Source organism: Muscardinus avellanarius (genome assembly GCF_963383645.1).
Source record: "Muscardinus avellanarius genome assembly, chromosome: 7".
Taxonomy (NCBI): domain Eukaryota; kingdom Metazoa; phylum Chordata; class Mammalia; order Rodentia; family Gliridae; genus Muscardinus; species Muscardinus avellanarius.
The window spans coordinates 41885948-41958036 of record NC_137793.1 but is presented as its reverse complement, the minus strand read 5'-3'; positions in this window follow the sequence as shown (position 1 = coordinate 41958036).

Sequence of the window (72089 nt, the reverse complement as noted above, 5' to 3'; positions counted from 1 at the left end):
ATGAGTCTTTGAAGAACTTCCCGTAATAAACAGTTAACCTTACTGATCTGGACAAGAGGCTCTTGAAATAGTAAAGTCACTCTACTGAACACAATAGAATAGTAAAGTCATGTTCATTGAGACAGACTGTTTGGGAGAAGAGGTCCTTAGTTTTTACACCACAAGTGATAGAGATACACAAAAGGTCACATTTTCTGGCTATATTTTGGTAGAACTGCCCTTGGACCATTTCAATCACAAAATTCTATAAAATGATTGTACCAAGATCCATCTATATAGTGCCTCTGTTAAGTGGTGTTCTGCTCAGCATTCTTACAGTTAAAATATAAAAAACTTATCATGTGACTTAGAGGAAAGAAGATTTATTTCCTATGGTTTCAGGTTCAGTGCAAGTGAGGCTGGAGATTGTGGATCTCAAGGCATGGTGACAGGAAACAGAGAGAGGGAGAGCACGTGGGCTGTTGTCTTCACATTATGGAGGCCAGAAGCAAGTAAGAGAGCAAGTAGAACAGGAATCACATATAACCTCCAAGGCTGCAGCCTAGGGACCCACCCCTCCAGCCACACCCTACTGGTCCAGGCCACCACCCAATGGATTTACCCACTCTGGAGTTACAACCCTTATGACTCAGTTTCATCAACTCCAAACACCAATTTTTGGGCCCATTCTATATCTAACTGTAACTAAAGATAAGACCCTTTGGGACAAAGAACATACGTGTTGACTCCGGACCACAGCAACATAGTGTGCAACCTGGCTTGCAGTAGCGGCTACTTGAGCTCTCTTAGAGCCATGATTGTCTCAACTCTTGAGCCATGATTGTCTCAACTCTTGATGGTGGTGACTGAGCCAGCCTGCATCTCCAGATACCATGAGTTTTGCCAATAAAATTGGGCACCACATTAAATATCTTACATTAGTTGCTTCATATTATCTATATTTATGAAAAGATATTTATCTTTTAATGAGTAATCCTTTGTAGCTTAATCATTAACAGATCCTAAAAGGAAATAGGAGGAATTGGAATGCCCTCGAAAGGTAGAAGCTTTAAAGACTAAAATAAACTTGGCATCCAGGTCAAGCATCCCATAGCTGGTGCTGCCTGGTAACACAGCATATTTATAATGAGAGTTTCCTGTAATTAAAAAAAAAAAAAAAAAAAAAACTAAGCAGGGCGTTGTGGAGCACGCTTGTAATCCCAGCATTTGGAAGGCTGAGACTGGAGGATCTCAGTCTGTGGACAGCCTCAGGTACTTAGTGAGGCCCTCTGCAACTCAGTGAGATGCAGTTTCAAAATAAAGAATAAAAAATAGAGCAGGGGGTGTAGCTCAGAGGTCAAATGCCCCTGGGTTCCACCCCCAGACCTGAAAAAAAATTAACTGTAAAGGAGTACAAAGAAAAAATATTTCATTCTTGTTGCTTTGGGTTTGATCAGAAATAGTATTGCAAAAAATAAAAACTTGGCTCTTTATTTTCAAAAATAAATAATGAAAACAAACATTGTACTGCACAATGAAAAAATATGTGAACTCCACAGAGTGTGCAATTCTGGAATCCTTGATGCCTTTTCTAAGCTAGAAGGAGTGTACCGGTTTACCTCCTCCTAAGTTTTGCCAAAGGGAAAGAAAGCACAAGTCTCCCCAATAGCTTGGCTTTGAAAAATCAGTTGCTTGTTTTGGAAACAAAAATAATCACCTTTGCTCAAAATGAATACTACTCCAGAGAGATTTTTCAAGATGGATATTAAAGTTTAAGAGTAATTTATAGTTTTTTTATTTCATAAGTTTCTCCCAGTACTCATTGTTAAAATTATGGTAAAATACATGTAAAATAAAATTTATCATTTTAACTATGTTTCCTGTAGTTCTGGGGATTAAACTCAGGGACATCCTACCTCCCAGCTATACCCACAGCCCTATTTTATTTTTATTTTTAAACAGGGTATTGCTAAATTCCTGATGCTGGCCTTTAACCAGTGACCCTCCTGTTTAAGCCTCTTACAGACATGTGCCACCACGCCCAGACAGTTTAACTATTTTTAAGAGCACAGATCAATTACATTACGTATATTCACATTATTGTGCAATTATTGCCACCTTTCATCCCTAGAAAATCTTCATCGTCTCCAAATAAAACTCGTTCCCAAACAGGCAGTGATTACCTGTTTCCCTTTCTACCCAGCCCCTAGAAACCACCTTTCTACCTCTTGTCTCTATATATTTGACCACTCTAAGTATATCATACAAGTGGAATTGTAAAGGATGCCTTTTTTTGACTAGCTGATTTCACTAGCATAATGTCTTCAAAATTGACTCATATTGTAGCATAGGTCAGCATTCCATTCCCTTTCATGGCCGATTAATATCTCATTTGTATGTATATGTCATTCTTTTATTTATTATTAACAACACTTTGGTTGCCTGTACCTTTTAGCAATTGTGGCTTGTGCCTCTTCTAGTTATCTATTTCACTTCTCTTGGATATGCATCCAGAAATAGAATTGCTGAACCAAATGGTAATCCCATGTTTAATTATTTGAAGGATCCTATATCATTTTCAATACCCCAAAAGGACATTGGAGTAAGTTGGCTGCACTATTTTACATTCCCACCCTTGGTGCACAGGTGTTCAAATAGATCCACATCTTCGCCTGCACCTGTTATTTTCTGTTGTTTTTGGAATCCTTTCTAACTGGGGATTGAACTCAGGGACATTCTACCACTAAGGTACATGCCCAGGCCTTCATTTTTTTTTTTAATTTTACTGTGTTGAGGAGTGAAACCCAGAGCCTTGAGCATGTGGGGCAAGTACCCTACCACCACACTAAACTCACAGCCCTCCTCCCTTTTTATTTAAAATTTTGAAATAGGGTTTTACTAAGCTACAATTACTGGCCTCCATCCTACAGTTGTCTTGTCTCAGTCTCCCAAGTACTAGGACTAAAGGCATGTGCCATCTCACTGACTTTTTTTTTTTAAATAACTAGCCTCCTGATGGGCATAATGTGATACTTCAGTTCTCTAAAGTTAAACATCCACTGTTCTCTTTCTCTCTCAACTCTTTTCTTTGTCGTTTTCAACACTCCTCTCTGCATTTTTCTTTCTACCCTATTTATTTATTTATTTATTTATTTATTTATTTACTTATTTACTTGCAGTACTAGGGATAGAACCCAGGGAATTCTAGAATTCTACCTCTGAGCTACACCCCAGTCCTACACACACACACACACACACACACACACACACACACACACACACATTTTTCGGTACTGGAAATGGAACCCAGGATCATTCTACCTCCAAGCTACACCCCAATCCTTTTTTTTTTCTTTATTTTGAAACAGGGTCTCACCCAGTTGCAAAGAGCTTCACTAAGTAGCTGAGGTTGTCTGCAAATCTTGATTCCCCTGTCTCAGCCTCCGAAATGCTGGGATTACCAGAGTGTACCACCACACCCAGCTCCTCCATTTCTTAATCTTGTTTTAATTGAATAAAGAAATAAGTTTTTAACATACAGTGAAGCTGGGCATGGTGGCGCATGCTTGTAATCCCCGCGCCTGGAAGTCGGAGACAAGAGGATCGCGCCTGGGAGTCGGAGACAGGAGGTTTGAAGCCAGCTGTGCTGGCTTAAGAGACCCTGTGTCCAAATTAAAAAAATATAAAATAGGTCTGGGAGTGTAGGACGGAGGTAGAAGAGCTTCCAGGAACCCTAGTACCACCAAAAAAATAAAAAATAATAAAAAAATAAAATACAATGAATACATTTGGTACGTTTTATTTAACAAGTGGAAAAGGTAATAAGATTGTAATTAATAACGCTCTCAGCCCTTGCTACGGAGAATGACAACAACCAACACTGAATCTCCACAGTAATTCTTAAGGAATGACTATGTTTGATCTGAATCTTTCTGAGCAAGGGTTAGTTTGTGATTCCTTAGAAGACAACAAATGAAAATTGCAGTCTTGCCAGGCTCACAGAAAATTTTAAAGAGGATAGACTGTACTGCCTTCTTATTTACTCTGGTTTTGGTGTTATAAACAGAGTGATCAGGGAAAGTCACTGATTTTACCAGAAGTTGGGTCGCTCAGGTGCCAGCTTAAAACATACTAACTCAGAGGTCTTGGGCAAGTCAGTAGATGCCCCCGGCTTCATTGCTTAATTTGTAAACTGAGGAGATTTGAGGGGATTGTCTTTGAGGTCATTTCGTGTTTTGATCCCAGTGGATCTCAATGGATCTTAGTAGTTGACCACAAGCCCAGAATTTGACAAGTTGAAATGGAAATGTCCACCCCCCCCAAATCATTCCAGTTTTCTGTGAATCAAAAGAGACACTACAACGTGTGGTTAATATATCAAGATAATTCTAGAAAAAAACTATAAAAATGTGAAGACTGTATATTTCACTTCTCAGGTATCTAGGCATAAATTCTTCCTCCACTGTGAACATGAGACTGCTAACAGTAGAACCCTTCTGGGCAAGAACTGTGATCTGATATGATCAAAATCGAGGATTGAAATGGTTCAAAAATATCTAAACCACCAATTCACAAGAGAATTTTCACTTTAACTCACTAAGTCATAGTATCCAGTTTCCTTTGAGCTATTTTCATGTGGACGAAAATATACAGTTTACAAACTAGAATTTGAGAGTGAATTGCAAGATCTCAGTTCTACTTTGCGTTCGGTGACCTGGCACAAGCTGTTTAGACTTCCTGAGCCTACGTCCTTTAGCTTGTAATTCCACAAGGCCAAGAATTTAGCACAGTACTGGACCGTAATAGACACTCAATAAGTAACTGTGGAGTGAATGAGTGTTGCGTCCCTCAACACCGTATTCTCCACATGATCATCACTGATAGGTGGCGACTCTGGACAGGATTTGGTCTCCACTGGGCCATTTTGGCTTTGGAGGATGTTGCGTGCACACAGGCTACACAGCTTTTTTCTAGGTTGCTGTGTTTTCCACGCAGGAGACCCTTATAAAGAGTAAAATACCTGGTACTTAACAACACACCACTAAACATACTCATTGCTTTTAGTTACAGGCTTACTTTATAAACTACTCTCAAAATTTGGACTGGAGTTTAGATGGTTAAAGTAAAGGGAAGCTCTGACCAAATCCCATATTAATCTAGGGTTCATTTCTACGATGGGGTCCACTAAAAACATATGTGAGTTCTTGTGTGGTCCTACTTGTTTGATTTAAATATTTTCATTGATATTATAAACTCTGGATGTTTTCTAGGTTATAGAGAAATTCTTTTTTGCTAAAGTCTAGGGAAATCAATAAAGGGAAATTGTGTATCATAACCCTTACTAAAGGGTAGTAGTTTTATCCTCTGACATTCTGAATAGAAAAAGAATTAAATGGTTTTCTTTGACTGTCATTTTCTCTTGGAATAAAAATCTCTGAAATTCATCATCCAGAAAACTACTTAAATAATACCACCAATCGTCTCGTGGCCAGAAAGGAAGCCACATTGTCTTTTCTGTTTTCTTGTAGTTTTCGAGAGAGAATTTGAGTATTTCATGTTGATCGCTTGATTGGCTGCAGAGGGACTCTTTAAAAATACTAAAAAAATCAGGAATCCAGTACAAATCAAACATAAGCTGCTATCAATCATGTGCTTGGGGCATTATGTGAGGTTTTTACTCAGAAAGATGTCATTAAAAGTTGCAGAAATTAATTGGTGCCATTGAATGTAATGGCCTTTCCTGCCATAGTTTCTCAAATGTAAAGAAAAATTATGGATAACGTAAATTCCTCGTGGGATTCTTATAGATGTCTGCTTTGTTCTGTTATTGTTTATTGCAAATGTTATTACTGTGATCTATGGTCCTATCACACTCTGTCTATACTGTGCTGCCGTTCCGCAGCCCACAACAACGGAGGGCTTTACTCACAAGCTAAGCCTGTGTTTATTTGGAAATTCTTTGCTTTATATATTCTAAAAGTGTCTCAAGGTGTTCATTTTGTGTGTTTAAATTTTTATACAAAAACAGATTTGTTCTGATTGATTAAATATTGACTTACACTGTTTTTAGAACACCTCTGAATCTTATTTAAGTTGCGGGTTTGTGTTTTCCTTTCCCAGAAGGTTTGAATTCAGCGTGATAATGGCTATTACTTGGTGTGAATCGATGCATCGGGGTCTGCAATCTTTCTCAATAACAACATCGGTTTAATTAGTAGTGGTTTAAAAATTTGATTCTTAATTAAGGAGCAATTTTGCCTCTCTGAAAAAGTTTAAGAAAAAGGAACTTTTTTGCACAGTGAATGCTGTATTGTTCGGCGTAACCCATAGCTCCGCATTTGAGTTGCGTTACCTTATTCTCTAATATCACTAAAAAGACTGTACGTCTGTTTCTAGACATTCTGAAGGTATCTGTGGGTGACTGTCCTTCTCTGATTTTGTGCCACAAGATTCTAGAAATCCTTGAAAAAGCACATAATCCCTCCTTGAAAACTAGAATTATGTTTAAAATTTTACTTTCTTTTTAAATTATGTTTAAACTTCTAGTCATCTTTTGCAAAATTTAGAATACTTCTGGATTAAGTCATTTACAATACATCTAGAAAACCTTGAATACTTGGGATTATGTCTAATGTTGAAATTTTTATAATAAAAAGTTAAATTCTAGTTTACCAGAAATGGTAGAGAAAACAATTAGCTGTTTACTATTAAAACTAAGTCTAAATTACTTTTGAGCCTGGCATGGTGGCATATATTTGTAATCCCAATACTTGGGAGGCTAAAACAGGAGGATCACAGGTTTGAGGCCAGCCTCAGTTAGTAGTGAGACTCTCATCAAACTAATGAGACTCTGTTTCAAAATAAAAATAAAAATAGGGCTGGAGGTCAAGCTTAGTGGTAAAATGTCCCTAGGTTCAATCCCCAGTACCACAAAAAATAAATAAGTCAACAAATTAATCAGTTGATTTTAGTAGATAAAAAAAAAGTAAAACTAAGCTCTAGAAAAAAAAACAACATTTTGTTCAGGGTTGATGGTATTTAAAAACCTGCTAAGTCCCACAGGGTGTTTGAGAAAAAGCTATAAATCTTGAATAGCCTTATAAATTGTTATGGAAAATATAAATACTAAAAAATAGTGGCCACTAAAAGAACATAGGTGCATTTTGTTTCAAATCAGCAATATAAATTAGAAAACATTTTGAGATTTTTTAATCTGATAAAATGCAGGAAAAAAAGGAATGAAGCAAATAAACTGCTATTTTTAGTTCAATAAAAAGTAAATGTTTCTGCTGGGCGTGGTGGCACACACTTGTAATCCCAGGCGCCGGGATTACAAGCTAAATGTAGCCTCTCTTGCTTTCCCGGCAAGTCCTGACTCTTTGGCTTCATTACCTCCTGCCATGTGAGCATCGGCTCAGCTTCTGTCTGATGATGATGCCTTCAAAGGGCCACACCCACATTCGGCTTTCTCCGAGGGCTCCGGGTTGCTTGAGCTCTTTGATGCCTTGCTCACATGGGCCTGATCAGCAGATAGAGGGCCAGGATGGATGAGGGTAATGAGAAAGTGAGAAGAACTCAGGCTTCGGCCTGAGCTAAGTCCCGGTGAATATTCCCCAAAACGCCTAACCAAATGAAGCCTACAAAACATTTTGTGACTGTTGTCTGAGATTAAAATGCTTTACTCTAAGAGCATTTTATTGTTTTTTACTTTTTGCTTTTTTATTTTGTTCCTCTTGTTGTGTTGATGGAGTTTTTAATAAAAGATAACATTCCCTATTAAATATTGAAATTGTTTTCCTTTAATAGAAACACTTTGTTATTGAAATAGCAAACAAGCAAAAATTGCTGTCAATGTGGGCATCAGTAATATATTTTTTATATGTAAAGATTCCAGACCTCCCCCTCTTTCCTTTTCCCACTAACCCAGCCCTGTCACAAGGGATATTTATGGCCTCTGGCCTCACTGCCACAGTCCCCAGCCTATGCATAAATATGGGTTCTAACTGGAGCCCATCTCTCAGGCCTCCTTCCTCCTGCTCCAGGGTCAGAACAAAAGGGCTCAAGCCACCCTTACTCACCAGAGTGTCCAGGTAGCAAATGCTTCTCTGGCCCAGGGGCCTGGGAAGAAAATGTGGTCAAAGGCAAGAGTGCAGTCACTATCAGCGTCTGTGCCTCGGAGGGCCACCCCCTTCCTTCTTCCTTTCTTGCTTCTTCTGCCCGCTGACTGCCCAGTCATGCTCACCTGCTGTGCTCTCCTTTGGGAAAGGCCTTCCCTTCTTTGGTTGCAAGCAGACTTTCCTTCTCTGTCCTCTGTGGCATCATGCTTTAGCAATGGAGTGAAGGAGGGCGTGGCTATGGGCTCCTCAGAGCCCACTAAAGTTCTGGCTTTACATCTTCTTAGCTATGTGCCCTTAGACATATTGCTTAACCTCTAAAACTCAATTTTTCCATCTGCAAAGTGGGGAGAGTGACAATTCGTTACAGAACTGCTGCAATGAATATGTGATCTAAAATACAGAAAAGTTCCTATGGCAATACCTGGCATTTAGTAATATTTTATTAATATTACATTTCCTCTCCCCATAAATATTGCATTGGCAACAAATTATCACAAAGAAAAAATAATGACATGTACATCCAATTGCTCACTTATACTGTAAAATATAACAATGAGTCTTTCTGCTTCCTATCTGTATAATTACATTTTCTTTTTTTTCTTTTGAGTTGGGAGGATCAAGTGATTGAGTCACAGAATTACATCATCTCGGCCTAAATGTGTCACCCACCAACGTGTAACACTTAAGATTCTAATGAAAATAAGCTTTATGTCTGAATCATCTCCCTCTCAGAAAAATCTCTCTATATATCCCTCTGTGGCTATGTCCTTGTTTGGTCTTTGCCCTCTGAGTAGTCATATACACATCCATCTTACCTGCTAGAATGTGGGCTTCTGGAGGTCTTTTTTTTCCCCTGAAGCTCCTGGCACATTCGTTTGCCCAGTGATTAAGTAATTGCTTCTCTTTCAAAGCAGGCGTGATCACTGCCTGGGTCCAAGCATGTTGGTATAGAGGTGGCTCTCCTAACCAGGAAAAAGTAAGGTTTTCTTCAACATCTCAAGCCTTCTCTTTCTTTAAATGTACTTCTCTGGTTTGCTTTATTTTTAGCCTAGCTTAAAGGCTGCTCTCCAAACTCTAGAGTCAGTCCTCGTGGTTTCAAAGGCCTCAGGTCCCCATCATAGCTCCCCTGCCTTATTTCCCATTATATCCTTCAGAACATCCCCATCCTTTCTAGATCATGGTATCTCTATTACACCTAAGCCTCTCATCATAGTGATGGTTTCTAATATTCCTTGGTTCTAACACCTTATGGCAAGCATGAAAACCCATCTTGTGCACTTGAGGGGTGCTGCTAAGCTTGGCTCTCACTGGAGCCCTTACCTGAACTCTCAGGGAGTCACATCAGACACTTCTGTGTGGGCAGCAGTGAAGGCTGTAACTTCCACAGACCACCACGGATGTTAAAGACCCTCTTTCTACATGAGCAGGAGTGACGGAGGCTGCCTGCCGCATCTACTAATTGGCACCCTTAGCTGTTGACGAGGCCACCCAGCTTGGCTCTGGCATCACTTAACGGCTCAGATTCAGAATCTTCTCTCTACTAGCTGCAGAGAGAAATTATAGAGAAGTCAGGCATGATCTAGGTTCAGATAAAAAATAATTAAAAGCCTTTAATCACAATCATTCTGGTTTAATAAGTTTTCTAATGTGGAGATGATATTCCACAATTCTTCAATGAAAATACAAAGCAACTTCACAAAAGCCAGTTTCCCTCCATCCCTTACTCTTTCTTAAATGTATATTATTGTAGACAGAACTCAGCACTGTTTTTGGCCCATAGCAGGTTCATTATAATGTTTTACTGATGAAACAAAGAATACATCTTAACATTGTTCACACCACTTACTGGCATATATATTTCAGAATCTTCTTCATGTGGCTACAAGTTTTATTTCCATTTTAACTACTATCTCTTTTTATTGCTCAACAAACCTTTTTTAGTGCACAGTACTGCTAGATTTTTACCTTTAAAAAGTCTTTATCTTTCACTTTAATATTGTACACAGGCCATCAACTGTGTGAATGAAAGTACTGCATGCAATGTCAGGGTCTAATTTGGAAATAGGACACATCTTGGAAGACAATAAAGAACAGAAGTATAAAGGTAAGAGCAAAGGCAGCAAAGCTGTATATAAATGGCATTTAGAAATGCAAAAAGAGAGCGTTTTGTACCCATAATTATTCAGATTTCTTTAGTCTCCTTTCAACCCAAGATTTGTTTACTAGAGGCATTACAATTTAGTGAGACAAATTAGACTAAACTTTTTTATCTCGGGTGGTTTGCACATGCACTGATTGAACTAGTATTTCTTCCAAAGATTGCCTGGGAAGATAAATGAACAGGAGGAGCAATTAGGGTAAGGAAAAACTAAAGATTGGCTGACATGATTTAAGTTTACCACTAAGGCAGTTTGTCATTTTGTCTCTATAATCTCTATCAGAATTGACTAAAACAGTAAACATAAATCATTATACTAATTTATTTCACTACACTGTGGTCTGGGAAAAGAAGATTTTTTTTTTCTGAGAGACTTTGGGGGATCCAGGCAGCCACTTTGAACCTATTTTCATTTATATATTGGGAGAGAGAAAAAACTGAGAGAATCAAAGATAAGTACCTTGGGTTCCTGAAAAACAATATTTTTTGGTGTCAAGGCAAGTTATTTTTATTATTCTATGCTAAAATAACTATGAGTTGTGCATTAAAAGCAACTCAGCATTGATTGTATTTTTATATAAAAGCAAAACTTAATTCCTAAGGTAGACATGTAATCCAATGCACTGCTTGAAGTGATTTTTCATACAGTGGTTAATAAGCCTTTAAGTTTCTTCTCTGAAGAAATCTCTGTGACCACAGAGAGTCACATTGCCATAAATCGACTCAGAGTTCTTTATGAAACATCAACATCCTTGAAAATGAAGGCCACAATTCTGCCCTCTGCATATAGATGCAATATTCTTGACTCGACAAAACAGAAACACCATCATTAGGCTCATAAATGTAGGACCTGTTTGGCTACTTGAACAAAACAGGAACCATTGGAACTGGGAGCATGGCTCAGGGATGGAGCACAGGCTTAGCATTTTGAAGGCCCTGGGGCTGATCAAAAAGAAGGAAGGAAGAGAGGGAGGATGAAGGGAAGAAGGGAGGAAGGAAAAAAGAAAAGGAAGGAAGGAACTGATTAATCCTTGGACACACACACACCTATAAAGATATATAGATATGTGTGTTTTTACATAAATATACTCAGGCATATTTCAAGCTAAAATAAATATATTAAGATGATTATTATAAATAAGATTATCATAAGGGAAACTTTAGGATTTTAACCAATTCAAAGCTATAAACAATGCACACATATGTATACAAAATATTCTATTGAGCAGCCCCTCCTTGAAACATTCCGCATAAGGGGGACAGCCAATTGAGTTTTAAAGCTTTAAACTCCTTGTCCTAATCTAAATTACAATCGAGGATAGCATGTGAGAGATAAAAAATAAATGACTCTCTATGTGGCAGTTTATGCATCAGGCAGAATCTCATGTTATCTTTGGGCTAGATACTGACAGGTAGATGGAGTCAGGGGCTAGAGATCTCACGTTATATTACCAATGAGGCAGCTGCTAAAAGGGTATCAAAAGGTGGGTATGAGTTTAACAGGTAGCAATGGGCCTTTCAAGGCGAAAGCAATAGTACAAGTAATGGTGCAGGAGATGAAAAGTTCAAGACACTTCTGGGGAACAAAGGGAAGCTCTGGTTTTGCCAGGGCTCAAATAATTTGTCCAAAAATATATAGGCAGGAGTAGTGCTACATGCTTATAGTCCCAGTACTTGGGAGGCTGACAGGAAGATGATAAGTTCGAGACCAGCCTCAGCAGCTTAGCAAGACCATTTCAAAATAAAAAATAAAATACATCTGTAACTCAAAGTTACACCCCAGACTATTTGAACCACTGGGTTCAATCCTCAGGACAAGAAGGAAGGAAGGAAGGCAGGAAGGCAGGCAGACAAGCAAAAATAGACTGTATCACACTAAAAATTTCTACTTTACAAAAGAAACAATCCACAGAGTGAAAAGATGACCTACAAAATGAGAGCAAATTCTTGTAAAAGGGTCAAATATCTAAAATATGTAAAGAACTTCTACAACCCAAACAAGTATGTAGCTCTGTATATACATGTATATATAATATATGTGTATGTGTACATACATATACATACATATGTATGTATGCATATAAAATGATGTAGTCATAATAGAAAACAGTATGAAATTTCCTCAAAAACTTAAAAATAGCTGGACATGTTGGTGCAAGCTATAACCCTGTGCTTGGGATTACAGGCTGCAGACAAGAGGATCTCAGTTTGGAGGACATCCTCCGAAAACTAATGAGACCTTGTTTCAAAATAAAATATGAAACAGAACTAGGAGTCTAGCTTAGAGGTAAAATGCCCCAGATTCAATCCTTAGTACCAAAAAAAAGAAAGACAAACTGAAAAGCAGAAATCCCATATGATCCAGTAATCCCGGTTCTGTGTGTATTTATCCAAAAGAAATGAAATCAGAGTCTCAAAGGACATGTGCACTTTCCTGTTCATGGCAGCAATATTCACAATAGAAAATGGATGGAGCTAGAAAATATAATGCTAAGTGAGATCAGCTGGTCTCAGAAAAGCAAGGGTCCCATGTTTCTCTAATATGTGGAAGCTAAAGAGAAAATGAGAAGTAAAGTGGACTTCAGATAAATGAGGAGACTGAACAGTAAAATAGTGGAAGGGGATTGGGGGAGGGTAGTGGGGAAAAAGGAGGACTGAGGAAGAAAACAGTTCAGATGATGCAATGACCATATATGAGAGTATCGCTACCAATCTTGCTAATGTGCACTGGGAGAGAGAGAGTAGGGAGGATGCAGAGGGAAATACACCAAATGCTATGTGCATGCATGTTTGTAGCACTTTGAATCTCACTATAATCTATAATTACAATGTGTCTTTTAAAAGAAGTGTCTTTTAAAAGAAGAGGAAAATAACAAAAAGCAAAATAAGTGTCTGTCAATAGATGAATGGATAAAGAAAATGTAGTAGGTACCTAAATGGAATATTATTCAGCCATAAAAAATAAAGAAATCCTGCCATATGAGACAACATATAGGAACCTTGAGAATATTTTGCTAAGAGACAGAGAAGTACATATATTGCATATTTTCACTTATATCAATTATATGAAATAATCATACTTTTAGAATAAAAAAGAACAATTGTGGCTGCCAAAGTCTGGGAGAAAAAAGAGATGGCATGTTGCTATTCAACAGGTATGAAGATTAAGTTATGCAATATTAATGAATTCTAAATCTGCTATGCAATACTGTTTATAATTAATAATGCTGTACTACAGACTTTCAATTTGTTAAGAGTATTGGTCACATGTTATTTGTTCTTATCACAATAAAAACAGTAGATTGCACTATTTTAAATTGAACAGTAGCCACGTGTGGTGGTGCACACTTACAATCCCTATGCTTGGGAGGCTGAGACAGGAGGATCGTGCAGGTTCAAAGCCAGCCTCAGCTGGCATAAGAGACCCTGTTTCTAAATAAAATATAAAATAGGTCTGGGAGTGTAGTCCAGAGGTAGAAGGCCCCTGGGTTCCATCCCAGTACCACCAAAAATAAAAATAAAAATAAAATAAATTGAACAGTAATCAAGTATTATATATCAAGCTTGTGAAGTGTAGCTAAGATAGCACACAGAGGTAAGTTTAGTCTTAAATGCATTGACTAAAGAATACAGTTCTTGTAAAGGATGTAAAATCCTCATCATTTTCAAGTGAGTTCATTGACTCTATAGAGCACATAAGAAAACTGATGAAACTTAGAATATATGGGATTAATCAAGATAGCTATATATAGGAACAATATGCAAATATTAGCTTTCCTATGATTCAATAAACCACATTAAAAATAAAACAGATAATGATCATGTCAACAGCAACAACAAAATACCTGAGAGCAAGCTTCTAATGGAATAACCTATAAAACTTTATTGAAACTTATAAGATTCAAAAAACTGAAATAATAAGCTGTGTTCTAGGGCATTATGCTAAGTGAAATAAGTCATGAACAGAAAGACAATATCACATGATCCATTTATTTATATGTGAAATCTAAAAATATAAATTCACAGAAATAGAAAATAGGTATATATAAATCTAGCTAATTTTTTTAGAAAGGTGCCAAAAACATATAAAGGAGAAAAACAGCCTTTTCAACAAATGGTGTCAGGAAAACTGGTTATCCATTTGTAGAAGGATGAAATTAAACCCCAACCTCTCACTCTACATAAGAGTCAACTCGAGATGGATAAAAGATCTAGAAATTAGACTGAAATTACTAGGAAAGGGCATAGGACCAATATTCCAATATAAAGGCATTGGTAGAATCTTGCTCAACAAGATCCCAAAGCTCAGGAAACTAAAATAAGAATTAATAAATGGGATGGCATTAAATTAAAAAGCTTCTGTTCAGCAAAAGAAAACCATCAAGAGTCGAAAGAGAACCAACAGAATGGGAGAAGATCTTTGCCAACTATTCCTCTGATAGTGGACCAATATCTAGTAAATACAAAAAAATCCTTAACACTAAAAAAAAAAATCAATCAAAATGTGGGCAATTGAATTGAATAGACACTTCTCAAAAAATACAAATGACCAAAAAATATATGAATAAATGTTCAATATTAGCAATCAGGGAGAGGAAAATCAAAACTGCATTGAAATTTCATCTAGTTCCATTTAGAATGGCAATCATCACGAATATAAACAACAATAAATACTAGTGAGGATGTGAGGATATAGTGAAAATACAACGCTTATACACTATTGGTGGAATCACAAATTAGTACAGCTGCAATGAAGATCTGAGTGGACGTTTCTCAGATCCTGGGAATGGATTCACTATAGACCCAGCTGCACCACTTCTGAGTACCATTCCTAAAAAACTGAAGTCAGAATATTACAGTGATACATGTATATTTATGTTCATAACAGCACAATTTATAACAGCCCAGTGATGGAAGCAACCTAAGTATCCATCAACAAATAAAAAGATTACAAATCTGTAGCATATACACACAGTGGAATTTTACTCATCTATAAAGAACAAAATTATGTCATTTACAGGAAAACGGATGAAACTAGATAATATTAACTGGGATTAGATAGGCCCAGAAAGCAAACTGTTATGTTTTATCTCACATATGGAAGGTAGAGAGAAACTGGGTAAGAAAAGGGACGTCAGATAAAGAAAAAGAGACTTCTATGGAGCGATGGAGAGTGTTTAAGGGAGGGATAAGGGAAACTGATGAAGAAACAGTTCAAGTAATGTTAGGTACATATATAATATTATCAATACCAATCTTAATAACATGTATGAGGAAAGGAAAGGAATCAGGGTGGGTTCCAGAGGGAAACACACCAAGTGCTGTGTGCACGTATGTTCCTATCTCTCTGGGCCTTGTTATGATGTATTATTATAATGCCCCAATAAAAGTATACTTTCAAAAAGAAACAGAGAGGCCAGGCGTGGTGGCGCACGCTTGTAATCCCCGCTCTTGGGAGGCAGAGACAGGAGGATTGCGCAGGTTCTAAGCCAGCCCTGTGCGCTGGCTTAGGAGACCCTGTTTCCAAATTTTAAAAATGTAAAAATAGGTCTGGGAGTGTAGCACGGAGGTAGAAGGGCTTCCAGGAACCCCAGTAACACCAAAAAAAGAAGAAGAAGAAGAAGAAGAAGAAGAAGAAGAAGAAGAAGGAGGAGGAGGAGGAGGAGGAGGAGGAGGAGGAGGAGGAGGAGGAGGAGGAGGAGGAGGAGGAGGAGAAGAAGAAGAAGAAGAAGAAGAAGAAGAAGAAGAAGAAGAAGAAGAAGAAGAAGAAGAAGAAAAGAAACAGAATAGGATGGTGATTACCATGGATCTGGAAGATGATAGAAGTTTGAGAAAATGTTGCGTAAAAGGCATAATGTTTCAGTAACATAGAAAGTATAAGTTCAAGAAAGCTGTTGTGAAACATGGTCATTATTGCTAACAAAATGTATTGTGTTTTGAAAATAAATAAAACTAAATTTTAAGTGTCCTCATCACAAAAATATGCAAAGTATGTGCATGTGATTTAGATCAGTTCAGCCATTGCATAATGTGTACATATTTTAAAATATCATGCCATACACACTGGGATTATAGGCATGTACCACCATAACCAGGTATTTTTAAACCTTAAATATACCAGACTTTTATGGCAAATTTTGAACAAATAATGCCAGTATCATTAAGGTGTTTTCCTCCAGTCTGTGAGGTTACTTTACATTAAAAAAATTATAAGCCCCAAACATTATGGATTAACCTGGGTTAAAATTGTATGTATATCACATTCCCCAGCTACTACAGTATTTAGTGAGAAATCTTGAGATTCTTTTTTTTTTTTTTTTTTTTTTGTGGTGCTGGGGATGGAACTCTTCTACCTCCAGGCTACACTCCCAGACCTATTTTATATTTTATTTGGAAACAGGGTCTCCTAAACCAGTGAGGCTGGCTTCGAACCTGTGCGATCCTCCTGTCTCAGCCTCCCAAGCGCTGGGATTACAAGCGTGTGCCACCACACCCGGCGAGATACTTAAATATTTTGACACGAGGCTAGTCATTAATTGTTCTGTAAAAACAAGATTGATGATTGGCGACTAAATAAAAGCACAAAGAATAAAAAACATTAGCCATTAGGAAGAAGATTCTGCTTAAGTTAGAGCTAAATATATTTATATTTTACCACCAAATGAACCTCAAATTTGGCCTTTATTTAGTCCTCTTGCTAAGAAGTATGGCAGGTCCTTTTGTGTTTTTTGCTTTTATTGAATAAAAAATGTTAATCTTCTCTTCTCTGAAAAGCAGCATAAAATTCAGACTTTATTCTATACTCAAAGGCATGAAGTTGTACTAATGCATCACATGTCTTTGTAGAAAATCATATTTAGCATATTCCTAATAGGAAGTTGTGTTTAGTTATCTGAGCTGTAAAGACCTTTTCCCACTGTGTTAATTATTTTGCTACATCTACACTATTTTATTCTATAAATCTACTAGTATATATTGGGCACAAATTAATTTTGTCTTTATTTTTTCACTACAGGTCCCCAAAAAATATTTCACAAAAATTTTTAATACAAATAAAATCATTTTTAAGCATAATGCAAATCCTTTTTTTAAGCAACAATCAGCACCCTCTTTCCACATATGTAAACAGCTAGGGTCCAGCATGTGTCTCTGGAGGTGAGACCCAGGACAGTTTTCCTAGGGTTGGAGTGTAAGACCCTAATAAAAAAAATTATAAAGCCCCTAGCAACTAGCCAAATGCTTGGCAAGTAGTTCCTCATTTCTGTTAAAGTGCAGATTTGAGAAATCTGCTGTGGATGAAAAGTACAAGCTTAGGAAACATCATGATTAAGGGTACAGTGATAAAAAATGTGTGACCCCCAGGTCAGCCCGCCTTGTTCCAGAAATCTGCTGACTACAAGATGAACACACCTAATATCTTGTCCAATGTTTGACCCCAGATTATGCTTTTTAAATAATTTTGTAATTTTCCTTTGATGTATGTAATCCAGCCCAATCCCCCCCCCCCAGCTTGTGGTTTTTCCCTTTAAATAATCCCAGCCCCTAGCACTCGGGGTCGATCTCAGCTCCTGCATGAGTTATGAGACGACCCCAGTGTGCACTGGCTTCTTAATAAACCTTTTGCTATTGCATCAAGGTAAAGTTTCTCGTGGGTACTTGGCGTCGCTAATCCCAAGGCTTGAGGGTCTCCCCTCTGCGGGGGTCTTTCATTTGGTGCATTGGCCGGGAAACAGTGACCACCCAAGTTCCGTGAGACACCCCTTGGAGGTAAGATTTTTTACCCGTTTGTTTCTGTTTGTCTTGTCTGTCTTCTGATGCCGGCTGTGTTAACTTTTGATTTTGGCTTTCTTCTTCCTCTTTTGTAGCTGCCGGCCGTGGCAGGGCCGGGTTCTGTTTTTTGGTTTCGGTTTCTGATCTCTGCAGTTGCCTGCGCAGGTGTGTGGTATTTGCAGTTGTCTGTGCCAGTGGTGCCTGCTGGCGCAGAACTCCTTTGTCCGGGTGCCGAAAGACAAAAGTGTACTATCCGTCCTATCGGCCGCATGGAGGGAGGGTTACGACAGACGTGTCCGTGATAACCGACTGCTGCCCTGGGAGACGTCCCAGGAGGTTTGGGGGACCTTCGAGGACGCTCAGAAACGTCCCATCTGGGTGCTGGTAGACAAGGATATACTATCCATCCTATCAGCCGTTTCTGAGCTTCTGAGTGCTGAGTTTCTGAGTGCTGTTAAGGAGTGAGAGTCCTTTCAGCCATCTGAGCTTCTGGGTGCTGATAGACAAAGGTATACTATCCGTCCTATCAGCCGTTTCTGAGCTTCTGAGTGCTGAGTTTCTGAGTGCTGATAGGGAGTGAGAGTCCTTTCAGTCATCTGGAATATTAGTGTTTGTTTGTTTAGTTTGTTTTGGTGTTATTAGTGAAAGTTTCTTTGTGAGAGGGAAAGATCCTCTTTTTCATTTGAAGTTACTTTGCAAAAAGGGAAGTTAGAATCCCAGTGCCCTGGTCAACGGCTGGAGCTCCTAGAGCTTGTGTGTTTTTAGAGGAACAGTGCCCTCTGTGGGATTCTAGCTGTGTGTGAGTGTGAAAAAACCGGTCCATGTAAATAAAGGATGTGTGTTATTAAAATTGCAATATTAGATTATTGATAAATTTGGTTAAGGGCCAATTGTGTCTCTTTGTCTGGTTTAAGTGTCATTTTTTGTGTGTTTTTTATTAGAATGCGTGTACCAGCTGGGTTGTAAATAAGTCTTTTTAATAGGGATGATTAGTAGTTTGTTAGATATTTGTTGTATGAATAGCTTAAATTTAGTAGATTAAATTATAGTTTATTTTTTAATTTAGGGAAACAGCCAATCTTGGGTGGGGTTGAGCAACGACATCTGTTAAAATTAAATAACAGTCCACCAGGGGAATGCAAATAAGGGGTGGTCGCCCGACACTCCGGACTAGCTTACCTCTGCTAGAGAGGGCAGGTTTACCTGAGACACCGTGGGAGGCATACGGCACCTGGATAACAACCTGGTGAAGTCCCCTCCTTAATACAGCACACACTCTGACCCTAAACACTAGAGACTCCACCCCGGACTCCAGTTAAGGTATAAGGACTTCTTGCCAGCCGCTTGGGTGGGTTTCCGTCCACCTGTAACCCTTAAGGATCGGGGGAAGTGGCTGGCAAGAAAAGGGGAACCTCGCTACCAGCTGCTCGGGTGGCCCTCCTACCACCTGTAACCCATAAGGATTTGGGGAGCTTCCAACAGTAAGGAGCCTGAGCAGGGGCTTGTACTGCTCCCCCTATGTTCCAAACTGACTGGAGTCCACCGCCATCTCCCTACACTCATAACTCCTCCACCCCATTTGGCTGGAAATAATAGAAAATTTTTAGTTATAAAATTTTATAAAAATAATTTTAATAAGTTGTAAATTGTTTTGGCTTTAATAATGGGACAAATAATTAGTACTCCTTTAGGTTTAACTCTTGAGCATTGGGCTGAAGTTAGAACTAGGGCGCACAAGTTATCAGTGGAAGTAAAAAGGGGCCTATGGAAAACCCTTTGTCTTTCAGAATGGCCAGCTTATCATGTCGGTTGGCCACCAGAGGGCACCCTTGATCTAACTATTATTTCATCTGTTAAGGATATTGTCTTTCAGGAAGGAGCGGGTTCACACCCTGATCAAGTCCCTTATATCCTTGTCTGGGAGGACCTAGCCCAGGATCCTCCGGCATGGCTCAGTCCATGGAGACAAAAACCAAAGTCAGATTTTCGGGTTCTAGCCCTCCAGAATGCTGAGAAACAACCAAAAGCAAAACTAGACCCGATGCCTTCAGCTCCTAAAATTTACCCCGAGATCGAGGAACCGCCTGAATGGGCTAATCCACCACCCTACCTCCACCCTCGGTGGGTGGGATAGTGGCAGGTCCAGCTGCGGGCACCAGAAGTTGACGAGCTCAGAGCCCCGGGGAACCTGATTCAACTGTTGCTCTCCCTTTGCACGCTTATGGTCCCCCAACTAACCCGGAACAATTACAACCCCTCCAATATTGGCCTTTTTCCTCAGCAGATCTTTATAATTGGAAAACTAATCATGCTCCCTTTTCAGAAAATCCCTCTGCTCTCACTGGATTGGTAGAGTCTCTTATGTTCTCCCACCAACCCACCTGGGATGATTGTCAGCAGCTGTTACAGGTTCTTTTTTACTACAGAGGAAAAAGAGAGAATTCTCCTGGATGCACAGAAAAATGTGCCTGGGATTGATGGAAGCCCACCCGATTGCAGAATGAAATTGATGATGGGTTTCCTTTGACTCGCCCCGATTTGGACTACAATACGGCAGAAGGTAGGGGAAGGCTGAGTCTATCGCCGGACTCTAGTGGCGGGTCTCAAAGGAGCCGCATGGCGTCCTACCAATTTGGCTAAGGTAAGAGAAGTCCTCCAAGGACCCACAGAACCCCCTTCTGTCTTTTTAGAACGTCTTATGGAGGCTTATAGGCGTTATACTCCATTTGATCCCACTGCAGAAGGGCACCAGGCAGCCATAGCTATGACCTTCATAGGACAGCTCCAGACATTAAAAAAAGATTACAACGTCTGGAGGGATTACAAACATTAACCCTCCAGGACATCGTAAGGGAGGCAGAAAGAGTTTACCATAAAAGAGAGACAGAGGAAGAAAAAAGAGAAAGAGAAAAGAGGGAAGCAGAAGAGAGGGAAAATAAGCGAGACCAAAAACAAGAAAGAAATTTAACTAGGATTCTGGTCGCAGTAATAGGAGAAAAAGAAAGAGATAAAAATAGATATAGACAGACAGGGAACCTGGGCAACGCAGGAAAAAGAATCTCAAACACCAGAGAACCAGGTTACGCTCCTCTTGAGAAGGACCAATGCGCATTCTGCAGAGAAAGAGGACATTGGGCCAAAGATTGTCCTAAAAGGAAAGCTCGGGCCGCTCCTAAGATGCTTGCTATAGGCAATAATAATTAGGGGGGATGGGGCTCGGACCCCCTCCCCGAGCCTAGGGTAACCCTAACTGTGCAGGGGACCCCTATGGATTTTCTTGTGGACACTGGAGCCGAATTCTCGGTACTTAAACAACCTTTGGGCAAATTAAGAAGTCAAAAAACTATTGTACTTGGGGCAACAGGACAGAAATCCTATTCATGGACAACAGAAAGAAGAGTGGACTTAGGAAAAGGACAAGTCACTCACTCTTTCCTAGTTATTCCTGAATGCCCCAGGCCCCTCATGGGAAGAGATTTATTAACAAAACTTCGAGCACAAATTAGCTTCACCCCTGAAGGGGCAACAGTGGATTGGCAACCTTACACCACCATGACCTTAGCCTTAAAATTAGAGGAAGAATATAAATTACATGAAACGCAAGTGTTTACCGCTGCGGTTGTCCTGGAAAAATATTGGTTGGAAAAATTTTCCCAAGCTTGGGCAGAAACTGGAGGTATAGGAGAAGCCCTACAAGTGCCTCCCATTGTTATAGAACTTAAGGCCAATGCCACTCCTATAGGGGTTAAACAATACCCCATGAGCAAAGAGGCCAGGGAAGGCATCAGACCACACATTCAACGATTACTACAATTAGGTATCCTCGTTCCTTGCCAATCACCATGGAATACCCCGTTGTTACCAGTAAAAAAGCCAGGTACCAATGACTACCGACCGGTGCAGGACCTAAGAGAGGTCAATAAAAGAGTACAGGACATCCATCCGACAGTTCCTAATCCATATAATCTGCTTAACTCGTTACCCCCTGATAGAGTCTGGATGACCGTTCCCGATCTCAAAGATGCGTTTTTCTGTCTTAAACTCCATCCCTCAAGTCAACAGATATTTGCTTTTGAGTGGAGAGATTCAGATACTGGACAAACTGGACAGCTAACCTGGACCAGACTGCCACAAGGATTCAAGAATTCACCAACGCTCTTCGATGAAGCTTTACATCGGGACCTGGCAACATTCAGGTTAGAAAACCCTCAGATTACTTTACTTCAGTATGTTGATGATTTGCTCCTAGCAGCACTGGACCAACAGACTTGCAAAGAGGGGACTGAAAAATTGCTGACTGAATTGAGTAAGCTAGGGTATCGAGCTTCTGCAAAAAAGGCCCAGATATGTAAGACTGAAGTTACATACCTAGGATACTGCCTTAGAGATGGAAAACGATGGTTAACTGATGCAAGAAAGAAAACTGTAATTCAGATACCCACTCCCACTACCCCTAAACAAGTAAGAGAATTTCTGGGCACAGCAGGCTTCTGCAGACTGTGGATACCTGGTTTTGTGACCTTAGCGGCCCCCCTCTATCCGCTCACTAAAGGAGGAAAGGTATTTTTCTGGACTGCAGAACACCAGCAGGCTTTTGATGAAATCAAAAAGGCCCTGCTGTCTGCCCCAGCTCTGGCTTTACCCGACCTAACTAAACCTTTCACTTTATATGTTGATGAGAGAGCAGGAATTGCAAGAGGGGTGCTAACCCAGACCTTAGGCCCCTGGAAAAGGCCGGTGGTATATTTGTCAAAAAAGCTGGACCCAGTAGCCAGTGGATGGCCTTCCTGTCTCAGAGCCATTGCAGCCGTGGCTCTCCTCATCAAGGATGCAGATAAGTTAACTCTGGGACAGCAGATCTCTGTGATAGCCCCTCACACCCTAGAAAGCATGGTCAGACAACCTCCTGATCGGTGGATGAATAACGCCCGCATGACTCATTATCAGAGCCTCCTGTTAACTGAACAAGTCACGTTCACCCCTCCAGCTATCCTTAACCCTGCTACCCTGCTACCTGATAAAGATGACTCTATACCAATACACGAATGTATGGACATCCTGGCAGAAGAAACTGGAACTCACAAGGACCTCACTGATCGACCCTGGCCAGGATGTCCAAACTGGTATACAGATGGTAGCAGTTTTGTGGTAAAAAGTAAACGGAAGACCGGGGCAGCGGTGGTAGATGGACAACAAGTAATCTGGGCTAGCAGTCTACCGGAGGGAACATCTGCCCAGAAGGCAGAGTTGATCTCTCTAACCCAGGCCTTGCGACAAGCCGAAGGAAAATCTGTTAATCTCTACACGGACAGCAGGTATGCTTTTGCTACTGCACATATCCATGGGGCTATCTACAAACAACGAGGGCTACTTACTTCGGCAGGAAAGGACATTAAAAACAAAGAGGAGATCTTAAGTCTCCTTGAGGCCATACACTTACCAAAGAAACTGGCTATAATCCACTGCCCAGGACATCAAAAGGGTCAGGATGACATATCCAAAGGCAACCAGATGGCCGATTTAGCAGCTAAACAAGCAGCCCAGGGAGTCATGACCCTCACTGTCCAGGGACCTGCAGTCAAGGCCCCGCATGTTGATTTCAGCCTCACTCCTGAGGAATACCGAAAATTGGATAAATTACACCTAATAACTGGATTTTCTCCTAGTGGGGCAGCAAGAACTGAGAATGGCAAGATTATCCTTCCTCTGAAGGAGGGACAAAAATATATCTGCAGTGTGCATTGAATGTGCATTGTTCACGTTCAATTCAACTGAAAGGTTTCATTATATTTACTAATGTCATGTTTGCTTCAGATTTGGGAGACTAAAAAATTAATTTGTCTATTGTTTTGTATGTACACAGCTCCTAAATATACTTGTTAAAAATATAGCAGATATTATAGTGAGTTTCATAAAGCACATATTTGGCTAAACACCATTTTTCAACTTTACCTTTATGGAAAATAATGAACAGATAAATTCTTTAAAAATGATATAACTTAAAGCATAAAAGCCTACACCAGTAACCCCAGTACTTAAAAGGCTGAGATGAGAGAATCGCCTCGGCAATTTAGTAAGGCTCTCAGTAACTCGGTGAAACTGTGTTTCAAGATATAAAGTCAAAAGGGGTGGGGCTACAGCTCAAAGGTAAAATGCCCTGAGTTCAATCCCCAGAACTATCATCAACAAAAAATATAAAATTTTTAAAGAAAAAATTATAATTAAACAATTGGTTTAAATTTAATGATAAATGATAATTTAAACAGTTGTAAATGTATACATGGCTTTTGTTTTCATTGAAATGTGATTCACACAGGCCATATCTACAATCACACGTGCACACATATATGCACACACGCACACACGCACAAGTGCTTTGTTTTTCCTTTATTTTATTAAGACTTATTTTCCATGAGGGTCTCAACCTTCTTTAATTTTCCTTCCTTTATTTTTTGCTATTCACTCCCAAAGAAGGAAGTCCCACAGGGGAAGTGAGGTAGACTCAATTTCTATAAAGTAGAAGAAAAAGTCTTGGTTAGGAAAAGTGATTTGATGCTGAATTACTATGGTGTCAGAATGCCCCACAAATTGCTGTTGTCTTGGCCCCGCTCATCAGCCCTCCAGTGAACACTTCATGCTGCTGCTCTTTGCCGAGAACTGTAATATATCACTCTCTCTGGAACCACTTTTGTCTATGAACAGGAAAGTGGCTACCACGAAGATGAAGATAACCGGTAAAAAGAAGTGAAATTCTAGTTTCACCTCTGTCCCACTGTGTAATTAGATCAATACTTATTGCTCAAGTCACACTTAGCGCCTACCTAATTAATTCTATTTATATCTAAGATCAACACAGGTTTGGGGATATGAGTCCATTGATCAAAGACATAATTAATCCACTTCTAGGCCTAATTTTTAGAGCACCACAGTTTCTTTTCTCATCAGCAAGGCCAAATACTGCATATGCAAAATAGCATAAGCACAGTGACCCTTCACTTACAGAAATGGTTCTGAAAATGTTAGTTATAGTATGTGGAAAATAAATTATAGACCAATACATACTACTGAGTTTTTTAGTTCCAAATGCTTTTTAATGAGTCTAATATGATGAGTTTCTGAATCTTGATTTTCCTATTATCTGCCAGCCAGAGGCTATAAAGGTGCAAGTAACACCATTCTAAGCAAGAGTAGAACCATGAGCTGAAAGTTTACCAACTACATGAAAGTCTGGTGTTTGGCAAATGAAGTCACTAATAAAACTCTATAATTCTTTATTCTCCATTTTGAAAAATTTGTGACCAATTCCTACTCATTGATGTATGGTCTGGCTTAATGAAACTGTTACCAAGGACATCCTGTGAAGACTTACTTTCTAAGGCTGTGGTAAGAAACACAATGAATGTCCTCTTCTATTACTAGTAAGTTAAGTATTCACATTTTATTTTATTTTATTTTTTATTTTTTGTTGGTGCACTGTATTCATACATCATAGTGGGATACAAACTTTTGTAGACATACATGCACACATCTCCCAGTCAGCCCCCACCCGATCCCCACCCCATTCTCTCCCCATCCCTCCTTCCCATGCTTGGCTTAGTGGTTGACATCTAGTATTATAGCAATTTAACCAAAATTAAAAAGGATAATCTCACATAACAGTTTCATTTGTCTGATACCAAGCTTTTGATGACTTAAAGATAACATTTTAATATTTCTTTTTACTTTCTTTCTTACCAGAAAATACTTTTGTTCTAATTTTTTTTGTGAAAATATCATATATTTATATATTTATTTTTCAGAAAAAAAAATCTATCCTAATATGGAATATGGACTCTAGATACTCACAACTATCTTGAAAAAGAACAAAGCTAGAAGATATATATTTTCTGATTTCAAACCATATAAAGCTACAATAATTGAAAGAGTGTAGTACTGTTCTAAAAGCAGATATATAAATCATTGGAGTTAAATACAAGCCTAGAGCTGAACTCTTCCCTATATTGTCAAGTTATTTTTGACAAGGTTTCCATGAACATTTGGTGGTGGAAATAATAATCTTTTAACTAAATATTGTTGAAAAATAATACTTACATGGAAAAGAATAAAATTGGACCCTTACCTAATCCCATATACAAGTATTAACTCAAAATAGATAAAATACCTAAATATAAATCTTAAGACTATAAACTTTTAGGAGAAAATCTGGGTCATAAAACCTCACAACATTGAAATTGGCAGTGATTTCTTGGTTATGATTTCAATGGCACAGGAAACAGAAGAGTATACAAACTCCCTAAAAAATAAAAAAATATATTGTATATCCAAAGACAATGTAAACAGAGTTAACAGTTACTAATAGAATGGGATAAAATATTTCCAAATGCTATATCTAAAGGTATATTAATATTCCAACTAGAAATCCTAGAAATTAACAATAAAGGCAAACAATACAATTTAGAGATAGGTAAAAGACTAACATAAGTAATGAATCTCCACAGATAACCAATCTTAGTTGTCTGTTGGATGGAAACTCTTGTTTCTCTGGTTCTGGTGTGTGTTACCTATTTCTTCTTTGTAGTTAATCTCTTTGAGTATTTTCTCTAGTGCTGGTTTTGAAGACATAAATTCCTTCAGTTTCTGTTTGTCATGGAAGCTTCTTATTTCTCCATCTAATTTGATAGAAAGTTTTGCTGGGTAGGAAATTTTTGGCTGGAAGTTGTTTTCTTTCAGAGTTTGGAATATGTTACTCCAAGCCCTTCTGGCTCTCATGACTTGGTTTGGGAAGTCTGGAGTGATTCTAATTGGTTTGCCTCTGAATGTCACTTGGCCCTTTGTTTTTGTTGCCTTTAAGATTCTCTGCTTGGCTTCCACATTGGTCATTTTGACAATTATGTGGCGTGGGGATCCTCTTCTCCAATCCTGTCTAAAGGGAGTTCTATAAGTTTCCTGGATCTGTGTATCAACCTCTTGCTCTATGTTTGGAAATTTTTCTGCTATTACTTCCTTGAAGAGATTGTTGATCCCTTTGGTTTCACTTTCTTTTCCCTCCTCTATTCCAATTATTCTTAGGTTAGCTGTCTTAAAATGGGCCCATATTTCTTCAATATCAGATTCCTGCTGTCGGATATTTTTTTCTAGTTTAGAAACTATGCGTTCATTTTTGGAATGATCATCTTCTAAGAGCGAGATTCTGTTCTCCATGTGGTCTAATCGGTTGTTTGTGCTTTGAATTGAGGCCTTTACTTCATTAATTGCATCCTTTATCTCTTTTTGGCTCTCTCTGAGTTCTTTTCAAAGCACCTCTATTATTTCTACAGTTATTTTGCTGATTTGATCTTCTAGAAATCTCTGATTTTCTGTTTTATCGGGTTCTGATGTTGTGGGGTTGTGGGCATTCATTGCTCCAGTATTATTCCTCTTTCCAATGATTTCAGAAGTTTGTGCCTCTTCTGGGTTCTTCCCTTGGGTCACTATGACTTCACTTAAGGTGTTCTGGATCTCGAGTCAGTAGTATCTCAGACCCCACTACTCCTTTACTGGGTTGTATCAAAGAGTCTCCGACCCAGAGAGTCGATAGAGGCTGCTTTAGACTGTGGGGGGTTCCAGGTTGCACGTTCTCCTATGGTGTGATATCTCTGCCACCTCCACTCCCTCACTGGGTCAAGTCCCAGGGAGTACAGTACTGGGATTTCTCCTCTGTGGCCCGCAATTTGACTCACTGTTCTTGAGTACGCAGATGTAGCCGTACTGGACTTGGTGAATTCGCTGCTGCTGCCGCCGGTGGCAATATGGCGCCGCTGCTACGCCCTCGGCCGTGAGGCTGGTGTATTTCTTCTTGGTTTTGATTTCCACTCTGAATCCCTGCGGTGTGTGCTGAGCTCAGCCACTGGGAGCTTTAGATTTTACCTGCGCCAAGAAATCCTGCCTGGCTGTTCCACAGCGGCTCACCTCGGCTTGCTGTAGCCTTCCGGTGAAATCGCCGCTGCCGCCGGCAGTATGGCGCTGCTGCCGCGTCCTCGGGCATGAGGCCGGTGTATCTCCTCTGTGGCTCTGAGCTCTGTTCTCAGTCTGCTTTCTCTCTGGAGCCTGGTGATTTTTTTGTTTCTCTGGTGATGGTGTTTTCTGGCTATGAAAGACGCTGATTTTGTGGTAATGGAGATTGGTTGTTAGCGGGGCTCTTAAGCCCCGCTTTTCTCGGTCGCCATCTTCCCGGAAGTCCACATTTTAATTTGTCAGATTCTCATCTCATCCTGTAGCTATGTATAAATTTCTAAACTGCTCAGTAAAACAATAAATCTTTCCCTTTTGAAAATGGTAAACCCTTGTGAAAACCTGATGGAAGTGAAGGACTCTAGACCTAGGAAAACACACACACACACACACACACACACACACACACATGCACGCACGCATGCACACACACACATATCAGTATTTATCATGGTCACATACCACTTCAGAGCTTACTTAGTCTGCGAATATCTGAATTTTTAGTAATAGTTGAAACAATGCTACATATGTATATAAAATTACTAATTCCAATCTCAAAGATATATACAGGGCAAAGGAGAGAGGGTACGGAAGAGAGGTGCTCCAAGAACTGTGTGCATGCGTATTCCTACTGCTCTCTACCCCAGTATGATTTTTAATTATAATGAACCAAACAAAAGTATAAAAAAGGATTTTAATTCCTAGCTCTCTCCTGGAGGAGCTAAAATGTCATCATTTGGTAAATCAGAGTATTAAACTTGTGGGAAGAAAAAGGCCTTTGGGCCTGTGAGTTTGCTATATTCTTTAGAAATATATTCTTCTTATATTTCATATTTATAAGATATGTTTATATTTTATATTTATAAACATGTTCTTCTTATATTTTGGCCCTTCTTATATTTTGTGTGTGGTAGAATAAGAAAATACTTAATAAATAAAGATCTAATCCTGAAAGGAGGGATGAAAAGTGGGGTATTTTTATTTATGAAAACAATATTGGTTGTAAATGTTGTACTAAAGACATTCTTTATGATTTTCCTATGGTTCTGGAATAATTTCTTTATATAATTCTAGCCAACATTTAGAAACACCTATCCATCTAGCTTCTAGACACTGATGATCTCTAATGAGGGAAGGAATTATCAGATGCCTAATTGAATGCTCTCTGAACATTATGAAGATTGTCATCCTTCCTTGGCTGGAGAAATGAGCAATTATGTCACCTACATGACATTATCATGTTTTTAAAAATGTGCTTATACCTAGAGTTTTCTTTGTCTTACTGTTAGATTTTCCTGTGTTCTCTATATACATAATGTACAGTTATGAAATTCAGTATATTAAACTTAGGACAAATTTGTCAAACATAGTTTTTGAGATCACAGTAGATAAATATGGTTCCAACAACAAAGTCACTAAAACAAAAATAATGCTAATTCCTAACCCATGGCTGAGGAAAAGTGATTTTTATTATTAGAAATATCAGTCTTTATTCAAATAGTGTTGTCTCTAACAGTCATTTTCAACCTAAATTACAACCCCAATACACCTGAAGGAGATGACATACGCCCCATATCTCGGCAGCAGTCCTCACCTGAGAGCTAATACGTAGATCTGTACCTGGAAAAATCAGACTGTCTTCTTTTGCAATGCAATAATATTCAAAGCTGGGAAATGACTCAATTACTCTGTTATATGATAAATGAGGAGAGAGAAAAAATTATTGATCCGTTTCTCTTTCCCTCCTGGCTTCTGGAAAGCTCAGGTTCAAATGCACTCTGTCAAGCAGACCGGATCTCACAGACTTGTCTTCCACTCTCTCTGCTTTCTTGTTCTTCTTGTTACTGTTTGTTTTCCTTCTTGGGTCCTAATTCTCATTTAAATTTTTAAAAAAGGGCTGGCATTATTGTTCAATGAGAGCCTGGCTAGCATGCACAGGGTCCTTGGTTTATATCCCCAGGACCACAAAAACAAATGAAATAAAGATTTAAAAAAACAAACTCATCCTGGGTATGTCATTGCAAATAATTTAAAATCATTTATTAAAATTATAAACTTCTTTGGGAAGCTTATAAAAAAGACAAGAGAATCTCAGTTCAAGTACAGCCTTAGCTACTTAGTGAGGCCCTTTGCAACTCAATGAGACCCTGTTTCAAAATTAAAAAAATAGGTGTGGGGTGTCGCTTGAAATTAGAATACCTCTAGTTTCCATTCCCAGTACCACACAAAAAAAAACTTATAAATTTATTTGCTTATCCAGCACTGTACAGGAAAAAGGGTTTCCAAAGAGCAAATCTGAGTACTTCTGTGAGGTGAATCTCCCAGCACCTGGCATCACTAACATCCCTGGAGAACCTTGATCCCATCATTGATTGAATGGTCTTGAATAATCACATGCTGGTTTGCTTATTTATCCCATCATCAAACAACCTACTATATGATCAATGTTATGCTAGGTGTTACAATCTGCCTTATGGAGCAGAGAGTCTAGTGAGAGATACAGATATTTTTGAAGTACATACATAAAGCTCTTTTTGTACATTGTTATAAGACATGCCAAAAACAATAATTTCTTACTAAAGTAAAAAATAACAAGGGGTGTATCAGCATTAGATAGTGGAGCCAGAGCACAATCCTGTCCCAATAAGTGATGCCTTTCAACTCTGGACCTATGTGACTGTTTGATACAGCCCCAGCTGATGCCAGTTACCCTAGTGTAATTATTAATAGTCTCCTTTCCCACTAAACACATCCTGATTCAAATAATAAATTATATGGTCATGCTAATCTTAAACAAAGTGGAAACTCACTAAAGTGCTGGTCCTATAAGGGATAATGACTTCTAAGTACTTTGGAAAACATCCCGAGGTGAAGATAAGCATTAGCAGTGTAATGGGCTGAGATTAACTTCATTCCTGGCCTAATTTCAGGGAGAAAAAAAAATCACGGCTTCTAACATAATGTATTTAAGGACATGGAATCATTGGGTGAAGAAAAAAAGTACAGAATCTCAGTAAACAAAATTCAAATCTTTTTCCTCATTGCAGAGACAGAATCAGCAGAACACAAAAATCCTCAGCTTTCTGTGCAATAGGACTAGAAACTTTTTTTATATGAATGCAGATACAGACTATAGTCACAAAATATGCAAACTGAAAGGATCTTTGAGAATCAGTTTATACAGACTCCGCATTTTAGAGAAAATGATGCCTGAGGATATAAAGCGAGTGTGCTTGGAGGCCACGGATCACCACACCATATAGTGCAGAAAACATGGCCTCAGGCCACCTACATTATGTCCAGCTCTTGGGCACATCTCTTATTTGTTCTGTACCTTGGCCTTTTCGATAGAATTCCAGAATAGAAATACCCTCCATACTATCTCTTAGGGTTATTGTGAAAATTAAATTAAACCATATAAGCTATAAAGGGCTTTGAAAATTTAGTTGTTGTTGATAACACTTTCATTAATGAACTTCTCCTATGCATTAAGCAAAAAAAAAAAAAAAGTTCAACACTACCATGAAATTATGACATGAAGTTTCAGTCCCCTTTAAAACTGAACAAAAAGAGATTTCTCATTTGGGTTTGGTATCTCTCATATTTCTTCCTTTTCTGATCCCACAACATTTATCAAGTCAAATACAAATAAAAGATGGTAACTAGGCAATTGTAAAGGCTGTTTTTGGCTTTGGAGGCCATATCTAGAAAAGACAATAAGCGTCATGGTAGCACTAATATCTCTCCTTTTAGAATTGGATCTTTACAGACCTAAACAGGTTCAACAAGTGAAACAACTAAACAAATTTAAAACAAGGACTATAAGGCTGAGGGTGAAATGAGAGCTTTTAGAATGAGAAGCACAGTCCAGCCTGAACACTGTAAATGGCAGTGCCAAAATGGAAAGAACTAGAGTTTTCAAAAGTTATCCTGCACAAATAGGCCAGTGTTTATTCAACCGGACAAAATATAAGAGGTCTGGTACAAACTCTATAAGTTGTTAGGTTAATCTGTGAACCTATTGAATGAGTTAGAGTAAACAAGGCCAAAGAAACAAAACTGTGGAAGGACAAACAAAAATTATATGCTCATGGAAGAATCCAGGCAGGTCCTCCCGGCCAGTGGGGTATCCTGGGTCTTGATCACCAGGACTTGGATTCCACCTGCATCCAGCCAGGGGAAAGGGAGAGAGGCTGAAGGAGCACAAGTTCTTCTCTAAAAGCCATGGCCCACAAATAGCACTTGTCCTCCGATTTTGCTGACTGGAACTGTGGCTCATGGCCACACCCAAGTGCAAATATGTCCAAGAAAGGTGCTCTAGCTGGTGGGGGTGAAGAAAAAAAAAAGAGTTCTGATAAATAGCACTCTCTGCTGCAGGTAACATTGCTAGTTCCATAAATTCTGTGCTAGGACTGGCAGTGAAGTAGAACTACGAAGAGAAGAAGTAAAGGAAATATGGCCCACCTTCCATTGGCAGCTTTTCCTACCTGGCGTTGAGCACAAGAGTGTCCTCTGTTCCTTACAGAATAGACAAAGTGTATGAACAAGGAGCAGAATTATCCTTCTGTGGCCAAGCCTTTCTGTCCAGTGTCTTACTAATTAGTAAAAGCCAGTAAGCTGAAAAATCACTGGCCTTGTGATAGCATCAGAGAAAAATCTTTGGCCAAAGTATGACAGATCCATTCCCTATAACCTACATGGTACCCTGACAGCCAACGGCTTCCTAGAATTTTCCACTTGAAAACCTTTGTACACCTTGGCAATGATTTTCAGTGAGCAAGATTTTCAACCACAGAGCTTTCAGAACTCTAGACATTGAAGCTCCCAGGCCCCAAACCAATCTCAGTTGTGCTCCCACTTTTCTCATCCATCTGGAAGGTGATCCCTGACTTACCCACAGACTCTGAAAGCAGAGAAACCATTGGGAAAGAAGAAAGTAAGGCTTGGCCGCAGGGCCTGCTGTTTAACTGAAAGGCAATACTTCAGGAAATTGCGAAACCACCCATCGTTAAATAGATGGTGTGAAGATGGAGAACATTAAGTTAAAACATAAGACTTGCAGAAAAAGCTACTTTTTAGCTAATATTTGTGCCCTCCGTTATCTGTCTGCCTACTTCTCAATGTAAGGGAGAAATTAGATTCTGAGATTTAATCTTTTCTTAGCTGGATAATAACAGATTTATCATTTTGATCATATCATATTTGTAATGCAAGAGACAAGGTATTTTCAGGGGTGTTTCTATGCAAGGAATATGATGATGTACCATGAACTTTAAGCAAAATAAGAAGAGAAGTCTGGAGAGTTTTAAGCTAGAGAGAGCATGCAGGAGGTGAGAGGAATGTTTGTGTTGGAGTCACAGAGGGATCCACCATAACCCTTCCCCTAATAGGGAAGCCAAACCTAAAAACAAACCTTGAATACCAGAAAAGCTGGATTTGGAGTGGAAGTCTGGGCTGAGAGCCAAATAAGGCTTCTCAAACCCAACACATCCCGACTTAGACTGCCTTGTCCACCCACCTGTATCATGGCTAGTCTGAAAGGGTGTTCCTGGGAGCAGTCTAGAAGGGTTTGGGAAGAGGAAAGAAGAGGATTAGGGATGGACAGAAGAACAGAGAAGTGCAGCTGAGAGTTGGGGGATTTATAGACATGAGGGGCTTGTGGTGAAAAGTGGAAATGAAGACCAGAAGCAGAATGGATTTGGTCCTGATGATGGAGAAGATTCTCAACCCTGAGCGGGTCCAGCTGATGTCAGGCAAAGAGTTTTGAGTGGTAAGCATTTTCAGCTGGGAGCCTAAATTAAGAAAGAGCCATTTGGTTAGCAAACACATCCTCAGCAGCCTTGGCATGAGGTGGGTGCCCAAAACAAGGAAACCCTCAGCTGAGGAGATGGTCTACAGCTATCTTTCAGTATGAATTTACCTCCAAATTCTTTATTCAGAGTATTTGAATCCCTTTCTCTTTCTTCTCTGCCCCCTTTCCCTTCTCTCTCTCTCTCTCTCTCTCTCTCTCTCTCTCTCTCTCTCTCTCTCTCTCTCTCTCACACACACACACACACACACACACACACATTAGGTTGAGCCATATAAAATAAATTTTTTCAAGTTGGAAGTGATGGCACGTGTCTATAATCCAGTACTAGAGAGGCTGAAATGTGAGACAGGATCACAGGTTTGAGACCAGTACATGGTAGCTTAGCAAGATGGTGTTTAAAAAAAAAAAAAAAGTAGTTGGTGGTATAGTTCAGAGGTAGAATACCCCTGGGGTTTTTTTGTTTTTGTTTTTGTTTTTGGTGGTACTGGAGTTCCTGGAAGCCCTTCTACCTCCGTACTACACTCCCAGACCTATTTTTTATACTTTTTTATTTTTGGAAACAGGGTCTCTTAGGCCAGCAAGGCTGGCTTCGAACCTGCGCCATCCTCCTGTCTCTGCCTCTCAAGCGTGGGGATTACAAGCATGCACCACCACGCCCCTGGTTTTAATCTCCGATATTGAAAAAAAAAACTGCCAAAATCAGCAATTTTGTATGATTCAACTTAATATCAACATGAAGAATAGGTTCCTTGGGCACTTTGCATGTTTATTGTCTCATAATAAATACTTTATTGTGGGGAACCCTGGGTGCTCTGGGCCTTACGGTCCAGGCTGTCCTCAGAGAGCCCACATATAAACCTGATATGATGGTCACAAGTCCTTGATAATTCTTTTCTTAAAATTTTTTTATTGGTACATTATAGTCATACATCTTAAAGGAGTACAAATTGGTAGAGGCATACATGCACACATCACTCATTTAGCCCCTCCCCAATTCCCATCCCATTCCCTCCCCCTCCCTCCTGCTCAGTGACTGACTGTTAATGTACATTAAGTACATTAGGGAATTTCCTTCTTCTCCCCTCCCACTACCCCCAGGTAGGCCTCCTTATTTGCTCATCTATGACTTCTCTTTTGTCTAGGGGATATGTACAAATGGAATTTTACTCAGCCATAAAGAAGAACAAAATTACATCCTTTACAGGGAAAAGGATGAAATTGGAGAATATTATGCTAAGTGAGATTAGTCAGTCACAAAAAGTAAGAAATTGAATGCCCTCCCTGATATGTGGAAGCTAGGGAGAAAAGGGGTCATAGGAAGACCTCGAGTCCTTGATGATTCTATGTCGCCACAGGTGAAAGAACACTTTCCTAGTGTGGTTAATTCAGTGACAAACCAGACTGTTAAACTCTGAAAGAAGAACCAACTCTGCCTGCCCTATTCTCAATAAGTGATCTCACACACTACATCTGTGTGAGAGGACAGAGGCTATCACGTAAGAATTTCCTCAAACTTCTACCCAAACATGACATGTTTGCCTCCCGGTGAATTCAGACAGGTTATCTAGATGTCTTCAGGGTATCGCTGAAGAATTATCTTGGAAATACTCATCCTAGGTATATTATTTTAAGCCACAGGATAAATGTGTGACAATTCACATATTTATAATTGTTTGTTTCTGTACTAGAGAGTGACATTGACAGCCCATCCTCTGCAGTAAGATCTTACAAAATGCAAATCAGAATGTGCCACTTTTGTAATGTGACGTATTGTAGCTGAGTTGCGGAATCCTGCTGCTTCTAGACACCCCTGCTTGGTGCTTATTTTACCTCCACGCGTGGCCTTTCCTCTGCCGCGATCTACGACTTTGCTTCTTGGATGCATTTTGGGTTTTCCACACACTGGTCCTTTAGTCTTTGAGTTTTCTTCCTGTCAAGACTTTCTTAATTTATATTTGTTTCCTCAAAGAAATTGAGATCAGATGCCCCATCCCAGTGGTACCATATTGCCATGTGTGCGCCTCAGTCTTTGCTTTTGTCCAATATGCACTCAGAATTATTTGCTAAACTGCCTCACTCACAGGACATTACGTTAGGTGTACACAGTGTATTTGGAGTAAGAATTACAAGAAATAATAGTTGTTCAACATATGAATTGAATGAAGAATGAGTAATTGTCTAGGAACTTACAACTTAGCTCCCAGATCCTCAAAATTTAAGAGTATATTTTATGTAGTATTGTTAATGTACTGCAGGAGTTGACCATTTAAATTAACATTTTAACTGGGCATGGTGGCACATGCTTGTAATCCCAGTATGTGAGGGGCTGAGGCAGGATTGCAGGTTCTCAGCCAAGCTCAGTTACTTAGAGTCACTCTGCCACTTACTATGACCCTGTTTCAAAATAAAGAAAATAAAAATAAGACTTGTGGTGAAGCTTGATGGTAGAATGCCACTCAGTTCAACCTCCAGTACTTCAATAAATAAATAAATAAATAAATTTACATATATTAATAAATAAAATTAACATTTTGCCAAATGTCTTTGTGCACTGAAGCAATCTTTCTAAACAGCATTGAGAATACTCAGCTCTGAGCCAGGCACCATATTAAAAGCTAACTCTGAGCTAAGTATCATACTAAATGTAGCTAGTTTAATCCTTAAAACTATCCTTATAGCTCTCATTTATTTTATTTTATTTTATTTTATTTTATTTTATTTTATTTTATTTTTTTGTGGTACTGGGGGTGGAACCCAGGGGCTTTTCTACCTCCATGCTATACTACCAGACCTATTTTACACTTTATTTGGAAACAGGGTCTCACTAAGTTGCTGAAAGCATCATAAGTAGCTGAGGCGGGCTTCAAACTTGTGCGATCCTCCTATCTCAGCCTCCTCAGCACTAGGATTAAAAGCCTGCGCCACCACGCCCAGCTGCTCTCATTTATTTTAAATATGAGGGAAAAAAGGCTAGAGTTTCTATATATTTGATTAATAAATATGTATTTAATATATCCAATGTGTTTAGTTTTCATCTGAACTCCAACAAAAAACTAGAATATTTAAAGCATATCACATCTTTGGATAAAAATATAGCTTACCAATTCTTTTTCTGTTTCGTTTTTTGTGGGTCTGGGGATGGAACCCAGGGGCATTCGACCTCCGAACTACACCGTGCCCTATTTTTTATTTTTTAATTTGAAGCCGGGTCTCACTGAGTTGTCAAGGGCCTCACTAAGTAGCTGAGGATGTCCCTGAACCGTGATCCTCCGGTCTCAGCCTCCCAAATGCTGGGATTACAAGCGCGCGCCACCATGCCCAGCTTTCTACTTCTTTTTCTTATCTCAACTATTATTTTCATTTGTTTCAATAACCTAATCCCATTCTAATCCACTCCTAAACATCCTAATTCCAGCCCCCCTTTGAATCTTCCTTTTCCTTTGGTTTTGTGAAGAGCCTCAGCACTTAGATTTACTGGGCAGCAACTGGATCCACGTACTATCCAGGTCACTCCAGAGGCATATCCCTGCCTGGATTCTCAATTGAAATAAAATAGGATGACATGGAAGTACAGAGAAGACGAATGGCTTGAGCTGATGGGCAGTATTTGGAATTGGGTTTTGTTTTCTCCAAGAACTGTGGTGTCATTTTTCTTTGTCTTATCCTGTCTCTGCTGATTCTGCCTAGGGGATGTCTTTTCATGTGAAAAAATGAGTAATAGTTTCATAAAAAGTTCTGGGGAAAACAACTCCTGGATCCAGACTTATTCTCAATTCATATAACCTTCTCTCACACAGTAAAGGGTTTATTTTTATCCAATTAAGACTCAATCATGACTCAGGGTATCAACCTCTAGACTAAAAGTGAGCAAGTAGCAGGTAAACAAACAAGAAACATCATGCTTGTTGCCCTGGGCTCCTTTGAATCAGTTGTTTATTCCTTGAAGATTTTTTTTCAGTACTGGGAATGGAACCCAGGGGCTTTCTATCTTCTAGCTATACCCCCAGCCCTATTTTTATTCTTTGTTTTGAACAGGGTCTCACCAAGTTGCAGAGTGCCTCACTAAGTAGCTGAGGCTGTCCACGAACCGCGATCTTCCTGTCTCAGCCTCTCAAATGCTGGGATTACAAGTGTTTGCCACCACACCCAGCCTTCTTCCTTGAAGAGTTTTGATGAGTTAACTTCTAAGTTCTCAAAATATTTATTTATATTATAAATCATAAGATTTCAGTTGTCTTTGTTTTTGCTACAATTAGAAATTAGAAGCCAGGTGTGGTGGCATATGCTTGTAATCCCAGCATTTGGGAGGCTGAGACAGGAGGATCCGAGTTCGCAAGACAGCCTCAGCTACTAAGGCCCTTTGCAACTCAGTAAGACCCTATTTCAAAATAAAGAATTAAAAAAAACAGGGCTGGGGTGTAGCCCAGAGGTAGAATGCCCCTAGGTTCCATCTTCAGTACTATACACACACAAAAAAACAAACAAACAAACAAATAGATGTGAATGAAATTTTTGAATAAACACACAATAGAAAGGAACTAAAAACTAAAACTGGCAATACTAATTCTGAAAACCCAATAAAGTCCAAATGTTTTCTCAAAGATTAACTGGGAACTTACTTACTACATCCTGGGTGATAGCTGGGTATAAAATGCCCCCTGGAAAAGCTCATATATTGACAATGTAAAAATATTCAGAGGTGAAATAATTGAACAGTGAGTGTTCAAACCTTATAAGTTGATTAAGCCATTGATATAGTAATAATTTGAATTAAATTATTGGGTGATAACTTGAATGAATTATAGATAGATATGCATGATGTGGCTGAAGGAGATAGGTCACTTGGGGTGTGGCCTTGGGGACTATATCTGTCTATGGTGCCTTTCTCTCTTGCTTTTTCTACTTTTTTTTTTCAGTACTGAAGATTGAACCCAGGGGCATTCTACCTCCAAGCTATACCCCAGACCTATTTTTTATTCTTTATTTTGAAACAGGATCTCACTAAGTTGGAGACAGCCTCACTAAGTAGCTGAGACTGGCTGCAAACCCATGATCCTCCTGTCTTAGCCTCCCAAGTACTGGGATTACAAGTGTGCACCACCATGCCTGGCTTGCTCTTTCTATTTTCACTGTTATAAGCTGAGCAACTTTCCACCACCACACCCTGATGCCATGATTTTCTGCCTTGTGGCCAGTTCATCTTAGACTGTACCTCTATAACTTTGAACACAAATAAACCTTTCTAAGTTGCTCTTGTCAGATATTTTAGTCACTGTGATTTTTAAAAGTAATTAAATAATAGCCACAAAGAGTGACCACTTTTCACCCAACATTTATTAAAACCATACTGTGTGCTAGACATTTTGTACTCTCAATTCAAAGATGAGTAAAACATTGTCCCAACCCTCAAAGACTTTACAACCTACAAGAGCAAGCCATGTAATTAACATGAATGTGGTTAGCTATAGAAATGCCCTTAAGGAAGAGGAATAATTCTACCTTAGGAAGGCTATAGTTCCACTGAAACAATTATTAAAGGGCTTTTCCAGGCAGAAGGAAAATAACCACAAAATAATTAGGACACGAACCACTATATCACATTCACAGTCCTATGAGAAGTTTAATATGCTTTATGTTTGGTTTTGAGAGGCAAGACAGATAGAAATAGGTAAGTAGGCAAGGGCTAGATCATGTATGTTATTGCATGTTAATAGATCTGAACCGTTTTTCTAAAGAGGAATAGGAAGCCAGCAAATACTTTTTGAATAAGGAAAAGAATCATTTCCTAGATTTCACCATTACCTAAGTTAATTCACTTGATTCTCAAAACAATTTTGTGGAATAAGTATTATTGCAATGTTCAGATGAGGAAACTAATTTACCACTTCACAGCTAATGTCATGATTTAGATGTAAGATGTTCTCTGAAGAGCTCATGTATGAAAGTTTAGAATTGATATAATGAAGGTTGTAATCTCATCAGTGAATTAATGCATTATAATGGACTTATTGGGTGGTGATCTGCGCAGGTATGGTGTGGCTGAAGGGGATGAGTCTCTGGGGTTGTGGCCTTAGGGACTGCTTATGTCTTTGAATCCTCTTGCCTGCTTGCTCTCTCTTGTTTCTGGCCTCCATGATGTGAGATCAGAAGACTTCTCTCTCTCTCTCTCTCTCTGCCTTCAGTCTCCATGTTCTGAGCTTCACCAATGTAACTTGTCTGATATGGACTAAACCCTGAAATCTCTGGAACTGTGAACAAAACAAAACAAAAAATCTTTCCTCAAATTGTGTGGCCAGTTGTTTTGGGTTACAGTGGTGAGAATGCTGACTGAAACAGTCAACAGTTAGTAAATACTTTAAATTTTAAATATAGCCTTAACATGCAAATAGACATACATTCCTACAAGGGCTTTGGTTTGACTCTTGGTTTGTTTGTTTGTTTGTTTGCTTTTTTGTTTGTTTTGTCAATTGATTTTTGTTCTAGAAAGTCTCCACTTAACTCTGTTCAAATCTATAAAATATATCTTACTCAGAAATGTTTGACTCCACAGATTGTGCTTTTCCTTGAATGAACAAAATATGATCCCTGATATTAACAAATTAGCAAGCTATCTGGTTATCCAGGTCTATCATAGACAAAGCAAATGGAAAGAAACATTACACTGACAGGAAGAACAGGAGGAATTGGTAGAGGGTGGTAGGAGCCTTTTCAGTTTGGAGTAACCATGGAAATCTAAATGACAGGTGTAGGCCTAAAGTGGAAAGTGATGACAGCTCAAGAAAACCAAATATCAAGACAGCTAAGTCTCCTCAGCTGACCGCAGGGCCCACCCAGTTCAGTTTGTGCATGTTTCCCTCCTCCCCACTATTATATCCTCTGAAATCACTTACCTCCCCCACTCCTGACCAAAGCACAGAGAAATAAACTCAATGCTTCTCATCATATTTTCTTTTTTTGCTCAGTTTCTTTATGAAAGAGAGCCAGACAAGAATGCTTCCTTGTCTTCCCTTATATCTACTACCATAGAGCATTTTTAGCTGTCATAGGAAATAGAAACCTCTCTATACCATGAAAAAACTTGGTGAGGGGGATCTTGGTATTTGATATGCTAAAGATCAAACAATGGAATCTGTAAAATACCATCCTAAGCCTGGTATATATGATTATTATTCCTGCTGAAAAATTCAATTCAATATTAGGAACTGAAGAACATGGTCTTTCTAATGTATTTCTTTCTGAAACAAAAATTATAACTTTAAATAAATAGATTTCCCAAGGGGATGAAGGCAAAGTTAATGTGCTCACAGAAGCAACAAAGGAAGCAAATTAATAACAAATTATTGTCTTCATACATAACATGTATGGGTGTCTCTGAGAAATGTTTGAGTCATAGAAAAATGTTGAGACTCCAAAATGATGGAAATTTAACTATGAGCATGATTTTTATCCAATTTCTAGTTACCCCTGGGCCAAGATATAGCTGCAAATTTGAGAATATTTGTAAAGGACATGTCTTCCTATTAAAACAAAAATGTCTCTCTATATGTAGCTACACTACAAATATTACCTATGAAACAACACTGCTCATTCACCTAAGCCCAAAGCTCATACAGCCTTACTCTGTATCTTGTTCATGGTCTTTCTTTGATAAATAAGATGTATTAGGTATAAGCATTTCTAATGTATTTAGCATATTTGAACTTTAGGTTATAATGCTTTTTAAAATTATTTATTTATTTTCAATGGATTTGAATGATTTTCACTCATGAACTGTCAATTAAAATTCCTGGCCCACTAATTCTAAGACTTTGTACCTCACCAAATCTTGTTGCCAAATCTGTACCTGTTTAATTTATTTAAGAACTATAGATTTTTTCCACTCATTTCTGTGTTAGGAATCTGAGGACACATTTGCTTCAGTTCTGCTGCCAAAGTTAACATCCTGAAGTTTTTAAAAAAGTGAGTTTCTGCTTAGCACAACCTAAAGGCATTGCATGGCAAAGAAAGAAGGACCAGCTTCTCCCCAGCCAGACAGCATTAAAACAGCCCAGCACCAAAGGTCCAGATTTGGCTTTCTGTTGGCCTCTGGAGATTTGGGGTGTGTGTGTGTGTGTGTGTGTGTGTGTGTGTGTGTGTGTGTGTGGCAAGTGCAAAAAAAATGGTTGGAAAAGATGCACTGAAATGAAGAAAAAATACACCCACCCAAATGTGCCATTGTTAGGAGCTGCGCCATCACTTCCGCCCGCCATGCTGCCTGGGCAGCGCCTCACACTGTAGGTAAATGGAGCCCGGCACTGTGAAGCATTAGGTTTTTAGAAGTGAAGTTAAACTGATAAATTAGACCTCATTTATTGAACAGCAGTTAGAGCTGATTGCCTAGGGAGTCGTTTGACACCTTTGAAGACCCTGCTAACTTAATTGGTGATAGTTTGGGGGCTGAAGGAAACATTTAAGACCAGAGCAGCAGGACACCGTGCCGCATGAAAATGGAGAAGACAAGCATTCTCTCTGACAAGGGGAGTCATCTATAGATTTTTGTGTCCATTGTTTTCGCTTATTTGTGTGTGTGCTTTACTCAGTCAATCAAATATAATTGACACCACTGGGTTCTGTTGTTTTGTAGATGACAGGAGCTAATGCAAGGAAAAAAAGCTGGAAGTAAACTTCCCCCTGAAAAGCTGTGAAAAGGTTTTTCCACCGGGCCCATGACATTTTTTGCTCAATTGTATTAATTGATGTAGTGACAAGACACTTGGAAAGATGATGGATACTGATCACTACACCCTTTCTAAGGGTATGTTATATCTTGCCATTAGCATAAGCACTTGTTTGTGCAAGTAGTGAACAGGAAAGGCAAGCAGATAGAACAAAAGGAGGAGAAATAAGGAAGCAGTTTACCTGGACTGATTACCTGGCAGGAGGAGGAAAAGGTTGCTGTGCAGGGTGTCAAGGAAAGAGGTATTTAGTCATGACACTCACTTTGAACCTAATGTCACTCCCCTTGACCGTGATCCCAGAGGAGGTTCTGCTCTAGTTTTTTTTTTTTGTTTTTGTTTTTGTTTTTTTTTAATCACAGCAGTAAATGAGTCTAAACTTTTATAAAGTTCTGAGTCTTAAGCACAAGGTAAAAAAAAAAAAGAAAAAAAAAAAAAAAAAAAAACCTGAGCAAAACCTACCAGCATGAGTTTCCTGGAACTGGAACAGCCACATTATTCAGGCTAAGGGAGCCATAGGTTTTAGGCTGCTCATTTCTCAGAGTCAGTGACAGTGGCAATAGTGCGTTAGCGCAGACCACATGGCTTCACAACACGGTGCCGGGCTGAAACGACTTGCACTACTCCAGAGAAACGTACTCTAAAGAAGCCCTTAAGTACTTAAAAAGAGAGGGTGCAGAGTAAGGAGTCCTTTTTGTGAGAAGTCGGCTGAAGGTTGCAATAATATAATCCGTGAATTGTTTGAGTTACTGAGAGTCATGCAAAATCATGAGTCTGCTTTGGATCATCTCTGCAGTTCAAATCACTTTGAGGTGTCTAAATTTATGCTAAATTGTAGCACAAATGTGTTCTCAATCACACTAGATAAACTCTTTTAGCTGGGTGTAGTGACACATACCTGTAATTCCTGCTAATTAAGAGACTGAGGCAAGAGGATCTCAAGTTTTAAGCCAGCCTGGGAAATTCAGCAAGACTCTGTCTCAAAAACTTTTTTGTTTTCTTTTGTGGGTCTGAGGATGGAATCCAGGGGCATTTGACCTCAGAGCTACACACCTCCTGCCCTGTTTTTCATTCTTTTTTTTTTTTTTTTTTTTTTTGTCATACTGGGGTTCCTGGAAGCCCTTCTACCTCTGGGCTACACTCCCAGACCTATTTTGTATACTTTTTTATTTGGAAACAGGGTCTCTTAAAGCAGTGCACGCGGCTGGCTTCGAACCTGCGCGATCCTCCTGTCTCTGCCTCCCAAGCGCGGGGATTACAAATGTGCACCATTACGCCCGGCTTATTCTTTATTTTGAAACAGAGTCTCACTAAGTTGCAGAGGCCTCACTAAGTAGCTGAGGCTGTCCGCGAACCGCGATCCTCTGGTCTCAGCCTCCCAAATGCTGGGATTACAAGCTTGTGCCACCACGCCTGGCTCATCAAAAAGTTTTTTAAAGGGGCTGGGGATGTAGCTCAGTGGTAGAGCACTCTCGGTTCACTCCCAGTAGTGAAAATAAGAAAAGAAAAAAAAAAAAAGCAAGAAAGATCCTTTAATTAAAACACTTAATTTCATTAGTTTATAGAGCTGATTTTTTTCTCTTTCTAACATCAAGTGTTGTCTATAGTTTTTCTTCTTTGGCTCGCATAATTCAAAATTATGAAATTTAGAGGAGGAGCTGGGATAGTTATTAAAGGAAAATTTCATTTTTCAAATCCTCAAGGGAAACACCAATAGCAAACCATAATGTTCAAGGAAGGCAGAGACAGACTTCACTTTTGCTCCACATATATTTCAGGAAAACATTCGATAAACCTCACCACAGAAGAATTTCCACAATGTATTTTGAACAAAAAGTGAAATCCAGTTGTTTATAAATCCAGATGCCTTTATCGTTTATTAAGAGTCAGTAAGATTCATGGCAAACACACAGGAAAATCTCCAAATAATGTTAGAGTGGGGAGGTGCCTCGTGCCTTTTCTCAGAAAAAATCCTTGAATTCATGCGTTCATCATTCAACATGCATTTACTGACCACTTGCTCTTTGCCAGGCCCCAGGGGTGTAACTCGGAGCAAAACAAGGTGGAATTTCTACTTTCCTGGCTCATTCAGTCTAATGAGAGAAAAAGACACTAATCAGACAATAAATCCAAATAGACTGAAAACTGAAAGTGAGGTATTTTAAATGGGAGGGAAGTAGTTCCGGGTGAATTTGCAACTGGGAGACCTTATCCAAAGGATTAGTGGAAAATGTCACTAAGAAAATAATAACTCCGCTGAAATCGGGGAAAGGATGAGTTCCTCATGAGAGGTGGGGAGGACTGGAGAAAGGGCAAACATTTCAGTCACAAGCTCATAACCGGGGGACTGGCTTAGAGTGGCTGAAACACAGAGAGTAGTGGGGAGTGTGGCAGAAATTAAGCAACTAGTAGGCTAGAGAGGGGCTGGAGAAAACCAAGCCACAGCTTTAACAGGCAGCCCTGTGAGCATCTGCCCTTCCCCAGCCCGCCTCCTTACTAACCTGTGCTATTTTTGCTTTTGACATCTCAGGCAGTGGCAGTAGGTTATCAAGTAATGGCGAAAGTCTAGAGGCTGCCATTTTCACATTTGCCTAAAAACAGCTGCCTGGCAAGAAATGGAGCAAGAAAAAAAGGGGGAGGGAGTGAAAGGAATGGTGTGGGCCATTTGTGCCCAGGAAAATTCTAGATTAAACTCTATCAGCTCTCCCTCTTTACATTTGGAGCAAAATGAATCCTTACTGTGGGAAAATATTGATGTTCTACATTAATATAAACTTGGAAAAATGATCGGTTTAGATAGTGAAGACATTTGTGGGACTGATGTGATTATTCCACAGTGATGTCTTAAATTGTGTTAATTTTACCCAAGAACAAGAACCTTTTTTGTTTGTTTGTTTGTTTAATAATGTGAGGAGCTAGTTGGAGAATTTTTCTGGAATCCTTGCGGTCAAAATGATACTAGAGCTGGGCGTGGTAGCGCACGCTTGTAATACCAGAATTCGGGAGGCTGAGACCGGAGGATCGCGGTTCGCAGCCAGCCTCAGCTACTTAGTGAGGCCCTCTGCAACTTAGTGAGACCTGGTTTCAAAATAAATAATAAAAAATAGGGCAGGAGGTGTAGCTTGGAGGTCAAACGCCCCTGGGTTCCATCCCCAAACTGGCAAAAATAAATAAATAAATAAATAAAATTAAAAAAATAAAAAGATGATACTAGATAAGATTCATTGGTGAACAGCAAAAGCCCTAGCCATCCCTAATTGCTGGCTCTGTGGCCATGGCGACAGCAGCGGCAGGAGAACAGATGCAGTGGGCAGTGGGCAGTCCTCGTACCTGGCAGGGAGTCAGGTTGTTAGCACCAGCAGCCCTTTGCCCAGTTCCATCTCTGAAATCCTACAGAAAATGACATCATAAAAGTCATCTATGATTTACAACTAGGTCCTAAAAAATTAAACAGGAATGTCACCCTCATGGTACAGATAATTCTGGCACAAAGGCCACACTACCTTGGAGAGATAGCATGCTCCATGGGCCTGAGTCTTTACACCAGCAACTGAACCACTCACTAATGCTTTTGATAAGACATTTCAGAGACTGAATTATCAGAAAGTACCAACAACAGAGATTAGACCTACAGTTCACTTTTGATTACAACCCACATAGTTTTATATATGATTGTTCATGGCTCAGTTCCCCTACACACACACACACACACACACACACACACACACACACACACACACTTTTACATGTCATAAACCACTCTAAAGTCACCCATTCCAGGGAAGCGGGTCTTCACTCCCAACATCGTGCTTTCATTTTTCTCTCCACATTCACGTTTTTTTGTTTTCTCTACCTAGAATGGTTCATACCCATGTACATCTTCCTGCCTAGTAAGAGCCTGAATGTCCATTAGGGTCCACCCCACCACATGAACATGAACAGCATTTTTGCTGTATAAAAAAGAACACTCCAGAGACAGGCATGGTGGCGCACACTTATGATCCCAGTACTTTGGAGGCTGAGACAGGAGGATTGCAGGTTTGCAACCAGCCTCAAATACTTAGGCCCTTTGCAACTTAGTGAGACCCTGTTTCAAAATAAAGAATAAAAAATAGAGCTGGGGTGTGGATCGGAGGTAGAATGCCCTTGGGTTCCATGCTCAGTCTTGCAAAAATAAATAAATAAATAAATAAATTAAATAAAAATAAAACCAGGTGTGGTGGTGCACGCTTGTAATCCCAGCATTTGGGAGGCTGAGACAGGAAGATTGCAATTTGTGGAAAGCCTCTGCTACTTAGTGAGGTCCGTTGCAACTTAGTGAGACCTGTTTTTAAATAAAGAATAAAGAATAGAGCTGGGAGTGTAGTTCGGAGGTAGAATGCCCCTGGATTCCATCCTTATTACTGCAAAAAATAAAAATAAAAAATAAGTAAATAAAAACACTCCAAAATGTGGGTGTAAAAACCACCATTTGTCATAATACAAGCCTGCAGGCCAGGAGTGTGATTTTGCTGCTCTGAATCCCTCTTGGTTCATTTCTGCTACTCTCACAGTAGCTGGCTGTGGGTTAGGAAGGTGAAGCAGGCCCGCTCTCTCAAACCGCGTGGCCTTGCTGGGACAATGGGCTGATTGGACTCTGGCTCCTGTGGGCTGGAGAGCTTCTTCACAAGGTGGAGCCAGCAGACCTAAGAGAGCAAGGCCTCTTGAGGTGTAGGCTCTGTTAAGATACTCTATTTCACTTATATGTCATATGCAAAATAGACATAAATAATAAATAGACATAAAATAGAGAATGTCTCTTATGTCAATTCCAAACTTCCCTCAAATATAGTGAAGGGAAATCTTATGAGTCTCTTTCTGTCACTAACCTTTCTCCACATCATCTTCCATCTCATACCCTATTATGTTTCAGGGCAGTACAGGATCTAATGAGCCACATCAAAATGATCCTTATAACAACTGAGAACTTTTTACTTCTCAGTGATTAAATTTCAGCCTCAGTCATGAGGTTATTATCTGATTAACCTTCTTACTACTGCTACAAAAAGTCTGTGCTAAAAAAAAGAAAAAGAACCTTCTATCTGTTTTTATAGATAATTAGATAATGTCCTGCATATGCCAAAACATCTCTACTTATCTGACTTTCTTACCAGCTAGAAGCAAAGTTTTGTAGGCCACCTTGCTTTTAACGAAGAAGAAGGAGAAGGAGAAGGAGGAGGAGGAGGAGGAGGAGGAGGAGGAGGAGGAGGAGGAGGAGGAGGAGGAGAAGGAGGAGGAGGAGGAGGAGGAGGAGGAGGAGGAGGAGGAGAAGGAGGAGAAGAAGAAGGAGAAGGAGAAGGAGAAGGAGAAGGAGAAGGAGAAGGAGAAGGAGAGAAAAGAGAAAAAGAAAGGAAAAGATGCTTCTGGCTCTTAGGGTTCAGCACCTCACTTAGGGGTCAGCTGTCTGTCCTTCACATGATACTCCTACTGCGACTATTTCTGTACTATGGCTAAAATGCCTAGTTGCTGCTTTGATTGGGGTTTTGCAGCATAACCTTTTAATTCCTGAATATTCTGGCAGGATCTGTGTCTAATATGCCCTTTGTCCAGTGCTATGAAACAGCTGAATTCTCAAGAAGTATGCAATTTATTTACAACCAAATACTAATCTTTGGTGAAGAATGTCCTCCAAACCAGAGAGAAATAACCACCAGTTTAAAGTGAATATTTTATGATAAATTTTGCAGAAAAGGGGCTAATTCTTTTAAGAATCATCTTACACCACCCTGCTGGTGAGGGCTGCACATCACCCAATAATATGACCCCAGGTGGCCTCACCCCAGAAGGAAACTGGGGGAGTTGGCTCCAGGAGGCCTTGTAAGACAAAAGTAAACTTGTCCTACCATGGTGTCCTGGCAGCCAACCCTCTGACCACAGGGCCTTCTGTCTGAGCCAGTCTTGAGACAAGTTCTCCAGCCACAACAGGCACTTGGCTCCAGAAATCTAGGGTCAGGAATCTTTCCAGAGCTCACACCACTGATCCAGCCAAAGTATGCCTTTCCCCAAACACAGGAAAGATAAAAGTTTTTCGTATGCAAAAGATGAATCTTCCTATAGAAAGGCAACACAACCAGATTTCAACTGACTTCTGGGTGTCTTGGAAATATGATTTCTAGGAAATATATTTTTCCAAATAAACCACTGTGTTCAGAAAAACCAAGCCTCACATCGCTGGTATCCTAGTAACTGACCCAGACATAGATTCCTCCAGTTGTTTTCCTTCTCTGCACCTTCACCCCACTTCTGCTGTGTTGCTTTGCGTTTTACCTGCCTTCTATCCAGTCTTTCCACTAAACTTCAGGAATCCCTATCCATGGTAAACAGGGAGCGCCTGTGTCTTCAATCATCTCCCTACTGTACTGTTCCTCAATGATCTGACCTGAAACCTGGCTTTCTCCTAGGCTCGAGGCTCCAAGGAAAAGCCACTAATTTCCCTCATTCCATATGCTCAAGGGTCAAGAGGTAGGAGAGCATCCTGCCATTTCTCAGGATTCCTTCCTCCCTGTATCTCTGACATGACCCTTTACCCTTCTTATTGCTATCTCATACTAACCTACCAATCACTGTCTCTTCACTGTGGATTTTGGTGTCTGACTTATCCTCTCTGTCTAGTTTAAGCCCAATAAACACCCAGGTAAATTTAGTATCCAAGAAAATAGACCAGCCCACTCCCTGGCTTATGGCTCCTCCACTTCCTCATTTCCAGTGTTCTCACCTCCAAGGAGCCCGCCTATTCAGCCATCTGTTTCTCCAGCTGCAGCCACATCTGGAGCTTCTGTACCTGTGAAATTAAATATTCCCCTGATCCCAATCTCCTTTCCTCCCAGTTCTCTCATCAGTTGCTCCAATAACATCCATTCTTTAACTCATAAAAAACACCCAACCTATCAAATATTTACTCACCTTTAAATTCTTAGCCTGTCTTCTCAAACACAATGCCTCTAACCATAATTCTTCAATTCCTTGTGCTAGAAAACTCCAGAAATTGTACTGACTTAAGTGTCAGACTTCTTGGTGCCTCCCAAGGTCACTGTCCTGGCAGGAGAAAATCACATTTCTCAAGGAGCAGTTTCTCTTTATAGCCAACATTTCTACTCCTAGCCATGTCTTAGGTCTGCCCAATGATTCTGTTTCCTTGTCATTTCTCATTCCCAGAGCCCTGGAGCTAAGTCTCCACACATTTTTTTCAGACACTGTTTTAGGCAACAGAAATACAATGTTGGACATATTCACTGTTTTCTACCATAAGGAGCTTCTTCTTTTTTTTTTTCCCATGGTGGTGGTGCTGAGGAATAAACCCAGGGGCATTCTACCACTGAACTGCATCCCCAGTCCTTTATATTTTTTATTTTGAGGCAGAGTCTTATTAAATTACTATACATTGGGCCTCAAACTTGTGATTCTCCTTTCTCAGCCTCCCAAGTACTAGGATGACAGGTGTACACCACTGTGCCTGGCTCATAAGGAGTTATTCTAAAGGAGGGAAACAGAAACACCCCCAAAATCAACAAAGAATGCTATGCTGAGCCCCATACTAGGTGATGTGATGGAGACTGAAAGCTGTTTCATCTTGCTTCAGAAAAGTCTCCACTAACGTTGCACCAGCTAATCTGAGAACTGGGTGATAGAAGCAGTGTGCAAAATGTACACCTCACAACAAAAGAAACCATGTCACCACGTCTGCAAAGGCACGTCCGGAATACTGTGTCAGAGTATTTAGGAAACAGCAAAAAATCCAGGACTGCTAATTACTGTGAGCAAGGGAGAGAATGTGGAAGAAAATAAGAGGAGGAAGGCTGGGAGGGGACAGATCCTAAAGAACTTTGTTGGCTGGAGAAAGGAGTTTGAATTTGTATTTTACATACAAGTGGAAGCTACTGGAGGATTTTTTTTAACTTGAAGAGTGACACGATTTGATTTAGAGTCACTTTTCACTTCAAAGGTTTTGCATCTCTTTCCCATGCCTTGCAGGGCTGTCTCTTTCCCAGTTCTTCTCCACCTCTGTTTAGACACACTTGGTTCACTCCTGCTGTTAAACAACATCACCTCTCTCCTCTGCTTAGCCCACTGCCACTGACACCTACGGCCAGTCCAGTCCGCCACCCAGCTAGTGCTTAGAATCTGCTGCTACTTGTTGCCCAGGCAACGGCCTCTCCTCAGCCTCTTGGCCTCCCCTGCCTGTCCACTTCACCTGGCTGCCAGGACCCATTCACCCCCCTGGCTTCTCCTTTTAGTCTTTGGGGCAAGCTTGGCTTCTGCCTGGCCCTTCAGTGTTGGTGTGGCGGGCTCTTCTTCAGTCCACTCATTCTCTTAGTTGTTCACTTTCCTAGGGCAACTCGTCTGTATACCCTGCACCTTCCAACACACATAGACACAGCCTCCAACTCCTCTCTACATTCTTTTATACTGGGGATTGAATCCAGGGGCTTTCTATCTTGGAACAACACCCCAGTCTTTTTTCTTTTTTATTTTTAAAACAGAGTCTCCTTAAGTTGTTGAGGCTGGCCTCAAACTAGTTATCCTCCTGTCTCAACTTTTCAAGTACTAAGATTATAGGCGTGTGCCACCATACTCAGCTGCCATTTATATTTTAATGTCTCAAAAATCCAAATCCAGCCGGGCGCGGTGACGCACACTTGTAATTCCCCTTGCTTGGGAGGCAGAGACAGGAGGATCGCGTAGGCTCGAAGCCAGCCGCGCTGGCTTAAGAGACCCTGTTTCCAAATAAAAATATAAAAATAGTCCTGGGAGTGTACCCCGGAGGTAGAAGGGTTTCCAGGAACCCCAGTACCACTAAATAAATAAATAAATAAATAAATAAATAAATAAATAAATAAATAAATCTCCAGCCTTATCTTTCAATGGGGCTCGAGACATGCTGTCTTGTCCCACAGGCCCCTGAACCCCACCTGTCATAAAGTGAGTTCAGCATCTTTCCCAAAATTGTGCCTCTTGAGTTCTCCAAATCATTTTCCCATCTAGAGCCAGATTCATTCTTATTACAACCAACATTTTCTGTGCTACCTCCCAGCAGTGAAACCTGTGTGCCCAGGTCACAGGCACATCTGATTTGGAGAGCACCACTCTTACACGGATTACGGCAACAGAGTCCATCCTGTCTTTGTTACTGTCCCTTTCAGGTCTTCTCATTACAATTAGAGTGAGTTCTCTAAATGTGAGAAATTCATTTGTTGCCCTCGAAATCAAACCCAAACTGTTCAGTATGGCTTCCCGGGTCTTTCTCCTGAACACCTCACTCCCCACATCTGCCTCGCCACAGTAATTGTTTTCACATTCATCGACAAAACTCTTAGTTACAGACCTTGGTTGGTACATGCTGCATTTTTTCCTTGAAGTTTCTTCCCTCACCGCTTTGCCTCATGACTATCGTTTCTGCAAGTCTAAGTTTAGAGGTCACTTCCTAGATCCGATGTGTCTATTGTTGGCACCTACTCCATTTACTCCCATAGCTCCCTGTAAGATCACTTAACATAAGGCAATAGAAATATTAACAACCCTGATTTGATCACTATACACCGTATATGTATATCAAATTGTCATGCTGTGCCCCATAAGTATGTACAAATAATTATACCAGTCAGAAATAAATTTTTAAAAAGATCACTTATCAACCTAAATGAGAGTTTTCTTTTTGTTTTTATTCCCTATTAGATTTTAAGTTCCAGAAGAGCACACACTCTGTTTATTTTTTCATTTCTCTCTTAACAACACTTGGCAGAGTTTAACACATACATGACTCATAAATCCCAAGGTAGGTAGAGAATATAGATAGTACCTTTACTAAATAATTCCTTCTTTTCACAATACACTTGCATCATAAATGGGCCTTACAGTCATCTATCTACACTTTTCTTTTTCTGTGATAGCTACACTCTAACTGGAAAGTAAAAGCTTGGTGAAATAAAATCAAAGATTTGACCTCCTTGAGCCTCTCTTCCTTTTTTCTCTTTTGCTTTTCAATGCTTTAACTTAAACTTTCCCTCGATCTTTCCATTGGGATTTTTTTTCTTTTACATAACCTTCTTTAAAAGGTAAAGTTGTCAGCAACATAATGAAGCCTTGTCTCAAAACAGAAAATATAAATGGCTGTGGGTGCCAGGTGTGGTGGTGCATGCCTGTAATCCCATTACTTTGGAGGCTGAGACAGGAGGGTCAGAGGTTTGCAGCCAGCCTCTGCAACTTAGCAAGACTCAAAGCAACTTAGCAAGACCCTGTTTCAAAACAAGAAATAAAAGTACTATGGTTATAGCTGGGAAGTAAAATGCTCCTGGGTTCAATCCCCAGTAACACACACACACACACACACACACACTCACACACACACACACACACACACTCACACAGAGAAGGTAAAGTTGCTTTTCCAAATAAAATAATTGAAAATTAAAATGCAGGAAATTGTGTGAAGAATTCTTTCTTAATCTATGTTAAAATTTTACAAAACTTGCCAGGCATGGTGGCAAACGCTTGTAATCACCACACTTGGGAGGGGGAGACAGGAGGATCGCGCAGGTTCCAAGCCAGCCTCTTTGTCTTAAGAGAGACCCTGTTTCAAAATAAAAAATATATAATAAGTCTGGGAGTGTAGCCCAGAGGTAGAAGGGTCTCCAGGAACCCCAGTACCACCAAAAAAAAAGAAAAAAGAAAAAGAAAAGAAATTGACAAAACTTAGAGAATACAAACATTCACATTATAAACATATAATACCATCAACACACTTACCTGACCATTTTTCATCTTCTGTGGGGCCTTCTCCACCTCCCCTCCTTCCTCCATAATGTCACAAACAGCACGGTGCCTTTCAGCTCTAGAAGTTCTCCATCACCCACACAAGGCTCAGGACAGCCAGGAAGACCAAGGTGAAACCTCCTCGTGTGTTTCCTTCCACCCTTGCCACAGGCCACGAGGTCTGTTTCTTTTCACTAATACATTACACACTGGAGACCAGGGAGGGGCAGAGACCATCTAAGACACAACCAGAAGTGCACTTGATTGTTGGGGTCTGTGAAATATGGAGGGAAGAGGGAGTGGGTGAAGGCTATGAGGCCCCAGACCATGGTGCAATTGTGACAGTTGGGGAAGGAGAGGAAGAAGGAAGGAGAATGGTAGACCCCTCAGGGAGCAGAGAGCAGCACAGCTCTGAGGAAGTTCCAGCCAGCCAAATGGGGTACCATTGGAGCCCTGACCTGTCAGAAATGACCAGCACTGGTGCCCCCACTGTGCTGTGTCATTAACTAGGAGTGCCTAGGAAAGGATGGCTGCCATGTTACTGTTGTGTCTCCTCCTAACACGGTCTGCCTGGAGGGAGAGCTGAGTGGCCACCTCCATGACTGGCATGTGGCTTCAGGACATCATTATAAAAGTGATCCAAGATGCTGATCTGCCAGGAATCTTCAAGTCAAGGTCACGCCTTATTTTACCTCAGTGCTTCTCGATCTCAACTGTCCCTCAGAGGTATTTGGCAATGTCTGGAGACATTTTACATTGTCTCTTCTGGTGGGGATTAGGAGACAAGATAGGCAGGAGGTGTCAGATCCACATCTGATGAATAGGAGACAGATAGGCCCAGCACACCTAGGACAGCCCTCTGCAGCTAAGAGCAAAGACTGACTGACACAGTGACACAGGCCTGTAATCCTAGTACTTGGGAGGCTGAGACAGGAGAATCACAGGTTTGAGGCCAGCACTATAAGTTAGCGAGTCCCTGTTTCAAAAAAAAAAAAAAAACAAACAAACATAAAAAGGGTTGGGGCTATAGCACAGAGATAGAATGTCCCTGGGTTCAACACCCAAGACAAGAGAGAGAGAGAGAGAGAGAGAGAGAGAGAGAGAGAGAGAGAGAGAGAGAGGAGAGAGAGAGATTAATAGGGCTTAAAATGTCAGTAAAGCTCAGGTCAGGGAACCTTGTTTTACATTAAATTAAAAAAACACCTCAAGAACAATTCAAAGACTGCAATTCAAAGTTCTTTCTATATCAAAGATGCTCAGTGGTGGGAGAGTGGGCATGGAGAAGCTGCTGGCACACGTGGCACATCGCTATACACCAGATAGCATCGTGGACCCCAGAGTCTACCTTCAACCCTTGTACCTCCTTATCTCTGTGAGTGTAGTCTTTGAAATAAATCACTCACACATTGAGAACAACCCGAAAACAGAATGGTCAGACCCTCGGGAGTCCTGCTTCACCTCCTGGCTGTTGGTATTTCCGTCCTATAGATCATTTTCATTGACCACAGTGTTGAGGAGGGACTAGTCAGGGGCAGGGATCAGAAAACACCTATCTTCCTTTCCTAGTTTATGCCCAAACACTTTTCTTTTTTCTACTTCTTCAGCATGAAACTGTAGCTATAAAATGTACTCTGACCAGTCAACTCACAGATCACTCTCAGGGCCAAGACTGGAATTTCTCAGGGTAGATATGAGAATAGAGTCTTGGAAATAATTTATTTGAAAATATGAAAGTAGCCCAGAACATGAGATCACTTTTGGCAGCCTAAAAAAAGAAACAGAATTGGTTATTGTGCTCCCGATGTGCAAACCATGGTCAGCCTTCCCAGAGCTCAGCTGAAGGTCACAAGAAGAAATCAGACACAGAGAAATTTTAAAAGGAAGGAGAGAAAAATGTGTTCGATCTCCTGCCTCTGGCCTGCCCCAATGCCCGCAGGAAAAGGAACAGTAGATAATACTGAGAAAAAGCAGCACCACTGCCAGTTAAAAGCCTGGGGGAAAAAGAGCTGGAGACAATGGCCTGAATGGAGGGCTAGCGGGGATCTATGTCGAGGGTCTATTTCACTCTTGTCTTACTTTACTACTAAGTGGCAGGAAAGTTTTATACAAGTGTCTAAAAGAATGAATGAGGGGAGTTGGCAGACTCACCTCATGGTTTATGAGGTTGTTTGAAAACCGGGCATGGCCTTATACACAGAGCATGGTATGAAGGTCCAGCAAAGCTATTACAATCTGATAATAAAATTATAGAGTGTCTCTTCCCTCTATAACTAATGTAGGCCTTGCTCCCAAGGAAGAAACTGGTACTGGTTTCCAATAGGAACCTGGCTTTCACTGGTGACAGACATCCAAGGAGCTGAGCCTCTTGCTTTAAGCCTCTATATTATGCAAGGAAATTCATAGATACAAAGGCATATACTGAGTCTCTAGAGGCTGAGGACAAATTTATGCTTTTTTAACTTACCCGTGCCATGTAAATCTTTATAAGATTTAAGGAAAAGTAAAGGATTTTTCTTTTCTTTCAAGTCCATGAGATAGAGGAGCCAACTGGGAAGTCAAGAAATCTGGAGACCATTTTGCTAGAGGCACTCTGACCTCACCATATGAGCCCTGTGTGGCTGAGCCTTAGACTTCTTTTAGAATACCGGCCTATCTTGCTTCACCTAGGAAATAAATGCAATAACAGAAAGAATGCCCCTCTGGCTCTTTGCAAAGCAAGATACACTGGAAGAAAAACTTTTTGGGGATAATTCTCTATACCAAGATGGGCTCAGGCCTGGGGGATAGCAGGGGCAAAAACTGCAAGTCCCCTCACTGTGCTTGCTCATGTGTGTTCACTACCCAAGTCTTTGCATTTTAATTGTTCCCCTGGACCAGAAAATGTAGAATGAAAGCGTGTGCTTTTAGATGCAGAAAACAAAAAAGCATCCGCTGGTTTCAGAAAGGCTCATGAGGAGCCTTCAGCTTACAAAGCAACGGCCTCATGTAATAGACCACGATGTTTACATGATTCACTACAGCTTTTGACACTCTTCACAAATCAAGTCTGATTGGGCTTCTCATTGAAGCGATCTGACAGCCTAACCAGGAGGCCTCCTGGGGCTCTTCTTCTTCTTCTTCTCTCCCCCTCTTAGTAATAGATAAAAACAAACCCAGAAAACAGTTGGTTTGGAAGTGGTAGTATCCAAACTTAGTTTTCTTTTTTATTTATTGTCGTGCAATTGCTTCTTTAACGCACTCTATTGATCCTGAGTGGGAAGTGGAGGGGGTTGGAAGAAAGAGGAGCATCGCTTAGAGTCAGGCATCTGTGATTTGGTCCTGAGGGAAAGAAATAAATAGTCCCAACCTAGAAAGGGAGAGGGGGTTAAAAAAAAAAACAAGCAGAAGATTGACTGGTTTGCAAGGGATCCCAGTGGATTCCCGCTTACACCAGAGCATCATTTAGGCCTATGTTCTTCCATCTACCTTGTTTGCAGTAAATAGCTGCCCATTATGTCAGGTCAGGCAAGTGCTGGGGCGTTACAGCTCGGTGGTCGTGATCTGCCCACAGAGCAGCAAGAAATGTCCCCCAGAGAGCAAATGCGTGTGTCAAGTTCTGGAGGCGTCAAGGTTCTAAGCGACAGCTTATCTTGAGGGTTTAAAACATGTGAGCTTTCCCTGCTTGCTTCTCTCCCCACCCCCTTGCTCTCCCTCCTCTCGTCCTCCCCCACTCGCATCTACCCCCTCCCCCAGTCATTTTTCCTCTTGACAATCTGCTTGAAAGAAGACAGATGCTGCAGCAGTTTTCCTTAAGTCGGCTCTAATTCCGTAAGGTGCAATCCACCAAACGCAACTCTGTCCATCTTTTGAAAAGGCTAAGATCCTGAGGCAGCCCCATTTATTATTTGTCTTGACACTAACACAAATATTTTCAGATGGGTTGGAGGCTGTCACTTTACCATTCTTATGTTCTTTGCCCTCAATAAATAAGACACATTAAAGTTCTTAAAGGCAAACAAAGAACTGTATCCTGGGTACCATTTGTCCTGGAGTTGCCATGTTTAATTGAACATTTTATAGCACTCTAATGTCATGTCAGGTTCTTAATGTGACATGTGTTCCTCTCTTACATTATCAGGGGCTAAGAACATCACAGAATCTTCCTTGGATTCACGTGTATGAGAAATAAGATTTATCATGTGAGCTTCACTGAATCATTTATGAGTTGCCTTATCTCACCCAGGCAATTCTGTTAGTCGTAAATGGCCCCTCTGGTCTGCTGTCTGGATTTTGTTTACTGTAAAATCCCAAAATAGTATGACTATTTTCAAGATAGTGAGCTAAATTTTGCTGCAGTATAGAAGGACCCAGTATCTATCTTTGATTTTTCCATTTATGGGTCCCAGATAGGAGTCACGGAACAAATTTGGGGGTAGGAGTAAAAATGTATGAAATTTTAGGATGCGTAGTCCTGTAGGGCAAAGGTAAAAGCCAGTGTCTGCTAAGCCTCATAAAGTAATTATCACACTAGGTAATTATCACTAGACAATGCCACATTAAACATAGATGAACAATGGCAAACCTCTAGCTGCTAACTTTTCAAAAGAAGTTAGCCATGTAGCAAGAAGACATACACCTGAATAACATTAAAAATTTTGGACATTGGCCAAACCAATAAGAGATTAATTCTATTTAAATAAGAAAAAAATACATGATTGGACATGCTGATGCATGCCTATAATCCCAGCACTTGGGAGGCTGATAGAGGAGATTCACAGGTTAGAGGCCAGCCTCAGCAATTTAGCATGGCCCTCAACAACTTAAAGGGGCCTTATTTCAAAATTTAATTAAAAAATAATAGGGCTATGTGTATAGCTCAGAGGTCAGACACCCTGGGGTTCAATCCCCAGTTACATACATACCTGCACACACACACACACACACACACACACACACACACACACCTAAATGAAGGTTAAAGATGCATAATGTAAGGATAATTGTAATTATGGGAAGCTATGTTTTTGTTGTGTCATTTTTGATGAAGGAATATTGCATCTGATGGGCGATGAGTCCTTGACTGAGAGGCAACCAACTTATGGGCATCTAAAAATCCCTGCCATGTACAAAGTCCTTGTCCCATGCAGAGTTCTGGGAATGCTTAGCCAGATAACAAGCACAATGTTTTTCCAGCTCAGACATAGAGTAAATAATTTAAATATAGTTCAGGGGCATCTTATACAGATAGTGTTTTTTCACCAGCACAGGGCCATGGTGTAATATTTTCGCCTGGGTATTCTAAGATTTTCTATGTTTTTATGGCAATAAATACAACTTAATGTTTATTTCTCATGTCTGCTTATTTCAGGGTATCTTTCTGAACTTTAATAAACTTATGCAATTTATAACATGTATAAAATAATCTTTGAGTTGAATCAAAAGCATATATTTCATTTTTCAAAAATTGTTTTAAAATTCAACCACAAACCAAATGTTGGGAGGAATTATTTTTCAATGTTTTATCAAGGAGGTGGCACAGCACATTTAATGGGGTCTGGATTTCATGGCTTACTCTTAACAACTTTCTTTTAAATCATTTACTCATCTATAAAATGGAAATGATATTACTTATATTATATATGCCTGATATAAATATTAAATAAAATATATCTTTAAAGATTCGTATTTATGTCCTCCAAGACCTCACAGAAACAAGGAAGTCATGTTAAAAGTGGGGCTTAGTTGCTGAGGAGGGACCCCTGGCAGTGTGTCTTTGAAGATTATATAAGTTCATTCCTCCTCTTGTTCTTTCTCTTACTTCCAGCAGCCAAGATGTGAGAGCAGAACCTTCCATTCAATCTGAATATCTTAAGTCACCAGAACTATGAGCAAATAAATCTTCCTTCCTCTAGGTTGTGGTCAGTTGTTTTGAATCATAGCAGTGAGAATGTCAACTGAAACAGTGTCTAATTGAGTTCCTAGAACATTCATAGGAACAGTTTTGGTCATCATCCTCACTGCTTTGATCCAAAAAACCTGACCACACAACTTAGAGCTAGAAATATTTATTTGCTCAGTTTTTGGAGATTTTAGAGGTTCAGTTCATGTGAGGCCAAGTCTGCAGGGCTCAGGAAATGGTAGTGGGAAGCAGGAAGAGGGAGAATGTTAAGCTCCACTCTCCCATTATAAAAGCCAAAAGGAGAGAAGAGAGAGAGAGAGAGAGAGAGAGAGAGAGAGAGAGAGAGAGAGAGAGAGTGTGTGTGTAAGTGTGTAAGTGTGTAAGTGTGTAAGTGTGTAAGTGCAGGGGGAAAGTTTAAACTCCAACTCCACTCCCATAGATATTCCTCCTTAGCAAACAATCCTCACTTTCAACATTGCTGCCTTGTTTCTGTGAGAGCTAGGGGGACATTCTAAGTCTAAATCATTACACTCCATACCTGGCCCCCTAGATCACACAATCACCTCCCAAAGCAAAATGCATTAGTTCATCTCCAAGAAGTCTCATAGTCTTAACAGTTTTAGCATCGCTCAAAAGTCCCAAAGTCCAAAATCTCTGAGACTCAAGGTAAACTCTTGTCTAAGATCCTCTGTTAAAACAGAAGGCAAGTTACAAGCATCCAATGTACAGTGGCACAGAGTAAATATTTGAATTTCAAAAGAGAGAAATAGGGCCATAAAACAAAGGAATAGAACCAAAACAGTATTATAATACAACAGGGCACCATTCCTCCTTCTTTTCATCCATCTTACTTTCTTCCACAACATCATATCTCTGGACCCCAGTTTTACATAGGCCTTTCTAGCCAAAATGCAAATCTATGAAGTCTCTTTGTTTACTTTTTGCTCCTAAAAGTTGGTATACAATCACTGAACACAAATATCAACATCCATAATGAAGTTTGGATACTTTGCTGTTTTAAGATTTCTTCCACTAGCTTAATCAATCAGTCCATCATCTTTAAATTCGATCTCACCCAGAGTTTCAGAACATGGACAAAATGCTAATAAATTCTTTGTCAGAATGTAACATGTGTGATCTCATCTTCTCTGGTACCAAGTTTTTAGAATTTAGAGGTTCAATCTATATGAGGCCAGGTCTGCAGAGTTCAGGACATGGTGACGAGAAGCAGAGAAAGGAAGAACACAAGGCTCCACTCACATCATGCAGGCCAAAAGCAGAAAGAGAGCAGGAGGAGGAGGAATCTATATGATCACAAGGCCACACCCCCATGGATCCCTCCTTAGCAACCAAGCCTCATTTTTATTATTGTTACCTTGTTTCTTTGAGGGGTAGGAGGACATTCTAAATCCAAGACATTATAGGGACTAAATAAATACTTCCTATTGTCAGGCATGGTGGCTCATGTCTATAATCCTAGTTAGTACTTGGGAGACTGAGACAGGAAGATCCCAGGCTTAAAGACAATCTCAGCAACTTAGTCAGCCCCTGTTTCAAAATAAAAAGTTAAGAAGGCTGGAGGTATAGTTTGGAGGTAGAATTCCCCTGGGTTCAATTCTTAGTACAAAAGAGGAAAAAAAAATACTATTGTTTTTATTATTATTAAATTTGCTTCAATTTATCTGCGCAACCCTAAAAAGATTGTGTATAAAATTTCAGGACAATGTAGTACTTTTTCTTTAAATCATGTTGTTCAGGTAAGCATCAGAAAATTGGCTACATTCCTTCTACAAATATTTATTCAACACTTTCTATTTTCTAGCACTCTGAAAAAATCACAAGACAGATAAATATTCCAGCAAAATAGTACTGGAGTTAGGGTTACAAGGGAAAATTCCCAGTCCTTGAATTCATTCAAAACCTTTTGTAGGGGTTTCAAGGTGGGGGGTGAATATTCCTCTATAATCCACATTTCATGAGAAATTACACAAACTTAATGATTTAGATATTTTCATCCAAACACTCACTCCATTCTTATAAATTTCTTTAAATTTTCACCAATTATTACTTTACATAAACCAATGGTGTACCTTTGGTTTCATCATAAAAGAAGGCTAACAGAACTATTTCTATTTCTCTGTCCCTTCTAGTCATTATAGAAACCTCTGTTATTAAAATATTTTTACAGATGAACAACTCATACCACAACTATAATAAATTTTCCTTTTTCCCCAAGATGCAAATGTGAGAAAGATCAAAGAAATTCAATTATAAGAACCTATTTTCATTTAGTTAAGGACAGAAAAATTTATTATGGCTTGTTATTTGCCATGTTTTGTAGGAGCATAAATGAATTCAATTTCAATCAACATACTATCTCTGTCCTAATAGGTTTTGACTGGGCTAAACACATCTTGGCTTATATATTGAGAAGATACGGTTCTACAAACATTCTTCAGAAATGAGGATGTTCATAAAGAAAAATATATATGATATATCTAGATACATTTAGAAACCTAGATATATTTGTTTAAGAGGGGTACATGAGATAGGATAATTATGGTTTTGAGAGGCAACTTTAAGTTGTTCCACTGTAAGTATCTAGTCATATCTGAGGAAAAAAAAAGCACGAGGAGATGCCTGCCACCACTCCCTTATGTCCAAATTTGTTTCTCAAAATCTTTCTGCCCTACCTGTTGTCCCAGGTTGTGCCCAAGTATCTAGCTGTCTAGGTGCCTTGCCTTCTTTGAAGGATGGATTTTAAGTAGGCCAGTGATATGTCCCATCTCTAAAATGCTTCTTTTCTTTACTCTCTTATTACAGAAGGAAGCATGAGATAGAAGTTTAAATTTCCTTTGCCTGTAACCCCAGTACTTGGGAGGCTGAAACAGGAGGAATACAGGTTCAAGACCAGCCTCAGTAAATTAGCAAGGCTCTCAGCAACTTAGTGAGACTCTGTTTCAAATAAAAATTAAAATAGGGTTGGGGGTATGTATAACTTAGAGGTAGAATGTTTCTGCATTTAATCCCCAGTACCACTGAAAAAGGAACAATGAAACTGCTTCAAATTACCACGGCCCTTTCACATCCCCTGTGGTAAAATAGCCTTTCAGTTTTAGTGCGGAAGGCACACTTATTGACCCTTTTGTATAATAATTTGGCATTACTTTAATAACATTCAAATTTGTATGACTCAGAAATTTAACTCCCAGGCATATAATATACCATACATACATTGCCTACATTCACCGGAATAACTGTGTAAGAATCATCTTAGTAGCACTATTTGTAATAATAAAAACTGCTCCATGTGTCTACTAACAGGAGAATGAATAAATAAACTGTGGTACAGTTATTCAATGGATTATTATAAAGTAGTAAAAATTAATGAATCATCTCTTTATCTAACAAGAATGTTAAAAACATAACGGGAGCTAGGCATGGTGGTGGATAATTGTAATCCCAGTACTTGGGAGACTGAGACAGGAGGATTATAGGTTGGAGGCCAGCCTCAGCACCTTAATAAGATCCTGTTTCAAAATAAAAAATAAAATAAAATAGTAATGAGGGTATAGCTCAGAAGTAGAATTAACCTGAGTTCATTCCTCAGTATACAAACGTACATACACACACAAATACACACACATGTAAACGTACATATATGCATACAGATATAATGACACCACTTTATGAACCTTAAAATCTAGCAGAAATAAAATGTAAACTACTATTTACCTCTAGGAGTTATTCTTCAGTGGAGTGTGCAAGGGAGAAGATGAGTCATGAGGGCAATGAGTTATTTTCATGCTCTTCACTTTCATGAGTAAGAGGTGTGCTCATGTTTATTTTACTAATATGCCATATATATATATATATATATTATATATATATATATTATTTTGTATGTATCAAGTATCATATCATTTAAAATCCTATTTCAAAAGAATCTGACCAAAAATAAAATGTCAGCAGACTTCAAGACAAACCAAAAATATATAGGCCTAATCCTGATGGAACTCTTTCTCAGCATCTGAGAGGGGAAGATCCATGAGCAGATAAAGTCTTGATTTAACACATACTATTAACTCAGTTCATCAGAAGTTTTGGGTTAAATCTGCTAGTGGTATGTATAGTTCTTTCTTAAAATTATCATAGCTCATGAATGAACTTCTAAGGGTCTCACTTACTTGATAAAGCTTTCAGAAACTGTCTGAAATTGCCATGGTGAACAAATAAAGCAAACTAACTGATGAGATCAGAGGGGGAAAGGGGATATTCCCTAATGTATATGATGTACATTTTTAAACATATCAGGATCAATACAATATAGAAAATCAACAAAGTAAAAGCTGTTTTCTAAAAAAAAAAAAAAAAAGACAGATAAACCACTAGCCAACATAACCAAAAGAAAGAGATGCCAAATGCAAAATAAGAGATGGAAAAGGAGATATTGCCACTGAAAGCATGACAGAATGGAAATCCAGAGAATTATCTGAAACTACTTTGAAAAACTATACTCCAACAAAATGGAAAACTTAGAAGAAATTGACAATTTTCTAGACACGTACAACTTTTCCAAATTGAACCAAAATATAGAGTGTTGTTGTTGTTGTTGTTGTTGTTGTTGTTGTTTGCAGTACTGGGGATGAAACTCAGGGGCATTCTAACTCTGAGCTACAATCCCAGTCCTATTTTTTATTCTTTATTTGGAAACAGGGTCTCACTGAGTTGCAAAGGAACTCACTAAGTAGCTGAGGCTATCTGCAAACCACGATCCTCCTGTCTCGGCCTCCTAAATGCTGAGATTACAAGCATGTGCCATCATATCCAGCAATATAGAGCATTTAAACTGACCAATCAAAAAGAATGAAGCAGCAGTAAAGAGCCTACCATCAAACAAAATCATGGAACCAAATGGTTTCCCAAGTGAATTTTTTTTTAATTTTTTATTGGTGCTCTGTATTCATACATCATAGTGGGAAACAAAAAAAAAACTTTTGTAGACATACATGCACACATCGCCAGTCAACCCCCACCCGATCCCCACCCCATTCCCTCCCCATCCCTCCTTCCCATGCTTGGCTTAGTGGTTGACATCTAGTATTATAGCAATTTATCCAAAATTAAAAATGATAATCTCACATAACAGTTTCATTTGTCTGATACCAAGCTTTTCATAACTTAAAGATAACATTTCAATATTTCTTTTTGCTTTCTTTCTTACCAGAGAATATTTTTTCTTTTTCTTTTTTTTTTGTTGGTGAAACTATCATATATTTATATATTTATTTTTCAGAAAAAAATCTATCCCAAGTGAATTTTATAAATCCTTTATAATACTAATACGCCTCAATCTATTCCATGAAGTAGAAAGAAACGAGACTCTTCCAAATACATTTTATGAAGCTAACATCATATTAATACCAAAACCAAATAAAAAAAGTTCAAGGAAAGGAAACTATAGGCCTTTATTGTTGATTAACTCAGACACAAAACTGCTAAACAAAATACGAGCAACACACATTCAAAACCACATCAAGAAAATCATACACCGTGATCAAGGATCTTTCCATGGATTCAAGGCTGGTTCAACAAACAAAAAACAATCCATGTAATTCATCACATAGACAGAACCAAAAAAAAAAACTACATAATCATTTCAATAGATGCTGAAAAAGCATTTGACAAAATCCAATGTCCATTTATGCTAAAAGCCCTGCAAAGAATCTGAATAGAAGGAACATATCTCAAATCATAAAGGCAATATACAATAGGCCCATAGTCATATTAAATGGGGAAAACTGCAATAATTCCCCCTAAAAACGGGAACAAGACAAGGATGTCCATTATCACCACTTCTTTTCAATATAGCTCGTGAGACTCTAGCCAGAGCAATAAGGAAAGAGAAGGAAATCAAAGAAGTGCAGACTGAGAAAGAAGAACTAAACTATCTCTATTTGCACATGACATGATAGTATACTTAGAAGACCAAACAAACTCAACAAAAAAGCTTATAAAAGTGATAAACTTAGCAAAGTATCTGGATACAAAATTAATCTTAAAAAATCAGAAGCTTTCCTGTATGCCAACTATAAATCCACTGAAAGAGAATTCCAGATATCACTTTCACTCATGATAACCCACAAAAAATAAAATACTTAAGAATAAACCTAACCAAGGAGGTAAAATACCTCTACAAAGAAAGTTATAAAACATTGAAAAAAGAAATTAAAGAAGACCTTAGAAGATGGAAAAATCTTCCATGCTCTTAGATAGGCAGAATAAATATAATCAAAATGGCCATTCTTCCTAAAGTGATCCATAGATTCAACCCAATATATATTCAATTAACAAGGTCATTCTTCACAGACATAGAAAATTCAGTCCTTAAATTCATTTGGAATAACAAAAAGGCCAGAATAGCCAAGTTGTTCTCAGCAACAAGAACCATACAGGAGGCATCACACCTCACTTTAAACTATACTATAGAACCATAGTAATAAAAACAGGATATCCAGGCACAAAAACAGATACATAGACCAATGGATCAGGATAGAGGACTCAGAAACAAATATACACATTTACAGCCAATTGATTTTTTACAAAGGAGCCAAAAACATACACTGGAAAAAAAGAGAACCTGTTCAATAAATGGTGTTGGCAAAACTAGTTAACCATATGCAGAAAAATAGAAATAACCCCCACTTTCTCACCCTGCACAAGAGTTAATTCAGGATGTATCAAAGACTTGGAAATCAGGCCAGGGACCTTGCAGCTCCTTGAAGAGGGTATAGGTCCAACACTTCAACACAAAGGCACAGGTAAAAAAAATCTTTCTCAACAAGACCCCAAAGGCACAAAAACCTAAAAGGCAGATCAATACATGGGATTGAATTAAACTGAAAAAGCTTCTGTACAGCAAAGAAAACTACAGAACCTCAACAGAGATCCAACAGAATGGGAGAAATTTTTGCCAACTATTCCTCTGATAGAGGACTAATATCTAAAATATAGAGAGAATTCAAGAAAAATTTCACTAAGCAGACAAATCACCCAGTCAAAAAATGGTAAAGTTAACCAAATAATCACTTCACAGAAGAAGAAATTCAACTAGCCAATCAATGTATAAAAATGTTCAACATCATTAGCAATAAGAAAGATGCAAATCAAAACTACCCTGAGATTTTACCTAAGTCCAATTAAAATGGCAATCATTAAAAACACAAAGAACAACAAATGCTGGTAAGGATATAGAGAAGTGGGGACTCTAATTCATTATTGGTAGGATTGCAAATTAGTGCAATCACTTTGGAAAACAGTATGGAGGATCCTCAGAAGAAGGAGAATGAAACTACCATATGGTCTAGCAATACCATTTCTGGGTATTTACCTCAAAGAATAGAAACCAAACTACCAAACTAATGCATGTGTATATATGTTCACAGCTGCTACACAATTCACAATTGCCAAACTATGAACACGTCCAAGATATTCATCAACAGATGAATGGATTACAAACTATTGAATATGTACATAATGCAATTTTACTCAGCCATAAAGAAGAACACTATTGCGTCATTTACAGGGAAATGGATTGAAATGGAGAACATTATGCTAAATGAGATTAGTCAATCACAAAAAGTAAAAAATCAGATGCAGATGATAGGGAGAAAGAGGATCATAGGAGAAATTTTAGACGAAGAAAGAGAAACCATAGATGAGCAAATAAGGCAATCTAACTGAGGGGGAAAGAAGGAAATTCCCTAATGTACATGATGTACATTCATAAACATATCTAAGTCAATCAGTAAGCCAAACATGAGAAGGAGCGGGGAGGGAATGGGGTGGGAATTGGGGAAGGGCTAAATGAATGATGTTTGCATATATGCCTATACCATCTTGCACCCCATTAAGTTATATGACAACATTGCACCAATAAAAAAGAGAAACAAATATATATCAATCAAAATTTTACATGTTCCCCTTTGGGGTTCTAGAGCATGTTCTTCATCTTTCCAAAAATTTTCATAGAGCTTTGTATGTAGACTCACAAGTAAGGAGACATTTGTAATAACCACCCTATAGTCTATGTACTGATAACTCCTCACAGTGGCTCTATTTTGATAACTCCTTGCTATTTTTTCTACATTAAAATTGTATACCATAACTTATCTTTATTTCTTAGTGAGATGGGAAAATTGTTGAGATTATATGTTTTGAATCCTGGAGAAAGGCACTATGAACGTCATAAGGAAATATAATAATAAACTCATTTCTATTTGTCACATCGGTAGTGGAAAACACATAAACATTAAAAAGTAAAAAAATGTAGGAAAGTAAATGTGAATTGACGAGGCTTAATTATTTTGCTGCTGATCTCACAGTGGTAAATGTTTTATTCCTTCAGTCTAGAAGAATGGAAATTTTTTTCATTACATAATAAATAATGCCCAAGTGGAGGCCAGTATCTTCATGATACCCTGTTTCAATATAAAAATAAAATAAAATAGGGCTGAAAGTGTAGCTCAAAGATAGAATGCCCCTGGGTTTAATCCCCAACACACATGCACACAAACGTGTGCATGCATACACACACACACACACACACACACACACACACACACACACACAGCCCAAATGAAAAGAAAATGTTAAAGCAAAGTTTTAATGAAGATCTTAAAGATCCTGACGTTGCCCTATTATTGCATCCAAGTTATCTTCATCCAGTAATTAGGAAAGGCCATCATCAGAGAAATTTTTGGTGCTATACCCATAGCAAAATATGTTGACCTAGTGTCTACTCCTCAACAGTAAGTCAAAACTTTCCATGAGCTTCTCTTATTGATTGTTGTTCCCATGTGCACCTCTGGGAACAGAATAGCAAAGAAATGTTTTGATCGGAGAAAGAGTGACCTTTTCTTTGGAAGCGTTTTAATGCTGTGATATGCTGAAATAACTAACTGGAAGGATAACAAAGGGGAGAAAAAAAATCTTATTACTTTGTAACCCATGGGGAAATGGGCATTTTTATACTTTTCTACAAAATCAGGGATCTGGTAAAATTCTTGAAGCTGGATCTGAAATACCCTACTCTTGATTGTAGGAAGGTGTAATAATCTTACATAACCAACAAAGAAGCATGCACCAGCACTCCAGGGGCCATACATGTGCCTTTTAATAAATGCATCAAAGAGGAGGAGCACACCTGGGGGCTGCCAGCCAAGGTGCACCCGCCACATGCTCTGCACACCTACACTGCCGCAGCCTGTACACTGACTCCCCACATGGCCATCTGACCCTTGCTTCCAACTGCGGAGTCCAAGGCCCATAATGCTTAGGTCACTTGTCTACAGTCACACAGTGAGATGTGGCAGGGTCTGATTTTATGCCATAACAAGGCTTCTAACAGTGATAAATACAGGTTGATGATCAGAAGAAGAGCTGTGGCTTATCCTATGGAGGAATTATTTAATTTGAAATATAGAAACTGAGAGGAGAGGATGGCAGGCTAGAGGCCAGCTTTAGTAACTTAGCAAAAAGCCGGGTGTGGTGGCACACTCTTGTAATCCCTGCGCTTGGGAGGCTGAGACAGGAGGATCACACAGGTTCGAAGCCAGCCTCAGCTACTAAGTGAGGCTTTCAGCAACTCAATGAGACCCTGTTTCTAAATAAAATATAAAATAGGGCTGGGAGTATAGCCCAGATGTAGAATGCCCCTGGGGTCCATCCCCAGTACCACCAAAAAACAAACAAATAAAATAAAAATAAATAAATAAATAACTGAGAAGAGAAGATGGCAGGCTAGAGACCAGCTTTATTAACTTAGCAAGAGCCTGTTTCTAAATAAAAAATGAAAAGGGTTAGGATGTAGCTCAAAGGTAGAATGCCCCTGGGTTTAATTGCCAATACCTCTCCAAAAATGGTTTTTATAAGCATATTTGATATGATTACTATGTAGCTCCTTAAGACAATAAGAATTCATTTTTATATTAAGCCACTTGCAATGTTAAAAACAAAAGTGAGGACATAGACATAAGGTGTTTCTATTTGAAGTTTTCTTTTGAATTGTGGTGAACTTAGAACTCTTTTTCCTTGTGTAGGTATTTTATCTTCTCAGGTTATAAAACATTTCTTTGTATTAACAACTTACTCTATTTCCCTGATAATTTCATTCAACAGATTTCCATCCATAGAGCCATCAGGTGGGAGGGCAAAAATATGAAAAATAATTCTAGGGAAACAAAAATAATAATATGTTTTGCAGGGCCAGGGATTGATCTTAGGGCCCTGTGAATGCTAAGCAAGTGCTTTACTACTGATCTTTATTCCCAGGCCCCGAATATTTAATTTGTAGTGAAGTAACCAGCATCTGTGTGAACCCATGATCTTCATGATGGTAACTCTTGGTGTCATCAGTTAGCATGAGTCATGGACACAGCACATGACAAAAGTGTCTACTACTTTTACAAAACAAGAACACATCTAAGCCAGGCATGGTAGCACATGCTTGTAATCCCAGTATTTGGGAGGCTGAGACAGGAGGATCACAGGTTAGAAATCAGTCTCAGCTACTTAGTGAGGCTATCCACAAGTTATTGAGGTCCTGTTTCAAAATAAAGAATAAAAAAATAGGGCTAGTGTATAGCTCGAAAGTAGAATGCCCCTGAATTCCATCTCCAGTACCCCCCCAAAAAGAATATATCTAAAAGTCAACAGATGAATAAATTGCAAAATTATTCAAATGCTACATTCAAATATGTGTATACATGTGAATATAACATTATTAACATGGACACTCAGTATTGGGAGGGAGGGAAAAGGGGAAGCCAGGGGGGTGGCACCAAGTACTGTGTGAATATATGCCATTGTCAACATGATCCATGTTATGATGTGAGACTCTAATGCACCAATAAAATAAAATTTAAAAAAAGAAAAAAAAAGTTGTAACCATCCTTGAGAACAGACTTTTACATCCATAGACATGAAGAAATGACGTGATAATTCACATAGCTGATTAAACCTACAGAAATGAGTTAGGAATAAGACATTATTCATCTGGAGGGTCACAAAGAAGTGTTTCTCAGAGTTTCTCAAGCATAAGCCTAGTCATAGAACCAAATACTAGAATAGTGCAGGGGAGCTCAGAGGTAGAATGGCCCTGGCTTCAATCCCTAGTAACACACACACACACACACACACACACACACACACACACACACACACAAATGTAGCAGGGAGAAAGTGACTCTGGATTAAAATATCAACTCTTCTGTTTGTAATCTCTATGACCTTGGGAAATAGTTTAACCCCTCTGTGCTTCAGTTTTGTCGTCTGTAAAATGGGAAAAATAATGTTCCTTACCTTATACAGTTCTTGTAAAGATATGTGATTTAATCTGTGTTTGGCCCTCATGTCAATGAGAGGCACACACTGAGTGCTGCTTACATGTTTGCTATTTTGAGTGATGAGTTCAAACGTGAATATATTTACAGAATAAATCCTTGGAACAACTACAAAGATACTGTCTACACAAAGCTTGTGTTTTTGCCATGGTCTGAGAAGTAAATAGAGCCGATAATTTTCTGTTTTTGTTTTTCACAAAATGAAGTTTACTTTTAGCATTTCAGTGTTATGATCCTTCACTTGTCTGCTTTTTTTTTTCTATGCTTTGTCTTGTTTTAAAATTTCAGTACTAGCTGGGCATGGTGGTGCACGCTTTTAATCCCAGCATTTGGGAGGCTGAAACCAGGGGATCGTGGTTCACGGACAGTGATACTTAGTGAGGCCCTCCGCAACTGAGACCCTGTTTCAAAATAAAGAGTAAAATATAGGGCAGAGGAGGGTGTAGCTCAGAGGTCAAATGCCCTTGAGTTCCATCTCTAAACCCTCAAAAAAATTTTTTTCAGTACTTTCCAAAGCCTTATGACAAACACATTCATCTATTCACTGCTATTCATTGAGTTCTTTTCTTTTCTTTTCTTTTCTTTTCTTTTCTTTTCTTTTCTTTTTGTTTTTGCAGGTCTGGGGATGGAACCCAGGGGCATTTGACCCTTGAGCTACACCCCCTGCCCTATTTTTTACTCTTTATTTTGAAACAGGGTCTCACTAAGTTGCGGAGGGCCTCACTAAGTAGCTGAGGCTGTCCGCGAACTGCGATTCTCCAGTCTCAGCCTCCCAAATGCTGGGATTACAAGCGTGTGCCACCATTCCTGGCTTCATTGAGTTCTTGCTATGTGCAAAACATGTTCCAGAAGTCATCTTAGGTGCTCTTCTGGAATTCTAAATAGTGTGGAGTAAATAAATAAATAAATGAGATAATCATAGATTGAGACAAGGTATAGGGTGGGAAGGACAGCACAATGAGTAAGGAAGGGCAAGATGGGTGGATTTAGTTGGGTTGTATGAGTCTGAGAAAGTAAAATCTAGACAGAAATCTGAAGGAAGACACAGCCATTCAAGGCCTGAAGAAAGATCGCATGACCGGCCGGCTCAGGAGCAGAAGCGGCAGGTGCAGACCCGTGAGGCCTGGTGGGGAGAAAGCGGCATTTCTCTCAGGTTCGTGCAGTCTAGTGTTATATTTTAAAAATAGTGTTCTTACTGCCCTGTGAAGAATGAATAAATAACAGAATTCTTTTGAGTCTTGTGTTTCAGTTTAAACATTACCACTTCTAGAGATTTACATTCATGTCTTAGCCCAAACTGCTCTGAATGGACTTCATAGCCTCAGATAGCAATTAGAGACAGAGGTTTTGCCCCTGCAATTGCTACCAGGAAACTCAGTTCTTTTGAGGATGTTTGTCAACCTCAGCCATCACCTGCCTTGCTGTGCCCCCCTGAAAGGGCACAGAGCATCCATTATCAGCCCTTCCCTCTCTAGCACCAA